Source organism: Hydractinia symbiolongicarpus, chromosome 4 (assembly GCF_029227915.1).
Source record: "Hydractinia symbiolongicarpus strain clone_291-10 chromosome 4, HSymV2.1, whole genome shotgun sequence".
NCBI lineage: Eukaryota > Metazoa > Cnidaria > Hydrozoa > Anthoathecata > Hydractiniidae > Hydractinia > Hydractinia symbiolongicarpus.
This window is the reverse complement of record NC_079878.1, coordinates 26837811-26909899: the sequence shown is the minus strand read 5'-3', so window position 1 is coordinate 26909899 and position 72089 is coordinate 26837811. Positions and strand designations below refer to the sequence as shown.

At 32.4% G+C, this 72089-nt stretch overlaps 5 protein-coding genes across 5 annotated transcripts in view; 3 read left to right on the top strand and 2 right to left on the bottom strand.

The window, feature by feature from the left end:
* Positions 1-1322: 1322 nt before the first annotated feature.
* LOC130640693 (fucolectin-like) lies at positions 1323-3228 on the bottom strand. The gene is made up of 3 exons (XM_057447209.1): positions 2517-3228; positions 2398-2431; positions 1323-2284 (listed from the first exon to the last, which is right to left on the bottom strand). The coding sequence occupies exons 1-3, from the start codon at positions 2748-2750 to the stop codon at positions 1860-1862; spliced, it is 693 nt and encodes a 230-aa protein (XP_057303192.1). The 5' UTR covers positions 2751-3228; the 3' UTR covers positions 1323-1859.
* Positions 3229-18816: 15588 nt separating this feature from the next.
* LOC130642146 (uncharacterized) lies at positions 18817-42132 on the bottom strand. The gene is made up of 9 exons (XM_057449234.1): positions 41734-42132; positions 32086-32942; positions 29723-29788; positions 29295-29598; positions 26745-26896; positions 26197-26542; positions 24478-24591; positions 24365-24408; positions 18817-19432 (listed from the first exon to the last, which is right to left on the bottom strand). The coding sequence occupies exons 1-9, from the start codon at positions 42012-42014 to the stop codon at positions 19380-19382; spliced, it is 2217 nt and encodes a 738-aa protein (XP_057305217.1). The 5' UTR covers positions 42015-42132; the 3' UTR covers positions 18817-19379.
* A 5053-nt stretch (positions 42133-47185) lies between these two features.
* Positions 47186-53555, top strand: LOC130642145 (protein Wnt-1-like). Its single transcript, XM_057449233.1, has 4 exons — positions 47186-47355; positions 49917-50146; positions 50716-50987; positions 52154-53555. The coding sequence occupies exons 1-4, from the start codon at positions 47288-47290 to the stop codon at positions 52640-52642; spliced, it is 1059 nt and encodes a 352-aa protein (XP_057305216.1). The 5' UTR covers positions 47186-47287; the 3' UTR covers positions 52643-53555.
* Positions 53556-62069: 8514 nt separating this feature from the next.
* On the top strand, positions 62070-65805 carry LOC130640692 (uncharacterized). The gene is made up of 5 exons (XM_057447208.1): positions 62070-62448; positions 62650-62774; positions 63804-63902; positions 64400-64546; positions 65249-65805. The coding sequence occupies exons 1-5, from the start codon at positions 62385-62387 to the stop codon at positions 65453-65455; spliced, it is 642 nt and encodes a 213-aa protein (XP_057303191.1). The 5' UTR covers positions 62070-62384; the 3' UTR covers positions 65456-65805.
* Positions 65806-71551: 5746 nt separating this feature from the next.
* The window catches only part of LOC130640714 (uncharacterized), an 838-nt gene continuing 300 nt past the window's right edge, over positions 71552-72089 (top strand). Inside the window, exons 1-2 of the mRNA XM_057447230.1 lie at positions 71552-71697; positions 71886-72089. The exon at positions 71886-72089 is cut by the window's right edge and continues 300 nt beyond it. Of these exons, the coding sequence (XP_057303213.1) occupies positions 71566-71697; positions 71886-72089 (336 nt within the window). The 5' untranslated portion in view covers positions 71552-71565. The remainder of the gene's footprint in view (positions 71698-71885) is intronic.

Below are 72089 nucleotides of genomic sequence, written 5' to 3'. Positions count from 1 at the left end.
AAATATAGAACACAGTAATTTGAATTTTTAAAAGTCAGAATTTGCATTATTCTATATCTATAACCGCTGAAACAAAACGTCCAAAAAAATTAGCATGTGCAGCAATGAAAAAAATTAAAATAGAGAGAAAAATAAAGAGAGAAATATTAAAATAAGAGAAAAAAGCCCTGGGATTGAGGTTGCTCACAATCTGCATTATACAGAACGTTTAAAAATATAAGCAGGTCCAACAACAAAATAAAAATAAAATAAAATAAAAATGCAAAAGGTCTAACATAATCGAAGGTGTCTAACAACGGTTATGTAAAAAGCTAAATTTGCTAAAACTATGTACTTGCTTTGCCATGCCAAAAGTACACCAGGGAAATTAGTATACCAGACATAAGAAAAAATCGTTAACTCACACAAAAAAGATTATTGCAAAATTTCCAGTTTCTAATGCATCATACCAAATTAGCTATTTAGTCTATTGCATACAGCAACCCTCCCAATGCGTTAACGTGCCGTGCATGATAACAATGTAGTGTTTTCGAATTTAAGAATCGAATATATTTCAAACGGTAACGTAACAGATGTAAACATTGATTTAACTTTGTTAACATTAAGGTTTATTATAACGACATCAACCACTTCGTAGCGTTAAAAACAGTAACAACGGAAAAATTACTTTTTACATTTCATATAAATTCTTCTCTACGATATACACGCTGTATTTTATAAGAATAGTGTTTTTTTCGTTTTAGCCTTCATGCTCTTAACTTTCCCTGGCGTACTTGCCCATTGCTTTGGAGAGAAAAAGATTCAGTTTGTGAGATATATACGCAATAAAAAAGTAAACTTTTAATTAAATTTGTGCATCATACAAATTTTTTATATTAAAACAAACAATAAAGCTTAGACATATTCTTAGGATATCCTGACCCATTGTGTAGAGTATATTCTTACAAAAAAAAGTTCTTAACTTTCTTGACAAATACTATCCTCGTGGCCTAAAAATATATAATACCTCAATAAATAACGCTTGCTATAAGTTGCTATAGCTTTCGGCAATTTTTTTTATATTTATTTAGAACAAACAATCGAGGTTGGACATATTCTTAAGATATCTTTAACTGAGTATATTCTTACAAAAAAAATATGTTCAGGCTGAAGACAAAGCATATTTAACTTCATATTTAAGAGAAATTTTAGCAGCAAAAAACACTTTAAAATAAGAATTTCTTACCGCGCTAATTCATAAAATTTTTGGATAAGTCACAAAAAATCAAGACCGTTTAAATGATGTCAAAAGTTAGTAATAAAAGGAGACCCCCTGATTGATTATAAGGTTATAGACTTTCCAAACATTTCCCTAAGGCATTTTAACAGCTACCTTTGTCAGTGCCCTCCACGTGATATAGTTGGTGATTGCAATGTAATATAAAATGTATTTATTACGCAAAGATTTGATATCTTTAACGGCGAAATGTATAAAGTTGCTTAACCAAACACTTTCATAATGATGATGTCCATGACGATTTCGAGGACGGTGACGGTGACGATGACGATGAAAAGGAAAATATGTAAAATAAAAAAGTGTTGATGACTTTTTAAAAATCATAACAAACAGTGTACTTCAATGTTTATTATAATTTTCTACATACGACTTATTGCTCTTAAAAATATGTCGCTCTTTGTCCACAGCTGTGAAATTTTTTGTTTTAATTATTTCTATAATTATGTTTGCTTTTTTTCGCAATTTTAATGGTTAAATTGGAAAAAATCACCAAGTTAAGGTGGTTAATACTTTCGAACCCTTAAAATTCAAATTAATTAATAATAAACAATAAGAGTGAAGTTTAATTTCGTGCAGTTTGTATTTATAAAAAGTACCCGAATACCTCAACTTCACACAAATGAAGAGGTTCTGTATTATGTTGTATAATTCGAAAAATACCGCCAACCACACGTTGATCGCATTTTTGATCAAATGGTTTCGCACCCAGTTTTTCGATAGATGCACACAAATTCCAGGAATCTTGATTAGCAAACCTCACCAGCAGTTTCAAAGTATTTGCTCTTAAATGACAACAATCAGTACGAGGATATAGAACAACATTCGTTATTACAGCATTCTGAAGAAGTTCGACCTCCCACCAAGGGTCTGTTTGGTTATGAAGTGTGTGAAAACACGATCTGGCGTTCATGTGACCATTTTTGTTTCCATCCACTCCACGTGATGCATCCCCACCGCCTTCTACGCTTGATTGTCTTGCCGGTTTTCCACGCGACAGATTAATTGGGGCTAAACATACAAATTTGAATGTCTGTTCATACTTATTGGAGAATGCGAATAAAATCATAGGTTTTTTATATTGACTTGTACAAGTAATTTACAAGTACGGAAATAAAATCTACCTGGTTGATGTTCGTTTTCCAAATAACTCGAAGGCTAAAAAATCAATCAATAAATAAAAAGAACCAGGAGGAGGAGAAGAGGATTACCTTTTGGATTAATGTTACTACTGAAAACTTACATCTTTTACTGCGGAATAAACTTCTGCTGCTTTTTCTTTATTCTGGTTTTCTTCGCCATCTGTGTTTCCAGCAACAATAACGCAGTAGCATTTTCCGTCCTTATAATCAACATCCAAATTTTTCAATCGACATTTTTGAACGCATGTTAGCAGTGAAGGACAAGAAGAAATCTCTGTTATCGTCTTGTATTTTGTATTTTCGTATTCTAGATGTATATAGCCTTCTCCAGTCATCTATTTATGTTTGAGTGGTGTGTGAAACATAAATATTTTAAAAGAAACACATTCGTGCACATAATGCTTGCATGTTGAATAAGCATTGGTTGTTTCATACAGACCTTACGATATACAGAGAGTATTAAGTGTGCGGTGAAGTCTCTCGTCATTGTAAATCACGAGTTCATTGATGAAGTTTCTTTCATAAATAATAACTTTTTGTATGCTTACGTTGTTTTAATTAAGTTTCAAAAAATGCTTCAGTTATTGTTTTGCTCAATCACGATCAAGAAACGCACGCATTAAGTGCACGCGTGAGCTCGTTAAGAAAGACTTTTAGTCGTTCGGCAAACTACATCAAATTAATTTTCGTAAAAGAAAGTTTAGGTAAGACTCTGAAAAAAGAATGTAAACAAATGCCAATAAAAAGCATTTTATTTTGAGACACGTACAATACTTAAAGACTGATACATGTATCTTTGAACTCTTCTTTAGCATGTCATAGCTAGATCGACTTAAATTATTCTTATCGAAAGATATAATCAACCAATAAAGGCCAAAAAATGCACAGGTTCATTTTATTAGGCTCTTTAAGAGCTTGTACACTCTGACATATTCTTCCTATTTGTTGTGGGTGCTTCTTATGTTTCTCTTACAGACTTTATCATATAGGCTTTATTGTATTATTTCATCTTGATATATGACTTTATTTATATTTTTTGGATCAGCCATGCAGATAATTTTAATTTCTTTCTGCCAAATCGCTTAATTTTCGTCACTGTACATTTGCAAACAGTAGTATTATAAGGAAACAAAAATATTAACCCTGTTTGTGCAAAATACAGGAGAAAATAAAGACATTCGATCTTTAAAAAAGTGTCAAATAGAGAAGCAGAAAGGTCTATGTGAATGAAAAATCATAAAACAAATCTTAAAATTTTTAACTATAAAGTTTTGTTTGTTTGTATATTTAAGTCCTGGATAATGAAACTCTACTACCGAAGAGACTCTCAGCTAATATAAAAAGTGAGGTCCTTGATTTGGGTGAATTATGCTTCACATTGGTGACAGTCGCATCTGTCCAAACATAGCCTAGAATGAACCTTCTTGCATTCTGATTATCTAAAAGAGGATCTTTAATTTCCAATAATATTAAACAGTTTACTTATTTGCCACCACATTTTCCAATGGCCAAGTAAAGAACGAACTTGATTATGCGATTGTGAAATCATCCTGAAGGTAAATTTTCTTTCATGTTGGTGAAGTAAGGTATAACCTACAGATTATATTTCTTTATTCAATGGAGTTATATAGTTTATTAAGTGTGTTGCACTTTGATCTAGTTACATAATATTTAAATCGGGCTACGCATTATCAATTCGTCTTCCTACTCTGCGCAAAAAGCAGTCACCCATTTTGCCGTGCAACACGAAACTTACATCGTTGTAAGGTAATCAGCTATATAAAAAACAACCAGAATAAGGTTTTTTATGGTTCTGGGTGACTGACCGAAAGGTAAAGCATATGATTAGTGGGATTATTGGTCGCCGAATTCACATCGGATCCATAACGCTACGTAGGTCTATCGATGATTTATGTTGTTGTAGAACTACTCACGTTTGATATAGGAAAATACAATTTATAGAGTTATTGATGAATTTTCAAAAGTCAAAGTAAAATTCGGGGATAACCGTGCAAATACAATAAAAAAAACTGAGCATTCATAATAAGGCAGGCCGATTTTGACGCCTTATTTGTCTTCTACCCTTAGAATGAACAATAATTAACTGTATGCAGGTCTGACAATTCGAATTGAAGCAGCATTTACAGTACTAACCGGTTGTAAATAGTGCGATTAAACACCACACGGTACAATAGCAGACACTCAAAGCAAATGGCCGATTAAAGACGACAATTTACGTTAAATTTTATTCCTGACAAAGGAATTTAGCAGTTGCCGTCACAAAAATGAACTTTGTACCTTGTTTGATATATTGACTCATTATGTGAAGTGCACTTGTCGTAGTAGTAAATAACTCAGGATTATAAGATAAAAGCACTAGGCGGGCGTTACAGAATTCTAACTGGTCCTCGAGTGAGTTAAAATACAAAATTTTAAGCTATGGTAGGTAACTTTATATTACCTAATATTTATCACTGACTAACTTTCCCGGTAGGCAATCAAAATTCACCGATAGTTCTCTGTTTTTTAATACAAAAAAATTGACATTTACTTCCACTGATCTCCTTGATTTTAAGGTTGACAACGAGGGCGAAATGCATTAGAACGAGGGGAGGGCGCTAGGTTTGAAATAAAACATTGAAGTTAACATCTTGTATTAGGTTTGTTTCCCAATAGTATATTATTAAAACGACATTTTCAAACTTTACTTGAGACTAAGATATTTTTTTAATTTTTCTAACATGAAACATTTGAATAGCGAACAACTTCTACCAGGATTGGAGTCTGGAATCCCAGGGAACATTTCAAACAGATCAAAACTAGTCAAAGATTGCAAAAGAACGCACAGTCTTGCTAACCGCCATTTCGCGAAAAATTTAAGATTTTAAAATTTGTAGCTACAAATACTGCTGTCTTTGTGTGTTTATGTTCTCATCCTTTTCGACCTTCTACCTGCAAGCAACCAATTATTTTATTTTTTATATCACCATCGAAGAAGCTGTGTGCAAGGAAATATTTTCAAAACTAAGCATTTTTTAAAAAGACTCAGCAAGGTTGTCGCGGAAAAAGTAAAAATAAAAAACGCTGATTTCCACCTTTGCAGATTATTTATTTAAGTTTAACTATACTACTTAAGTTTCTTAGCATTATAGTTTCACCTATTTAGTGGCTGTCTCTGAGACGAGGTAAATCTTCAGGTAAACGTTTTAGGAAAATTGGTTAAGATAAAGTACGTGTAAAATACGTGATAGCTCGGTGCAATGCAAAGTTTTGTGTACAAAAATTCAAATCAATACAAACAAGAAAGACATTCGTCTTAAATCATCTGCGAAGAATTTTCACAAAATATCAACGGCCTATTTTTGGAAGGGCGACCATACTCATTTCCTGAGGAACCTACTTTCATAAATAGGCGAATGTCGCATATATCTAGGGTTAGAGTGATTTCAGACCAAGTCAGTCTGTCAGTAAATAAGAACTTAAAAACTCAAAAAACATTGCGTTTAACTATCCAGTAATTAATGTCTGCCGATGTTAACACGGTTGGAAATAGAAACAACAGCCAAAGTTCACAATCAAACAATAAAGTAAGAAAGTTTGAAGTTTGTTTGAAGCTATAAAAAGTAATGCCACTAATTTCTACTACAACTGATGTAGCCAACAGCTAGATATCTGACACTTTCCCTAGGTAGGAAAACAAAGAAACAATATGAGTATTATGCTTTTTGGCAACATCTTCTCAACCGTAGCTAGCTATGTAGATAATTATGACCAAGCGGAGGTGTATTATTCTAAACAAACAATAAGATTAATCCAGCTGGGTGCATTCCCTAGCTAGCTGAAAGACATGACAAAGCTTTAAATGATAACAGGGGATAAAAATCTTAGCGTACTGCTTATACCATAACTTTAGGCCTACTTTGAACATTTCAAATGTATACAAAGATCCAGTTATGATGTATCCGAACCCGACACTCTATTGCCCCGCACAGGGAAACTAAGCGGGCACCAAATGCTATAACTTCATTTTTTGACACAATTAATTATAACACGGTAAGTTCGGCCGCAGCATAGCCTTTGACTTTCTGTCGTGATTACTAAATGAATTCCTAACCAAACCAAGGGTATTTCAAACCTTCTATGCTTCGTGCAAATAGAACAATACAAATTATTCACTTCCCAACAGAACTGAGTGAATTTTGTGCAGTATGTTATTTCTAAAAAGTACCCGAATACCTCAACTTCACACAATTAAGAGGATTTTGAATTTTGTTGCACAATTTAAAAAATACGTCCAACCATAGGTTGATTGAATTTTTGATCATGTGGTGTCGCACCCAGTTTTGTGACACCATATGACGTACACAATTCCAGGAATCCAGATTAGCAAACCTCACCAGCAGTTTTAAATTATTTGCTCTGACATGACAACAATCATGAGTACATGGATATAAAACTATGTTCGCTAATGCAGCATTCTAAAGAAAGCTGACTTCCCACCAAGTGTTTGACTTAAAACCCGATGTTTGTATTTCCATCCACTCCAAGTGAGATAGAAATACAAAAAAAATGCATCGGTGAACGCTTGATTTCCTGGCTGGTTTTCTACGCGACAGATTAATTGAGGCTAAGTATACAAATTTTGAGTGCTTGTTCATGTTTATTTCCGAAGGCACATAAAGGTGTTAAGAAATTACCTGGATGATTTAAAAAAAATGATAAATAAAGCATTAGGAATTACAGAAATAATGATCTACCTGGATGATGTCCGTTGTGGGATTAACTCAAGGGCTAAAAAAATCCATAAAATAAAAAGAAGAAGGAGTGTTTTAGAAAGCTTGGTTACGCAAATTTTAAATTACTTCGCCGAAAGCATCAAGAAAGTACCTGCACTACTTCCTTATTAAAATAAATTAGTAACAATAACCCTATTCATCCTAGGGTATAAAGGGCCAGGGCGCCGCTGGGGTTAGGGAGGAGAAAAAAGAAATGCTACCCCATAACTTCCCTTGTGGTGGGTTCTACGGCGTACAATTTAGTACAAATGATTTCTCTCAAATGATAATTAAAAATCAGTTCTTATTAGATCATTGACTGCTAACAATAATTTCGGATGCCATCAGCATTTATTAATAAAGTTCTAGTTTTTTAAAATCTATTTTTTGGCATATATTTGTAGCGATACTTACTACAAATATATGGCACCAACTAGACAAAAAGTGACAAATTGAGGCGTCAGTTAGACACAAAGTCCATGAAAAAGATCCATGCATTTTTACTTAGAAAGACACTTTTACTGTTTCGAATCAAAAAAATAATTTCACATGCAGTCGAAAAGCCTCAAAGAACGAAAGCTATTCGAAAACTTCGTAAGCTGTAAAACAGACGCAAAATGAAGACATTTTGGAGCGTAAGTGGGTGTTTGGGGCGAGGGACTGTATTTTTTTAAGTATTTGTAATATACAATCCTCAAATATAGAACTTTGATAAAGAAGAATATATCAAGAAATCCGAAAAATACGAGATAAGGATTTTAAAAATAGGAGTGTCATGGCACATGGTTGATGTTACTTCAAAAATGTTTTGGTCTTTCCATCCTAAAATGAGAAAAATCTGCTACAAAAAGTTTTCGGGTAAACCATCATAGGGTAGAAACATCTCTTCTTTAGCTATTTTGTTCTGTACATGAATCGTTTTGTAGGCATGTGGATTCGGAAACGAGAACAATTTTAAATTTTAATTCAAGGTTGAAGTAAAAGGATGGAAATGAAGTGTATATGACATTATGATGTAAATGAAGTTAGTCAAGATTTTGTAAATAGACTGTAAGCCTATAACCAGCAGTTTAGCAATCAATATAGAAAGTTTTGTGGAGCGTGGGGACAGGGTCCCCTAGGTTCGCAAGCGAAATATGTTAGTTGCCTTTTTTGATTGAATCGTATAAAATTCAAGTTCTTACGTGCTCCATGGCAATCAAAAACCTAACGAAAAAAGTTTAACTTGATGACACGTATTTCCGGGGGCTTTCTGCATTAGCAGTACCTCATTGTGTTGCGGATGGAACATTGCAGTGTCAGTGACATATTTTGTTTAGAACCTGATGTATCTAACAATGCTAGAAATGTTAAGCGGAACCAGAATGATTACCGGCATTAGTGCACAGTTCGGGTTTAGTTACGAAAAAGGAAAATATTTCTTTATCGGGAATTATTTTGTGGTTTAGAAGAGATTTCCAGATCAGGAATTTTTTTTCAATTTTCTGAAATTTGTATATATATGCTAAGTAACATAAATTTCCTTTAAATTAAAAGCGATGTGATAACTTGAGTGGGGTGAAAAACTGTGCTTCCTTATTATTACCAAACTGACTTGCTAGCTAGCTATATATAAAACTTTAAAATCTTGCTGCCATGTATATTCTTTTCGTGGGTTGCCTCTTTTTTAATAGGGGGAGGGGGATTCTTGATATTACAACGTTGCCGTTTGCTAGCTATAGATATTAGCTAGCTAGCTAGCTATAGAGTAGAATTACCTCACTCACAAAAATGTATTCTAGCTACATTGGTAGTTTTATCTCAGTTGTGTAGTTAATTTTACGCTAGCTTTGTAGCTAGTTTTATGCTAGCCCTTGTTTATAGGTAGTTAACGGTTAAAGTTAGCTAGCTATATGTTATCTAAGTTCTGTTATTGCTCCAACTAAGTGGACCGCTTTATGCTAGCTACCTTTAGGTGGCAGTAAGGATAAGAAGGGGTTCATTACATGTAAGGAAATAGTGATCTACTACATGTCTAAGGTCGGAAAGCTTCTTTGTTTCTAGGTGTGTTGCTGTTCATTCGTTGACACAACCTTTCTAAGGGCTGGGTTCCAAGTCTACCTTTCTTAGCCCTGGGCTCTTTGTCAGTACGTAAAAGCAACAACGATACGATTTGTAGTTGTAGAATCTTTTTTTCCCACGTTTAACAAAAGTTCTTGGTTTTGGCGGATGGTGTTAACGAATGTTGCTGATGTCTTGCGGGAGGCAGGGGATGCTTACTCAAGGGCCCGCACCAGGGCCCGCACCAATCCTCATGTTTCCACATTGATACGTGTTTGTTTCAGTACAGCCGAAATCCATTAGGTTCGTAATCATTCCTTGAAAGGGGAGAATACAGAAGTTTTCCATTTGCTACTTTTTCTTTGGAGAGAAACCTCCTTTTTTCATTAACATCTCTGTCTTAAAAGGCTAGTTATATCTGCATTGCGATTTAGTCCTATTCTTCGCTTTATTGAAAATACTCTTCCGTGTCCTATCATCAAGCTATCATCAACTAAAGTTAACTATGTATCTGCGGAAATGTTATGTGATATTAGCAAGAGTAACTAATGAATCAGGTGGCTAAAGCTGTATGCCGACCTATTCTTAACTAAAAATGCCGTGTCTCGACCAACCAGATTTTCATGAAACAAATTACCATAAAAAAGAATAGCTAAGTGGATCAAAAACTCGGACGTTTTCAAAATTAGTAGTGAGAACTGGTCGGTTTTGGCTTAATTCATTTCGGGATGCTCTTTTCCCTGAAATTTTCATCCTGACGGGCGCCCGTATCCCCCGCCAGCGCACGTCAAAATAAAAAAAATTAAAAAACATTCAACATGAATCACATCACCCCCAGCCATATCACTACCTGTCTCTTTCAAGCCATTACAAAAACAATCCCTCGACCAAACCCTACATCTCACACTCGCTTCTGAATCTCAACTACCCCACCCCGCAAGCGATTTGAAAGTTTACTGGATTTAAAGCTTCCCGTACCCTATCACGCAAGGCATTTCAAAAATCATTAGGACCTCGAGCAGTAGTAGGAAGTGGAGAGAGCTGACTCAATTTTTTCTAGCTGACTTCTTTCCACCAAATTGAAATCCTAGCGATTTGCTTTCCGTCCCCCTTACCGGCGCTCCCCGCCAAAATAAAAATTTAATAGAAAAAAAGCGAGTCATAAAAAACTTGCTGACATCTCTCCTATTTCTACTTACTTCTATTTCCTAAACTATCTAAAACACCTGTCATCTCTGACACCACTTCCTACTACTTTTCTCTTCCAAACCATCTGAAACCCCTCCCATCTCTTATGTCAACTAAAAGAAACTATCGGGGACAACATCGCAAAAAAACCATCTTAGATCGCTAAAAACAACAAAACTGCTGGAGGAGAGTGCTCTGGGGATTTCTTTCTTTCCTTATCTTGTTGTTGTAATTTTAAGTCCAGATGGTTTTTATTTAACTGCGAGCATTCCACTCGGAGCCATTGATTTGCAACTGTAGATGTTTATCGAAGTCCTTCTCCTTAGCAGGCTAAACTTTCCTTCTCTTGATATTCCATCCAGTTTTTGCTCTACTACGCATTAAAGAATACACCTTTTTATTTGAGAACTTTTAGAGGCCGTTCGAGCATTACACCACGGTCTCACAGTCTATCCACCGCAAGGCAATTATAGTAAATGTCTGACTTGATATTTATATATATACCTTGTACAGAAAACATTACTTGTGGTGCAACCCATGGAAGATATTTCCTTGTCACCACAAACGGGGACCGCAAAGTCACCAAAAAATGCAATACACAATTTTGTTACTAATTTATGCGCGACGAATTTTCAGTCTGTGTGAATTCGAAAAATGGTATGTTTTTTTTAATAAATGAAAAACAAGCAGGACACTTCATCAATCATTTTAACATCAGAACGTTGATGGGAATTAAAATAAAAGAGCATCTTCTGTTGCCTCCTAATATTCTTCAGTGTTGCTGAATAAAGTTGAGTCAACAGCCACAAAGAATGTAATTTATGCTTACCACTAATACTCAGATCAAGCAACGGTTGTCTTTTTTTTATCCAATCTTTCATAAGCAATAACATCATCCACAATAAACAGAACTTCGCAACCAGCCAATTTCCTACTAAAAAAAACAATAAACTCCAATAATTTATCACCAGGTTCCACCAAAAACACACAATCATCGGTCTATAACCACTTCCTCTCCAAATACGTCATATTGCACCTCAAAGTCGAACACAAAACCACAATATATTCAAAATGACCCTAAACCCCCATGTCATAAATCCAAAACCAGTTTAGACTTTCCACAACCCTTCGGCCCTACAAATAATACCGTGCAAGGTTTCTTCACAAACATTTTGATACAAAAGATTTGCATATGTTAAAGTGGTAATTGTGGATTTCCAAAATATATGAAAAAACTTAAGCAAACTGTTTTTGTCACAGAAGGTAACGTTTAACATGAGAATATTTTTTTAATCTGTCATTGTAATCCAAAGTTTTGTTTTTTCCTCAATGCATGACCATTTTTAAAGGTAGTAGATAACTGCACCTTGATTTATTTTTTTCAGAATTGCAAAATCTTGCTTTACACGTGCAGTATAAACTCTGACGGCAAGGATGTTTCCCATGGTCGTAAAACCCATCGATTTTAGCATTTCGTCAGTCGATGTCTTGATACCTTCTGTTCATGTAAAACCAAAAATGTTTTACTAAAACATAGCTTAAGAAATACGGATTATGTAATGTGAGGATACTGTTTTTGTAGTTGAATTGTAGTTGTAGTTGAATTGAACATTTCATTATTATATATATATATATATATATATATATATATATATATATATATATATATATATATATATATATATATATATATATATATATATATATATATATATATATATATATATATATATATATATATATATATATATATATATATATATATATATATATATATATATATATATATATATATATATATATATATATATATATATATATATATATATATATATATATATATATATATATATATATATATATATATATATATATATATATATATATATATATATAATAATGAAATGCTTTGATTATTTTGTCCTCAAACCCAAGGATACACCTGAGTTAAATTAGCATCAGTATCATAAGAAATTGACGTGCCTTATTTCCTTTCACAGGAAGTAGGGATATTGCGACATGTACCTCTGTAAGTTCAGGTTTTGCATACAACAATTCTCTCTTTTGTTCATAATTTTGATCACTTGACGTTTTTTCAAAGCTACGATGTCCTTTATTTCCTCAATTTCGTTTAACAATGATTTTTATTTTTTTTTGTTTTTTTTTTTACAATAACGTGTTTTTTATCTGCCTTCAGTGAGGTATCATAAGCTTCATCAATTTTACTCCTCAATCTTTGGCGTTGTACTGATGAACCTAACACAGTGACGGTTATTACATTCCTCAGCAACTAGATTATTATATTAATATTAGCATCGCTTCTCATCATCTCGAAAATATTCCTCTTTAACCTTGAGAGCAAGATTTTGAGAGATTTCTTTTTTTATTTTGAGATATATGCTAAATATCTTTCAGATTACGCTCCTTAACCTTATTTGGTCGGGGTCTTTCGAGCATATTGTGACCGGTCGGATTCCTCCTCCCAACTCAAATAATCAAACTTGGCACACTTATTTTAGGTCACAAAAGGAACAAAAGTACGGTTTAAAAAGGACGGGCAAATCTGTGGATTTTTCAACGGGCTAACGACTAGTTTTCTTTTAAATTCACATTGACAGTTGAGTATTTAGGCAGCCTCATCTAGGGATGGCTTTTTTGGTTTTTAGCAAAAACGAAAGAAAGGTTATGTATTTTCTTATTTTTTTGCAGTTTTGCAGTTTTGCTGTTGAAACAATTTGGAGAACTGTAGTATGACATTATTAATTAACTTTACAAAGATTTGCAACAAGAAACTTATGGGGCATTCTAGATACACAAAAAAGATGACAAAAATGATTTTGATTTACCAAGGTGTGCACAATCCGATTTAATCCGATTCCGAAGATACTGATAGATTGTAGACACAAGAATACGTGTTCTTATTTTCTTGACAATATATCTCAATCTATAATTTCTTTTTTTCAGATGCTGTCAGGCATTGCGTCTTATTTCTTGTTTAGCTTTTAATCCTTTTCTGTAGAGATATATGAACATATGTTTGTCATGGATTTTTAATATTGTTTTATTTTGTATTTTAGTCGTAAAGATAATCAAATGATAGATCGAAATATACTGTCAAAAAAAGGTCATTCTTGGGTTATACTGCAAACACAAGGCAAAACTTTTGATTATACTCGTCTGAACATACGTGAACATAAAAGATAAAAATAAAGTGGCAATTGTGGATTTCCAAAATATATGAAGAAACTTAAGCAAACTGTTTTTGTCACAGAAGGTAACGTTTAACATGAGAATATTTTTTTAATCTGTCATTGTAATCCAAAGTTTTTTTTTTTCCTCAATGCATGACCATTTTTAAAGGTAGTAGATGACTGCACCTTGATTTATTTTTTTCAGAATCGCAAAATCTTGCTTTACACGTGCAGTATAAACTCTGACGGCAAGGATGTTTCCCATGGTCGTAAAACCCATCGATTTTAGCATTTCGTCAGTCGATGTCTTGATACCTTCTGTTCATGTAAAACCAAAAATGTTTTACTAAAACATAGCTTAAGAAATACGGATTATGTAATGTGAGGATACTGTTTTTGTAGTTGAATGCAAGAACCGTTGCTTAGAACAAAAGCAGGAATACCGCCGACAGGGGGTTCGGAGGGGTCTTTAGCTGCATATAGGTTAACGTATCTTAATACGAAATTACAACCCTTTATACTCAATTATTCAAGTCTTCAACAGACACTTTTGTCACAGTCAAAATAGTGCTCGCCTGTGTTCGGGCGGATTTCTTTCAATGTAGAAGTAATATCTTATTTACATGAATTTGTCACAATGTCATTATTTGTATTCACAGGCATAGAAGTAAATACGGTTTTGTTCGAAAAAGAAAAACTCAAACGAATCTTATTTGGTTTATACATTATTAGTTTTACGTATACGCAACCAAACGACGTGATTACTTTATAGGATATCCAAGAGAACTGCAAAACGACCTACAGAACATAAAGAGCTGCATAAAGAAATGGAGAACTGTAAAACGTCTAGAGATCGTAGGACGTCTTAGAGACTAACTGGACGTACCAAAGATCCTAAAAATCTGCAAGACCTTTTAAAACAAGCAGCAATAGCAGCCGTAATTTTTATAGCAGTTTTGACGCTCTGTATATATCTCTATATTAATAAGCCAGTTCCGTGTGTCTGTAACAGGCAAAGTTGATATCGTCATTTTCCTTTGATGTTGCCGAAAAAAATCTTTGATGTTGCCGAAAAAAATATGTCTTCTTTGTCGTGAAAAGCCGCGAGTTTTGTGTGGTTTGTTAAATGAAGTTCTAGCACAAAGTAACGGCTATTGTGTTTGCAAAAAAGATGGCTGTCCTTTTTAAGCATTTGTCTTCTCTTGCCTTCAAAATAAATCTTTACAAAAGCATTTAAAAGGGGGCATGGTATATAAATGAAGTATAGAAAGGTTTGTTTATGTTTTTTAAAGTTTTGATGATATTATTGATGCGAGACATGTTTGTTAGCTAGCATCAACCACACCAACAACAACTAGCTAGGTAGCTAGGAATTTATAAATATGTAGCCATGTTCTTTATACCTAGCTAAGTCTCCAGTTTATATTTAAGTGACCAGCTATTAGCTGCTGTAGCTACCTTATGTTAGCTTCAGTTTTATGTTGCTTTTTACATGTAAGCTAATCTTAGTGGTCTTTGCTAAGAATGTGACTGTAACTTATTTTAATTGACATTTTAAGCTTAAATTAACAAGCCACAACAACTTTTAAAAAAGTATTACATAATATTTAAGAAGAGTTTAAGGACTGTTTTTAAGCAAATAATGTATTTTTCACAATTTGTGTATGCAAATAATGTATTTTTCACATTTTGTGTAACTAAACTTATATACATCGGTTACATGCAATATGACGAAACGATTTTTATTTAACGTGTAGTAATTCTGGTACCTTAAGTGTAGTGATTTTTGTTTTTCTAGATGTTCTGACTAAAATGTTTTTGTTTATGGCATTTTGTCTCAATTAAGAAAAGTTTCAACTTTTTTGAGGGAGTACAACACCGAAAAAACTTGTGTTTTTTTTATATTTTGTTTAAATTCTTACCAGGCAGGACTCTGTACAACATACCGAAATGACTGATCCCTCTCTATTTATAAATTTGATGCGTTCCAAATCACAGTTTTTTGAAATTTTGGGTAATATTTAATGAGTACAAGATGCAAATACTGATTTTTGTTGAATCAGAAGTATTTCCTACAACCATTCTTTTTTTACACTTTTGTGGAGAAAAAGTGTATGCAATATCATCAGAATAACTGATTTTGTTGCGAACTGTTTTTCTTTTTCAAATTTTGGATTGAAATATTGTTATAAAGGGCATATATCAATAGACATATATATACCAAAATAATTAAATTCTGCAAACTTTGATTTTGTCGTTCACCTCTCATCTTTTATATTTTGATTAAACTTTTGAGGAAAACCATAGGAATTATTTAGAATTTGTAATTTGTGTTGCAAATTTAGTGCAAAAATTTCACTGTTGTGAGGGAGGACCATATGCAATTATATATACTAAAAATAATAATTTGATATTCTACAAGTTGTATTTTTGTATGCACTTAAATGACTGCTTTTTCTGAGTTGAATTTGATGGGTTTCATATCAATTTTGTGGAAGATTTTATGGCTGAAGACAATATAGAACATGCCAATTGAACTGATTTTTGTTCATATTTTGATTTGCTCCTCATAAACCTTTGTGTTCTAAATTTATTGTAAACTTTTGTGAGGAAGGACCATATATATACAATGTTTTCAAAATAATGATTTTTGTTGATTTGAAATTGACTCCTTGCATTTTGTTTTTTTGACATTTCAGGTTAAAATGTTTGGTAAAGTCAGTACCGATCATTAGACAAAAAATTGTTTTGTTAACCGGTTAATTTTTACATTTTGTGCATATTTTTGCGGGAGAGGATGGTATGCAACCGAATAAATGATTTTTCAAAGTTTAACTTTTTGTTTTTAGGTGTTTTGTGTTTGTTTTTGTTTGGCTTTTTGATATTGTTTAAAATGCGTAAAAAACTTATTTCATAGATCTGTGCTTACTGTTGCAAGCCTTTCTTTTCGACACTTTAGATTAAAATATTGAAGGTTTTCAACATAATCACATAATAAGATGTATACATATTTGAGATATGTGTTATTTCTGACATTATTATAATTGTTGTCGTAACTGTCTGGGTTGTGACTGTCAATGTTGTAACTTTCTACTAACTAGATTTTACACCTTGCACGCCGTTGTTTTTCATATTTTGTCTGAAGTTTTGTTGGGAGGATTTCATGCGATTTGACATTTGATATTTTGTGTTAGATTTTAAGAACTTTTTTGTTAAATTATGACTATATACTTTCTTTTTATGCATTTTCAGATTATTTTTTTTTAGTAAAAGGCATATTCAATATACTGAAATATTTGCTGATGTCATCAAAATTCAAATGACAGAACTTTTTAATTGTTTTTCTGCCTAAGTGGATTTTTCCACGGGCCTAATCGACTAGTCTCTATAATAATACGCTAGGTGTGTCTGTCTGTGTGTCTGTGACAGGCAAAGTGAATGTCTTCATTTTCTTTTGATGTTGCCGAAAAATGCATGTCTAATATGTGAAATTTTCTGACGTTACGACGCGACGAAAATAACACTACTTTAACGTCAATATCCTATATTAAATTAATGAAGCCATTACAGTGCACCTAAAACTTTGAGGCCAAATAACTTGGAAACGAGGCGATGACGTCAATGATTTTTCACCGCGTGGGTAACTAGGGACCATCTAGGACCAATTTGGGTAATTTTCCCAAACCTGGGTTCCCGAATCCGTTTCGGAATGGACGGCTTGATGACGTCATCGAAAACAATCAAATCCTAATATCTCTGCAACCGTTTGTCAAAAATACGCGATCCTATACATTTTTTTGATAAGCGTTTCAAGACCTATACAATGAAGGCAGCAGGTATACAAATTTCTAAAAAAAAACTTTGGGGGTTTGACTGGCCATTGCTGACATCAGCAAAATGTTAAAACCCTTATGTCTCATTAACTGCTTATCAAAAAGATATGATCATATACATTTTCTTGGTCAGCGTTTTAACATCTGCATAGTACAGGCAACGAATAAACTAAATTTCGCCAAATATTTTTGTAATCGCACTGCTGACGTCAGCACAAAAATCTAAAACAACCTATTTTTCCATTGTCCTTCTGCCTAAGTGGATTTTTCCACGGGCCTTATCGACTAGTCTCTTTAATAATAGCCGTATTCAGCCTGTCTGCTCGTGCGGTTAATTACCTTTTTGTTACGGAAACACGAAATGCGATATATAAAGGACGGGCGACCCCGTGGATTTTGCACGGGTTACCTTATAGTAGCCGTAGAACAGTAATGCGTCAAATCAGTTCAGGGATTTAAGGGGCAGGTAATTTTATTAGCTAGTAAACACTGGTCAAAATAAAGGGCGAAATTGCAGTGTTCTTGAAATCAGTGTCCACCCAGCATGATATCGAACAAAAGAGTTAATAGAATACCTTTAGCGCAGTACCCTAGTATATTTAAATTTATGGTTGGTTAATATACACATAAAATTACTAAATACATCGGATCTTCTTACATGGCTAGGAGTCAGTATGTCATTTATACGGCTCAATATTAAGGACCAGAATTGGATCTGGGTGTTTACGGCAAAAGAATTATCGAAGGAAAGAAGAGAAGAGTTTTGATTTAAGGCCGATTGTCACTTTAAAAAAATTTTCCAAGGGACGGAGAATGTTTATACCACGTGAATGGAAAAATTTGTCGTTCTTTTCGTTTCGGAGAAGGAATGATAACCGAGAAGTCAACTTTTTCTTTGCGTTGTGTACGGAAACAATAGGTCGGAACTTACTTAGCCAATAAAATAATATTATTTCTTGACGAAAGCAAAAGTGTGTATACTTCTTTTGTAAAAACTTTCTGTTCTGCGCTGTTCGTGTCCGCTTTTCTTCGCAAAAATTTCTAAACGTGAAGAACATCCTTTAAGAAAAGAGGTGTTCTATATAGAGAATTGAGTCATAGCATAGAGATATTTATTTATAATCTCTATGGCCTTAGGGCCATTGTAGTTTTTCTATAGAAAAGTCGACGTGCACAAACAGCAGAGTTATTTTTAAACCAGAATGTATTTTTTTATTAAAATCTTAGAGTGTATCTACATAAGAAAAAAGAACACGACTATTCGAAGGTTAAAAGTATTAAACACTAACTTTTATTGAGCATGGAAAATTAGATGCTATGAAATACGAATGTGATAGGGCTACAAAATGAGCCGTTGATTTTAGACTTTAGTGACTTACACAAAAGCGGAGCTGATAGTCAGGAGAAATTTTATAAGCAATGAGGAAAAAAACAGCATCCATATGATATTTGATATTGTATTGGATAACCAAGTATACCTGAGGCCAAAGATTAGATATTTGATATCCATAATTGATTAGATAAAAGACACATTACTTTTTCAACAAACAACAACAACAACAACAACAACAACAAGAAAACAAACCAAACAACACCAACTTAATAACATCATTATTCTATATTTTGATTTTACAAAGGGCTACAAAAGTGCTCCGGTGTGTATAAAAAATAAAATAAAAAATTAAAATAATAGTTATTCAACCAGGATTTACAAAAAGCCACATTAATATTCTTAAAGATACACAAACTTATCGCAAGTTTCTTTTATATAAAATTTTATTAAAAGAGTTAAAAGCAACTTTAAAACTTAAATATTTTATCAAAATTGAAACAATAATTACATAACAAATATTGAATTAATATTGTAATTATTATTGTAATAAAACTTGCAAAATATAACAGCTTATACCGCGAAGTGTATATACTTTATGATTCTCTCAAATATCGACAGGCCAATCAGCGATATGTTCCAACTCTCTCCCACTACAAGCTAAAAGAGCAAGAATAATTAGAATACAATACCTCATCTGGATGCTTCAATGTCATTACACCGATTATATCACCGAATGTGTTCATATTTTGCTAACATTCACATGAAAGAGAAATGCATGTAATTGACAAAATATTTTTTATATAAGGGTGGAAGCTAAAGTGTGGTGACTTTTGTTGTTGTAGATGTTCCGACAATTTTGTTTTTAACATTTTGTGCCAAACTTTCATTGTAGTACTGCAGGTAAAATATTATGTGGCATACTTTATTGTCAGAGATTATTTAAAAAGCCGAACTCCCGCAAAATCCATTGAATTTTATCAACCGCGAACATTCCACGAAAATGCAAAAAACTTAATTACCAGTCACTTTCCTATGGCTCATGCATTGCCCTCCTACAGAGTGACGTTACGCTAAAATTTACTAAAATAAAAGTTAAAACGGTACTTCGTAGAAATCACATATAAGTTGTAACTATATAACCTCGGCTATTTACGATATAAGTAAATATATACCCCATATACATACATAGGTATATGTTACATATTAATTAACGGGCTTAGATATTCATAGATTTACACGGACTGTTAATGAAGTTCCCCGCATAAAGTAACGCAAATTTTATTTACAAAAAAGATGGCTGTTCTTTTTCAGCATTTTTCTACTCTTGTCTTCAAAATAAATTTTTACAAAAACATTTGAAGAAGAGCATAGTTAAACAAATTAAACATAGCAAGGTTTGTGTAAGGTTTTTTTCCCAGTTTTGATGATATTATTCATGCAAAACATATTTGTTAGCTAGCCATCATCATATAAACAAGCCACCAACAACAACCAGCTCGGAAGTAAAATTTTAATCTAATTTATATGTTACCGTGATCTTTATACATAGTGAAGTCTCCAGTTTAAATATAGCCTGTCAGCTATTACCTGCTGTAGCTAGCTAACGTTAGGTTTAAACTGAAGCTACCCAAAACCTAGCTAACCTAGTTTCGTTGCTATCTCTGTAGCTACAAATCTTAGCAGTCTTTTCTAGAAATATGGCAGAAATTTATTTAACTAGACATTTTAAGCTTGAAGCATGGAAGATGAAACAAGCCACGACACCTTTTAGGGAAGTATTTATATTCACCTGTTATTTGCGGATAGTTTGACACTTTTTATGCAAGAATAGTGGATTTTTCACCTTTTGTGTAACAAAAAAAAGCATTCTTATTTAACATGTGGTAAGGCTGGTAGCTAAAGTGTGGGAGAGTACTGCATGTTAACACCGAAGGAACTGGTCTTTGTAAAATCTTATTTTACAATAGTTTTTGACATATATATATATAATTTTAGGGAGCTTTTAAGGTTAAGAAATTGTACAGGAAAGGATGGTGTGACTTTCTAACAATAGTGTACTACAAACTTTTCTTGAAATTTTGTATTATGAACTTTTGTTGAAAAGTCTGAAAGAATTAGACTTTGTAAGTCATTGGTGTATTTTATCTTTCGTGCAAAAGGTTATGGTGAAAAAACTGCCTGTGGTAAAGGTTATGGTGAAAAAACTGCCTGTGGTATACTTTATTGTGAAAAAATTTCCAGAAAGAAAGCCCCATGGTTTTGGAAAATATAAGTAAAAAGTTATATAAGAAAGTTTTAACCACCAAGAAATTTCTTCAATATTTTTCCTAAATTTACTTCTTACCCTGGCTTATTGTGTTCATTTAAACCCGTAAATAAATCTTTGAATTTGTAAAATGAGTAATTCTAACACCCGGATTATACATTAAGTGGAATTCTCATAAAATCCATCAAACGTTATCAACCTGAAGATTATTTATTCCATAAAAATGTAAACATTTTTCTGATTCTTTTTTTGATTAGCGAAGTTCTTTCTCCTGCAAAAATTTCCAAATAATAAAGTACAAACATTGCATATTTTCAAAATATAAATGTAATTCCTAATTGTTGATTTTAGCAAGAGTTTGCGAGAAAGACAATAAAGCAGCATGATAAAAAAACTGACTTTTGTTGATTTAGAATTACTAAACACAACCATTATCCTTCACATTTAGTGTAAACTTTGTGCCAATGGTCACACCCAAAAAAAGCTAATTTGTTGATTTTGATTTTGTACTCTTTGCAAGCTTCTTCTTTTTTTTGACATTTTGGATTAATAAACGTATTTGGTAAAAGCCATAATGCAACATGTATACCAAAATAAGGAGAATTTGCAAATTTTGTTCTACCGCTCATTTTTTACATTTTGTATAAACCTCTTTGGGACAGGATGTGTAATAGGCCGATATACCAGATCTTAGTTGTTTTTATTATACAATGAAATGAAATATACTGAAAGAATTGAATTTTGTTGTTTTAGATGTTATATATAAATGAACCTTTTCTTTGACATATGTTATTTTGTGAGAGATGAATTAGATTTTGCACCTTGCATGCTTGCGTACTTCTTTATTTTATATAAATTTTTACTGAAGTGTGGAGCATATTAAAATGACTGATCCTTCTCTATTTAAGTTTAATACGTTCCAAAATGTGGTTTTTGAAATTCTGTGTACCATTTTATGGGTAAGGACAAGATGCAAAATACCAAAAGAACAGATTTTAGTTGAATCAGAGTGACTTTATAGAATCATTCATTTTTTTCACTTTGTGTAAGGTTTTGCAGGAAAGAACTGTATGCAATATTGGCTAAATAATTAATTTTTGTTGCAATCTGTTTTTCTTTGGCATTTTGGATTAAAATATTGTTTCAGAAGGCTATGCAATTTATGCCAAAATATTTCAATTTTGCGAACTTGATTTTGTTCTTAAACTCTTAATTTTACATTTTGATAAAACTTGTGGGAGACGATCGGTATGCAATGGATTAAAATAAAAGAATGTAGTTAATAATTTTTATTTTAATAATTTGTATTTTATTTGCATGTGGCGAACTGTTAGATTGATTGTTGTAGTTTTAACATTACGACTTATGTGTTTTTGTTTTCCAATTCTAATTTGACTAATTGGCCAAAAAAATTTCTGACATTATATATAATATAAAACGCATCACATAACGCATCAAACGTTATCAAACCTAAAAATTTATTTCATAAAAATGTAATTATTTTTCTGATTCTTTTTTGTGCAAAGTTTTTTTTCTGCAAAAACTTCTGAAAAAACGTACAGAAAATACACATTAATAAAATTTACTTTTTTCTAAATTGTTGATTTTGAAATTTTCGTGTAAAAGTTTGTGGGTGAAGACAATAAGCAACATGATAAAAGAACTGACTTAATTTAGAATTACTAAACACAGCCATTCTCCTTTACATTTAGTCTCAACAGTTGTGCAAATTGCCAGGTTCAATATACACATCCAAAGAGCTACTTTGGTGATTTTGATTTTATACTCTTTGCAGGTTGCTTTTTTTTTTCTTTTACATTTTGAATTAACATATTGCCATAGAAGGCATATGCAATATGAATACCAAAATAAAAGAAAGTTTCTGTTTTACCGCTAAATTTTTACATTGTATATAAACTTTTTTGGGACAGGATGGTTTAAAATAGACCAAATTGCCTGATCTAAATTGTTAGGTTGTGGGCTTGTGAAACTTTTAGGTAAAAGTTTTGTGGAAGGCACTGACATGAAATATACTGAAAAAATTTTGTTTGATTTTTTGTTAAATCAGAATTACTCTATACAACCATTGTATATTTTGTGTACGCTTTTGTGGAAAAAGATTGTATATGCAATATTACTGAAATAACTGTTTGTTTGTTTTGCAAATCGTTTACTTTCTATGCAACATATATACTAAATAATGAGCATGAAATGAACTGTTAGATTGATTGTTGTTGTTGTAACATTAGGACTGTTTTTGTTGTTGTTGTTGCATTCCCAATATATAATTGGCCAAAAAATAGTTTTAACCAATTAGTTTCACACCATACAAGCTGTTATTTTTTATATATATTTTATGTAAACTTTTGTAACAGAATACTATGTGAGATTTGAAATATTATGGGTGGTGATGACAGTGTAAAAATTGATTTTTGTTAGATTAGGGTCGACACACCGTTCCTTTTGACATTTTGTGTAAAGTTTGGTGAGGAAGGACCGTATGAAATATATCAAAAAAACGTTTGGTGTTGATTACATATTTTTGAAAACCATTTTTTTACATTTTATATAAAAAATTCGGCTAGAAGCACTATGCAATATTTAAAGTGTGGTTAACTGTTTATTGTTCACATTTGGCATCAACCTTTGGCTTGACTATGCAATAACGTATACCATAATATTCTATCCAACGAATACAATAACAAAATGATTTACAAATCTCTTCTCGCATGCTACTTTTTCTGTTTTGTATAAAATATCTGATTTTGGTTTTAGTTGATTTTTATTCTACGGGTTGCGGTTTTAACAGTTTCGGGTCACAATTTCATGACATAAAACAAAACTGTTTTTGTTACTTTAGGTGTTAAAACTATTGATTTAGATTCGAATCAGATTTTATACCTTGCAAGCTATTTTTTTAAAATATTTACTTTAAAATTCTTGACTGGTTTTTCACTAAATTTAATGTGTTTAAAATTGTGTTTTTGCGTTTGTGAAAAATTTTACAACATGCAAAATGCAAAGAAATGATTTTTGTTCATTTGGTTTTCCTCCGCAAATTGTTCTTTTTATACATTTGGTGTAAGTGTTTGTCAGGAGGGACTTCATGCAAAATTATCAAAATAACTGATTATTGTTGGTTTAGAATTGTTTCTTGCAAACTGGTGTACAAAATATTTTGAAAATTTTGAACTTGTCTACATTTCGATTAAATTTTTGACAGAGGCGACAGAATGCAGTAGGATAAAAAAAAATTTAGTTGATTTATATTTTGAGTTTGCACTGCTTGAATTTTAACAAAACGTATATGAAAAAAAACTTACCATAATTGTGATGTTTTCTCATATTCCTGTGAGAGCTCTTGTGACTAAAAACAAAAAAAATATATACGAATAGAAAACGCTGACAATTATTTAAAAAAAACACACCGTCTCACCTTGATGGAAATTTTTTTGATTTATAGCACAGAGTACACAACTCATTCTTTACACAATCTGCACAACTATAAATCGAGCCAATTATAAATCCTCGACAATTGGTGCATTTGTATCTAAAACAAAAAAAAACAAATAACAATTATTCTCTCTGTTACACTGAATTTCCACATCAACCTACAGAATTTGGCACAACATCTATTTCTGTTCCGCAAAGTAATACATCCAAAAAAATTGAATAACATGACAGCAAGATTAGCTATGAGAACATTCTTATAGTTTGCAGTGAATTAGTGCAATCTGTTCAATCGCATTATGTGCAAAATTAGTTTGTCATACATTCTAATTAATAACATTTGTTAATACTATTGGATAGAAGCATGTATCTCCCACACATTTGGCCGTTCTAATGGTCAGTTTAATACTCTAAGTGTTATACGAGCTACATATTAGCTAAATTTTTAATATGACGAGATAAGTAGTTAGATGGCTTCTTGAATTGTTTCAAACAAACTTTTGAGTGTACCTTATTTTTGAAACAATATCTGCAAAATTAACATTAACCAGGTGTTTTACCCCATTGTTGTTTCTTTAAATGAGACAACAAAGGGTGTTTTACAAGTATTTGAAACACACATTTTTCACATTTGTAGTTTCAGAATTGGAATATCAATTTAACTTGTTGAAGCAAGTTAGACACCTTCCTTGGGATTTTCCTGTTTATTTTTGTCACATTTTGAGCCTCTGTCCTAGATCGCATCTGTTAAAAAAAATCAATTAAAATTATAAAATATATAAAATTGACGAAGGGTTGATATCCCAATTCTTAAATTTGGCCCCTCCTCCTCTCTGGAAAACTTCTGTTAGCATCAACCATATTTAGTAAATAACATTCCTTTTAGGAAAAGAAAAAGCTCAAAATAAAATTCTCAACATATTTTTCCTTTAGGGTTGTAGCTACTTTCTGTTTTGCTTAGTAGTAATGCTGGCTTCCTACTACTATTTCTTTTGAACTTAGAAGAGTAATATGAAGTGCCACTAAGAGTTAGTAAAGTGCACATTAAGTTTCAGCTTTAAATTTACTAAAAAACAGTAAAATAAAAAAGTATTCTCATCATTCTAGGTTTAACTAGCTAACATATACCAAAAGATAAGTGCTTAAAATCTGCAATATTTTTTGTCACACTAGCACTACCACTACCTCCTTTATAATTGAGTTGACTACGATTATGTGGAAGTCGCAGTTAAAAGTTGTAAAAGTGAACATTTTGTTCAAACATGCATGTGAACAACTAGCATCTCGAAATTTTCTTAAACTAACCTCTTTTTCATGTCTTTCGCATGCATATTTTACGAAACAAAAATGGAAATGTGGATATTTTATTTTGACATTTCTTGATATATCAATTACAAGAGGGACCCAACATTACCGTAGACGAAAATTTATTAACGAAGGGGGAAGTAAAACTGTAGCTTGGTCTAAAACGGGAGATTCAATGTTGTCTTAATCTTGGTGAGGAGAGAAATATAGATAGAGACAGACATATTTTTCTCAAGATATCACCAATTTCCTCATTGCCCAGCTTGCTGATTTTTTAATTACGTCCTTTAGGTTCTTTCTGCTTTTCTTTACAAAAATTTAACTTTTTGTAATCAATAGATAGAATTTTAAACAGTTTTAACTACAAAAGAATTAAAGAAGAAGTGAAGGAAAATAATACCGAAAACTCATCATTGTATGTTTCACATCATGACCGTTTGTAAATTCTGTCTTCCTAATTCCTTTCAGGTAGCATAAGTCACACACATCAAGGTCAAAGCAGTCTAAACACCGATACCACTTCCCAGCAAGATCAACCAAGCATGAGTTGCAAATCATTCCATTGCTTAAACCTTCCTCTGAAAATCTTGCAACAGCTAGCTTCATATTTTTCTGAATTTTCCCATCCCAATTGCTAAATGAATTCTTCCATTCACCAACGCCTATTTTTAGAGCATCTGAAAAATACCTTGAATGAAGAGTCAGCAGCGGTAATTCCTTTTCTTCTGACATACAGTCAATAAGTTCTAGGGGGGACAAAAAAATAGATTTGGAATTTAAATTTTGGCCTGTAGTCAGCGTTCTCAGAAACATTTTTTAAGTTTACAAGGACATTTATGATACCCAAATTATACTTATTAAGGCAACGATTGCATTGGCAAAACATTAACGAAGTTTTAATTCCATATAAAAAAGGTAATGATGGCATAGTATACAAAATGTCATTACCTCCAAGATTATATTTCAAAACTGATATTTGATGTTGATCATCATGCTTAAACTTGCACGTTTGATAACAATAAGCACAAACGTTGAGGTTACATACTTTGCAGTGAATATACTTTCCAACGATGTAGCTCTTGCAGGTAGCACAAACGTCACTATAAAAATAAACATACATCAATTAATACATAAATGCATTTTTGTTAGTACATGTTTAATGGGGAATACCCAATAGTAACACACCAAGTGTGAATTAGTTTTAAGTTAGACAAATTAACACTAATCCTGGCTTTCCATGCAGCTGCGTATAATTTATTCCATACCTTTAAATTGTTCCTACTTACTTAAGTAAGAAAATTCCACTTAATATAGACTTTGAATTAGTGTTAACTATTACAGATCATTTGTATTTTTCATGTCATGCAATAGGCCTTGCTGTACAACAACACTTAGTTGTCTTAGTAAACACCTGAACACTGATTTAATTATCAGTTTATGTCTAAATTTGCAAAATGGATGATTACATCCCTGTTATAGTGTGTGCGACATGAGATTTTAATTTTATGATGGTGCACCAATAAGAAGTGATAAGAGATAACACCATTGTTGTACTTAAACTGCAGAATCAAATGAAAGTAACATTTGGCGAGTTATTTATTTACAGCGGCAGTTTGGTAAGTACTGCAGTGCTGGCATTAGTAGGAGTTAACACTGGACAATTCTTTACTCTCTAAGAAATTATCAACTGAGAAATTTAAAGTGGTTTTAAGAGGCAGGTAAAGAAAATGGTGCTACTTACTTGTTGCATGTTGCATGTTCACCAAGGAAAGTAAAAGCAAAAGAGAACTCAGGTATGAGATATCTAGAATCTCAAGAGTATCTTGCTGACTAAATGGATTGAAAGCAAAGTCTCCATGTTTTCTTCATATGGGCTTTGAAGAACTACGCTTATTTGAGGCAGAAATCAGAAAAACATGTAGACGCAGCTGAGGTATGGCAATACAGGGTGATATACCCAAGGTTAGATCCAAGTCTGAAAAAAATCTCCAATCAGACTCAAGGCAAGTACTCCTTGAAATCTACGATCCCGGACATGAATTAAAGCAAGTAGCCGCAAACAAATGAGAAACCGGTTTCTATGTTAGTAACACACACTACTTCTTTTCAATATTTACAGTAGATTATAGACTTAGAACTTAGTTTACTTGGTTAAATCCAAGATTAAACAGTGTGATTTTTTGTATTGACGTCAGCACGTCCAATTTCTATGATTTTTCTATGATCTGTGTGGGTTATGGAGCAAGTTGTTGCAAAATGCGAAGATTGCAGAGAGTGCAGCTAACCTACTTTCAGAGTAAAGCTTATGGTGCCTTGAATATAGCCAAAAGAACAGCCAAAATTATCTGGGATTGGAGAATGCCTTTTTGTAGGGAAACGTTTTCCAGTTAGAAAAAAAGGGATTTTGTGCAATTTAGATGTTTTTTCTGGTTAATAGTTTGATAACTATGTCTGAATACCATTAACAAACACATGTAGAATAGAATCACAGTGATATTGTTACGGGGCAAACTGGCATTTATCTAAAATCTGAGACACATTACAGAAACATTTGCGTAGGGTACAACCTTCTGAGCTTATAAATTCCACATTTTACAAGATTTATAGAGGGAAGCATGATATAGGTAGTCCCTATACATAAATAATTTAAACTTTGTGGAAACAGCAATTCTTCCAGAAAAAAAACATCAACAATTGTTATTAAATTTGACCATCAGAACAGTTTAGTTAATTTATGTTAATATTCCTGCCTGCTCGATTAAAAAGTTAAATTAATTAGTATACTGATAATTTATGAGGTAGAGTTTAACATTTACAAAATCTTTTTCGCAGTTAAATTTTCTCAGTGCAATTTGTATATTACTTTTAAAGCTATTGTTAGACTACTTTATTTTAGGAAAGACAGGCTAAACTTTTACAATACAAATTAGTTTATCGTTTTCGTGTACTAGTGATTGTATTATACGCAATTTGGGGGAATGTTACCTTTTCTTTGTCGACTTTGATGTTTTAGTTCGTGACCCTAATGATCTTGGACTCACATTGCAAGGCAGCTTGTTGCTGCGACAAACCTCTACTGAGAAAAACTGTTTAATCCATGCCTTTAGAATTGTTCTGGCATTAGGAAGGTTTTTTAATTTATTACTCGTGTTTATAATTTTTATAAAAAATGGCTAATCAAATGATTTTGCAGGCGTTTGTACATATTGACTTGATCATAGTGAATTGTTACCACCAAAAGCTCAAAATTTGATATGAATTTGTTATGAAAAAAATTGTTTTGTTTTATTTACAGCAACAACTCTATTAATTATAAATGTCTAAATCTTTAAACATGAATCTTGAGAATGAAAAAAGTTTTTTTAAACATTTTCATTTAATAAGTTCAACATCATTAACCATTTCGGATTCCTATTAACAGTAAGTTTTTTTGAATTTAAACTGCTGAAAAAAATATTATAATTCATGGAACACAAAAATTAAAAACAATAATGATACCTCAAATAATCCATCTTATGATATTTCAAATGATTAGGCACCAGCAAACCCATATTCAGCCGATAGCAAACCGAACACAAGTCTATATTGCAAATGCGACAATGATATAACTCTGGCAACATGGAGGTATTACAAGATGCACACTTGCATTGATCAACCACTAGGTTATATCTCGCTTGAAACAACGAACGAACATATGCAGAATGTTGGATGTATTGATCAGAGGAAATATAACTTGAAAATCCGAATCTCACAACATCTTGAAACATTCGATACAGTACTTCAGACATATTGAATTCATCACCTACATATATGTATGCATTAGCAACAAATTAAATCAAATAAGTGTATTTCAAATCTAGTCTGTGTCATGTTTTATTAGGTTCTAACTTTAGTGGCCCAAATATAAAAAACTATGGGTAATGCACCTGAAAGAAAAGCTTCTTCACATAACTGACCACTTCTTTTCCAGGGTAAGATATTATTGCCATTACCTGAAATAAAAAGAGAGATAAAGTAACAAGTTTGGATTTGTTACCAAAATAAATGTGAGATTGGCATGTGATAATCACAGCCTTTGTAAGTGTTCATCAGAATAACTAGCTGAGGTATTTGAAAAATAACATGGCATAATACAAAAAAAAAGAATTGAATAATATGAATATTATCATGCCATTAATAAACACGTTTATTTTCTGGGTTTCAACAGATACATCTGTTAATGTGCGTTAAGGACATGATATTTATATCGCTCAATGACAATGACTAAACAGTGGTAATATTTTTCAAACAAATGTGGTAATATTTTTCAAACACTTAGTGACAACACCTTTAAACAACAACTATACATCTACTTACTGACTTCTAGAAAAAATCTGTTTGATAAAAACAATAACAAAATTAAGAGGGACAAAATTATTTTTACTAAAAAAAATTTCTATTTTTCATTGTTCTGGGTTTTTGGATATAATATCTTTGTTTTTGAACAAGCCCTTTCTTTTCCGATTTCTTTCCTGTTGTCTTTTCGGGAAGTTTTTTTTATATTCTATGTTTTATTTTTGAAATTTCCTTTGTATTTTTAAATTCAGCCAATCTGATTTTTTTTATTTGGAAAAAGGGCTAATTTGTAACGGATATGCCAGAAAATAGTCCCTTAATAATAAAGATTATAGAATGTGTAGAAATACTCTAAACTACTCTAAACTAATAGCTCAATGTAAAATAACATCATAAAGCTTAAACAATTTCTGCAACAAGGAAAAAATAATAAACCAGTGAGGAATCATTATAATTATGGTGTTGTTTCAAGAATTTTTCTGAACCAGCAAAAAACTTGTTTAAAGAGATCTATTTCAGCGTGACAGGTCATTTTGGGCATGTCATTTTGGGTCAAAATTTAGCAGCCTTGCTACATTCAATACAAAAAACTTAAATATGATAAAAAAAATCTATAACGTCGTAGAAAGTGCTCATTTTACAATGATTATGTGCTGAACAGTTATAAGCCCAACAATAATTATTCTGTGCACAAGGCCATGATAATACAGTTATCCATGATAAAGGAATGTAGCTAGCTACATGATCTACCTAAAGGTGAATAATTTATTAACTTTATTTATTTGTGCTCACAATTTTGTGCACGAATTTCTACAGGAATCTTGAAAAAGACTTTTAAATAGGTTTATTCTTGACTTGTAAAACTAAAAGGATAATATTATAAACTAAAATTAAAAACAGATTATAGATATATTTTAACCTTGCTATGCTGCTGAATACTGAGTAGCAAAGTTAAGAGAATATTGTATTAATTACCCTGGGAATTTGTTAAAAAATTACCCTGGACAATAATCCCAGTATTTATTTGGAAAAGGGTGTATATTCATTGTCAAACAGATTTTTTCATTAGCCAGCAAATTATCATAAAATTACATCAATTATCTTTGGATATTTTATCAGATAAAGTTAAGACATTTTATTTTAAGCCTTAATCATCATGTAATTTGCTATTATACCCTGAATGTTTATTTAGGTATGGACTACGTTTTACCGGTCGTTGTTATTTAAGTAGGGCCGGTTATTTGGATCTGATTTTTACTGATGGAATAGTAACTTTATTTAATATGGTAAGAAAGCTTTCCAAAATTACCTCACATCAAGACTGGACAGATGGATATCAGGAAAGAAACTTTCTGCTTTTATATAAGTTTATGTAACTTATTTTCTGTACAAATTACCTAAAAAACACTTTCCCATATTTTAATAACATTTTTCATAACGTATATATACACTTTTTTATTAAAAAACATGGAGCTTCAAATTGTTTTTATTATTTTCATGTAAAATCAAGGTTTTTGTGAACCACAAATAGTCCCAACGGATGTTAATTTTGACAATTTTAAAACCATTACAAAGTTTGTAAATTTTTGTTTGTGTTTTAACCAAAATCAGCTTAATGGAGACATAATTTGAACATTAGTTAAGTTTAAGTATATCCTTTGATTACATGAAGGTTTAAGTTTTACGGAAGATCTACCTTTGAGAAGACAAATTTCTACATGAATTTGTTTTTGGTCATTGATTCCTTGAACATTTTTGTGTATTTATTTGGGGTATTCACCAAGCACTTCTTGTGTGAATTGCAAATCAGTCCCTCAAAAGATTTTGCATGGATTCGATTTTACTAACTTAGCAAAAAATTAGAAAGAGTCTGTGAAAATTTATTCTGCTTATGATTGGTTTCCTAGGTACTATAGATTCTAATAATAATATTAATGTACAAAAGTAATGTTACCATCATTTAATTGACAAGTCAGTAAGTCTTTGGTTACTTCTTCTATGCCGTCACAGTTCAACAACTCTATTGGTGCTTCAGATGAAAAGTTTACACCTTTAATGCGGCACTCTAAAATTGTGTTGTCTATAAATCCCAAAGGAAGTGTTCCAGCAATGTCAAAGTCTGTAGCAATCTGCATTGTTGGTACTTGTTCAGCTGACTCAAGCAGATGTTGATTGCTTAACATAAAAGATTCAACATCAGTAACCAGTTTTCCCGATTCTAGCATAATCTGCATGTCAGTCTTTTTCTCTAATAACTCAAGTTGGCCTAATAAAGCTTGCTTGTGTACATTTATTTCCTTGAAGTCATCTAAAATGGTTTTTCGCTTCGCATCGTACTTCACCAATAACATGTTTTCAGTTTCATTAGCTTTTAGAATAAAATTATTAATTAGGCATAGTTTGGCATTGCGCAATCGTTTTTTTAATGTGTCTGCATGAGCAGATACGTGACCAGAATCGCACTTTAGATTTTGCAACTTTAATTTTTGGCTGGTAAAATATTCCTTCAAAACATGTGTGTTTAATAAAGAAACGTTGTGGTCTATGTGGTACAATTGTTTGCAATACATACAAAGAAAAGTGGCATCACAGCTTGTGCAAGTATATCGTTGAAAGCATTTATGGTCTACACAATATGGTTCAATGGATTCTTTTTTTGTGGAATATTTAGCATGTATCAAGGTATGGCCAGATAAGCTTTTGTGTAACTGTTCTGAGCACTTTAAACAGAGATACTGAAGGCATTCTTTGCAATATATCTCCACTGCCTTTGGGCAATCTTTTTCATTGCACTTCACATACTGTCTTTCCCTAAAAGTAATAAGAGGATAAATCTTTTGAATTATCAACAACTAGAACAGAACAGAACACAGATCTATTTGTTACAGGCCAGAGAGCTGGTAATATGCAATTTATCCAAAAACTTTACACTTCTATAAACTTAAAGAACAGAAGATGCAGCAGTCAAAAAACTGTATATAAAGATTAGAAGTTAATTTTAATGTTCCAATCTTATGTTGCAGGCTTAGCACTATTATAGATATATATACCCTCTTTATGATGACATGGTTTGTATTTTATTTCTCTTTAAATTAGAACTTTTGCATTGACTCCTCCAAAACAACTTTAAAACCTTTTTTTAAGATCCTAGACAAAAACTATTATTTATAAGTAAACCTTAGAACCTTTCGGTTTGATATTTAATTAATGCTTAGTTTACATTTTGAGCATTTGTAAGCACTGACTCTTATTTAAAAGCTTGTTTTAATATTTAACAATTTTGTCTATTTTATGGCGTTATACATTTATTAAAGATCGCCATGTCTTTTTCTTTATTTTGTTAGAGCTTTTGCTAAATACATTTACAACTACCTTAAGCGAAGAAATTATTTGCGGAAGAAAATTGTGCGGAATTTATTTTTGTGGATAAGTGACCCAAAAAAGGCATATTTTGAAAAATACAATTTTGCGGATAGCAACCTTAAAAGATATATTGCGGAATAAATTTGAGTATGCAAGAAATTTAGTAAATCGAAAGTCAGGAAAAACCTAATTTAGTACCTATAAGTGTATAAAAAAACATCTGATTTATGGAATATTATCTCTCTGTTTTTCATCAAAATATTAAAAAAAAGAGTACTAAGCTGCTGTAACATAAGAATACTAAGCTGTCACAAATGTAAGATCAAATATCGTCACTGAAAATATTGAAAATATTTTTGAACTCCCCTTTTGCAGAATTTATTTTTGCAGATGACCAAAATTTCTTCACTTCTGCGGAATTAATTTTTGCGGATTTAGGCAAAAACAGCAAAAATTAATTCCGCAAAAAAAGTTCTGCACAAATTTCTTCCACGAATAATTTCTTCCCTTAAGGTACATAACTAGCAAATCTAATCTTCAGCACATTCATTGCTTTGTGTAACACACAATGCAGCCAATTTAAGTGGTGATGTACCCTCAAGGAAGAGTAGTATACACCTTACAAAGCACCACTATCAAATCAAACCATTATCAAACATTAACTAGTTACTCTAGATAAATAGCAAGCAATTGCACTCTTTTGCTCCAAAATCATAATTTTTTAATTACTTTATTTATTATAATTAATTACTATAATGAAAGATGTGCGTTCCTTTTCAGGTGTATCTTAGATGACACACATATATCTTAAAGTTTCTTAATAATGTGTCTTAACAAAACAAAAGAAAATAGCTGCAGACTTAAATTGCACATCTTGGTTTAACACACTCAGTCTAAAGGTTATGACTACACATCAGGTGCAAAAATTCAAGTAAAGGCCATATTAATTCTCCTCTTAGCTCTAACCTCACCACCTCCTTGTCTAAAGACTAAATCTTGCTCTTTAATAATTGTCTTTTGCCATGGGATTAAATTTTGTTAAAAAATAGTAAAACAAGTACAAAAACCATCCAATGCATTTAGAGATATTAATAACATTTTAAGGAGAATTTTTTATTTTTGGTTTAAATTGTACATTACTTATTGGAACTTAGACAGCACTCGAATGAGGGCAAATATCATCACGGACTGGGTATTATGCATGTGCGTAATACAGTTAGGTCATGATGACAGAAGTTTTGAGAATTGTAAACGATATTTCATATGCCTTACAATGTCATCTTTAAAACACTGTGATCTTCACAATTTTATTGCTTTGTCATTTCTGTTAAAAAAAGCAGTTAGCGAAACAGAATGTCTGTCATTCATGTTGTGTCATTTAAACTTTACACATTTAATGCAGGTTTAAAGAAAAGAAAGAAATTAAACAATTTTTCAGTCCTTAAAATTAACATTGTTAAAATAGAAAATGTTGGTAAAATATCTATAGCTGGAACAGTTTTAAGATTTGCATGTGCAAATGGATAAGGAGCAAATAATAAGAAGTATTTCCTGATATGTTTCAGAAAATTATATATAAAAAAATCTAGTTTAAAATTGACATTAACTCCGGGCATGCTTTAAACTTGATAATATAGTCCAATGGCTCAAATTTACACAATCAAAAAAGAACGTAGAATCTATGCTCTTGATTTTCTAATATTTTTCTTTATTTTAAAAAAAGTTCAGATTCTCAAATAAAAATAGTTATTACCGAATAAACATACCAAATCCTTTGAATTGTAAACTTTTTGTCCACTTGTATTTTCTGCCAATTTTCCAACCATTTTGTCTGAAGTTTGGTTTACTAGACAATGACCATTTAAAGTGTTTGATTTTTGTTTGACTTAAGCCCGAATCTATCATTTTAAAGATCCATGATGCCTAACATGTTGACTTGTTCCGTGACTCCTATTTTTAGAATGTAAAATTGATTACCCTCCATTAACTAGAGACGCATGTATTTGAAAGCCTTATCCTCTCATAAATCTGAATTTATGAGACAGTCACTATTTTAGACGCTTAGTTCTTATGCTATGTGTCCACCATGGAATAATAATTTTCACTGAGAAACATGCATAAACGCTGTTTTAGAAATCTTCAACATGTTTTGCACTTTAAAACTTGGGCAAAACAAATTTAAAAAGTGTAAACATTTTTAGGAGAAATTTATAGTCAGGAAGTTAGGTAGTTGGAGAGTTGGTAGTCGGTGAGTTAGCTTGTTGCCAGTGACGGATTGAAGATCCCACTCTCCATATAAAAAAATTCACATCACGAATAGCTAGCTAGCTGTCTGGTATTACGCCATTAACAAAGTAAAAGCTTATTTACTTTTTATTTTACTTCATATATATATATATACTTTGTTCTATCTAATTTTTCAACTTTATGCTTTTTATATGCTAGCAAGATTTCTGTTTATCTCCTTTAGTCAATCATAGCACAACAAAGCCTAAAGTAATTTTATTTCTCTTCTCCTTTGAATCTCTTGAAATTCTGTACACCAAATGTGTCATAGCTCAGCAAGCAAACTTTATCTTTATTTAGACTGGTATTTTGATATTTACAAACAACAATTGGTGGAGGCTAGAAACAGTCAAAACAGCGAATCAGGTCAGATTGTTTTCTAATTTTTTTTAATAAATCAGAAAATCAAAAATAAATAGTAATTTTTTTTACATGGTGGTTTGCAACACATCATTCAGTAAGAGACAGAGTAGGCTGATAGCATATGAGTCAGGTGGTTGTAAGACACAGATAGATTACTTCCTGGTTAGAAAGTCAGACAAGAAAGTGGCGAAGGACGTGAAAGTTATATCGGAGGAATAGTGTGTTTCCCAGCATAGGTCGCTGGTTTGTGATATTATCTTGAAAGAAGCCAAGGAAAAGCATAGGCCCGTCATAAAGTCTGGAAGCTGAAGGAAGAGATTGTAGCAAGACAATTTAGGGCAAAAGTTTAACAGTTAGCCCACAATGGTCAATGTGATAGTGACAATGTTGAAAGTACTTTGACTACTTTGAAGAATTGTCTTCTAGAAGCTTCTGATGATGCCTGTGGGTGCACGAAAGGACCATCCAGACATAGACAGACCTGGTGGTGGAATAATGAGGTTGACCAGTGTATAAAGGAAAAGAGGAAACTTTGGAAAGAGTGGAAGTCAGGTGGTAGTAAAAATATTTACTTAGAAGCTAAGTGTTGTGCTCGCACGGCAGTGTATAAGGCAAAATCAGAAGCAGAGAAAAACAGATTTGCAGAAGTGTTAAGAAGGGAAGACCAGCGTAACGAGGTATTCACGATAACAAAGCAAATGAAGAAGACTAATTAAGATGTTGTAGGCAAGAAGTGTATACGTAATGATGAAGGTGTTTTGGCTAGCACAGAGGATGAGAAAAGGGCAGCTTGGAAGAATTATTATCAGAGGTTGCTTAACACTGAGTTTGATTGGGATGAGGATAATTTGTCTGATGTTGATGTTGTAGAACGGCCAGCTATGCGGGTCAAGACAGAATGAGTAGAGGAGGCTATTAGGAAATTGAATATTACCAAGGCTGCAGAAGTATCACGTATTGTTGCAGAGATGGTAAAAGCATCTGGATATATTGGAGTTGAGCTCATTACAAGTCTTGCTAATCAGATTATAAAGGATGGTGCTATTCCGAGTGAGTGGCAGTCGAGTGTAATAGTGAATTGTTTCAATGGCAAGGGTGATGCATTAGAAAGAGGTAACTATGGAGGTTTGAAGTTGGTTGATCAAGTAATGAAAGTTACTGAAAGAGTGATTGATAAGTTACTTAGAGAAAGAATTGATATAGATAAGACGTAACTTGGCTTTGTTCCAGGGTGTGGCACTACAGATGCAATATTTTTACTCAGACAGCTTCAGGAAAAGTATTTAGTCTAAAAGTATTTTTAAGAATCTCTATTTTGCCTTCATAGATTTAGAGAAAGCTTTTGAAAGAGTGCCACATAAAGTTATTTGGTGGCCTATGAGAAAATTAGGTGTGGATGGGTGGCTAGTTACGATGGTACAGTCTATGTACTGCAATGCTAGAAGTCGTGTCAGGATTAACAATTCACTTAGTGATGAATTTAGTGCAAATGTTCGTGTACATAAGGGTTCTGTACTTAGTCCCTTGTTGTTTGTTCTAGTCTTAGCAGCGCTGCCGATGGAGTTCAGAACAGGTTGTCCATGGGAGTTATTGTATGCAGATGATTTGGTTCTCATAGCAGAGTCAATGGAAGAATTAGTTGAAAAGTTTGAGAAGTGGAAGAAAGGACTAGAAGAGAAAGGGATAAGGATGAACACAGCAAAGTCTAAGGCCATGATTAGTAGCATTGCAGCCAAGTGTGACCTTGCAGTTCGAAAGTGGCCTTGTGGAGTTTGCAGGAAATGGGTTGGTAGTAACTCAATTTTTTTGTCAGACTTGCAAGCTTTGGGTATATAAGAAGTGCAGTAGTATTGGTTGAAGGTTAAGAGCTGACATTCAGTTTGTATGCAAGCATTGCAAAGGTGAGATATAGAGAATGAAGTATTTCCAGCTTCAATGATGTACAACAGTGGCTCGTTAGAGATAGTTGAGAACTTCTGTTACATAGTTGATGTTGGGCAGTGAAGGGGGTGTTGGAAGAAGTGTTACTTGCAGGATAGGTTCTGCTTGAAAAATGTTCAGAGAGTTACTTCCTCTGTTGACTAGCAGAGTCTTGTCAACTGAGGTAAAAGGTAGGTTGTATATGAGGCCTGTGTAAGAAGTGTTATGTTGTACGGTAGTGAGACATGGGCAGTGAAGCAGGAAGATCTTTACGATTTGGAAAGGAATGATATGAGAATGGTTAGGTGGATGTGTAATGACAGTCTGAGACTGAGTTCAGGAGAGCTAAGAAGCAGGTTAAGTATCCGTAGAATTAAAGATGTTATCCAGATAAGAAGATTAAATTGGCTAGGACACTTAAAAAGAATGGAGGAGGAGAATTGGGTACAAAAGTGTAGAGACTTAATAGTTCCTGGGGCAAAGTCCAGAGACAGACCGAAAAAAACTTGGCAGGAGGTTATAAGGACAAACTTGATATGGAGGAAGTTGAGTTTAGATCTAACAGTCTAGATCAGATTGGAAGAGGGTCATTAATATACCCCGTCCAACCCATGTTAGCATGGAAAACGGACGTTAAGTCAAGAATGATGATGATGATGAGTATCCTGTTTACATAAAGTGTTTTAGGGATCGTCTCAAAATGTTCGGACGTTTTTTTCGTATAATTATACGAACGCTACGAAGTACTTTGTTTCGTGAAACGAATGTCATACAAAGTGCTTCGTTTAAAATAAAAAATATAAACAAAGTTTTTTTATCATACAAAATGAAATGATACGAACTTTTAACAAAGTAAATTGCTATACAAACTTAAACGAACTTCAAAAGTACCGGCATAATCGCGCATAATTATTTCAATACGAAACCAGAAATAAAAGAAGTAAAATATAAGATTTATTTAATAGTTTCAACCAAACTTAAATTCAATATCAAACATTTGTATTTCCTTTTTAAAATATTTAATTTAATTAGATTAAATTAAACATTTTTTTTTCAAACTAGCTACTTTCATAGCATGTCTAAAGATTACGACAGCGATATCGATTGGATATATGACAGAGCCAGTTCCGACGACGAGGCTGATTTCTTGCAAAGTATATATTTTTTTATTTTTTTCCCCTTTTCTTAAACTCTTAAATTTATTAATGTAGTTAAAATTTAACTTACTTATTTTTTTAGATAAAAATAAAAGACGAGGAAGACCAAGCATACACAAGAAATATCCGAAAATAATTACTTTTGTCAACACGTTGATGGAAGAAGGTTCTGCTGAAGCTCACTTACGTCGCAGAGACAGTGTGATGTACACAAATGGGCTTTCTTCAAATGAATAGTTATGCACATCAAAAAAACCTTGGGTATAACTGCTAATCGCTACACCATTCACAGATTAATGCTTCCACCCCGAAAAAAAAACACAACAAGTAAGAACTACAAATATCTGATAGGCTTTAATTCACTTGTGGTCAAGTTAGCACAGCGTAATGGGATATCTTTGCAAACACACTTATGCTGTTTGTGGACAATAAAAATACGCACTTTTCATGATCACGATTTTCCACATCTGGCTACCAAATAATATAGGACCGAATGCCGCGGAGTCGTTCTCTTTCTCCTGCAAAGAAAATTACTTTTCGATGCAAGCGATCTTTATCTGAAGGATCAAAAATTGACAACCAACTCAATCGTTTTGTAAGATTATCGAAAGACAAGTTGAATCGTTCAATAATGAACTGGCCGCGTTCTGGAAAACTTCTGGTGCAGTTGTATATACGCGTCTTATTAAAAGCAGCAATGTGATGCACGTCAATCATATGATAAACTTGATTGAAAAAATAAATAAAAATAAAAGAAATCGTTAATGTTGTGATGTGATTGCTGACAGAGGCCCTGAATGGTCAGTTAAGGGCATTATTAATTTCACCTGGTCACTCAAGATCTAATCCCATTGAGAGATGCTGGTCTTACCTGACTAACAGGATCTCAATTATTTGCAACGCGTAACGAAGCCAATGTTGTTATTACTAAAAGGATAAAGGGTTTACACTTCATACAAAATTTAAAATCTACATTTAAAGTTGGACCTGGTTTATTCTTAAGATATTCTTAACTTTTGACCCGTTTTGCATCCTCGATATTCTTATAGAATATTCTTGAAGAAAAATGTGAAATAATACGCAATGATAGCGCAAGCAATATTATTTAAACTTATTTTATCTAATTCAAGTGGAAACAATATTTTAAAACATATTTAATTTTAACGAAATAAAGTTGTTGTTTTTTCTGAAATAAGATGCAGTAAAGATAGCGTAATAAACTTAGTAAACAAAGCAAGGTTTTTTTTGAAAGTTTTTTTATGATATATATATATATATATATATATATATATATATATATATATATATAAGACGCATAATAACGTGAATAATATTTGTTAAACGAATTTCGTTAATGAAACGAATTTTGTCATTGTTAAAAAATATTTATATATAAAGACCTTAGATAATAAGTCCAATTAAAATAAACAAAGTTCGTATAACGAAACAATCTTTATAATTGTTAAAAAAATTTCAATATAAAGACTATAGATAATAGTCAATAATACAATAAACGAGCTTCGTATAAGCAAATTCTTATACGAACGTCTTTAAAAATGAACAAACTATACATACAAACTTTATATTAAATGATACGAACTTTATACAAACTTGTAATTTTGTTGATACAAAAAAGTTCATATATATCAAAACTAAAATGATACGAAAGATTTAATAAATTGATACAAAGTTTTTATATTAATTATACGAACTACGTAAAAAAATTTTGAGACGGTCCCTTAACAAACATAGCCTCTTTCGCTTTCACCTTTGTCACTCATTGCTGACAAATTTAAGTTTGTTGTAAGGTTATAGTTACCCAATAAATCTAATATAATTATTGACATAGGTTATCTTAGATTGGCAATCCTCTCCCCTTACAACCACCCAACTCCACGACTTAAAATTTACGTACCTATATATTCTCCATCTCCATGAAGGTGCTATTTTTCGTCGCAATTACAGTTTATTTTTTTGTGGGATTTTAATACAGTTATTTATCAAATAAATGATATAAAAACAGTCATCCATTACCACTGCTCGACATTAATAGGCTAAGTTATACATGGAAATAAATGTTTAAAAAATGTTGTTTTGGGTTAATTCGGAGATCTTCATGGTTTTTTTTCAAGTTTTTTTTTAAACGCTGGAAGTCGTTCCACATCCCTGTGGTTTTTGCGTCGTTTACGCCGAGTCCGCACCCTCGTACAATATATCAAGTAGTGCAATACCATATTGCTTAAATTTTTTTTAGGTCATAAAGGTATATGTGCAGTACAAAATGATTTTAAAAAAATGGGCCAAAAAATATCAACAAAAATTCAGAACGAAGACAACATTTGCAGCTAGCCGTAGCCAGCTAAAAAAAGGAAGCAGGGGAAATTCTTCTATTGTAGATTTAAATTTTTACTTAACAGCTAGCTAACTGGCAAGCTAGCTAACTAGCAATGCCTTGTTTATTATCATGGTCTCTAGAGCTAGCTAGCAGCTATAAAACTGATAAATTTCCTTACAAAGGATGTTGTTGCTGCATAACACCTAGCATTTGCTTCATTGGTAAGCTACAGCTGATTAAGTCAACTCTTTTATTTGGAGGCAGGACATGATCTCTGCATCTATTCGGACATTTAATTCGAGCCACCCCATTATCTTCGAATTTAACAAGACTTTCCAAGCATTCTTTGCAAAATGAATGTCCACAATGAAGTGTTCGAGGATCTTCCATACGATCCAAACATATTAAACATTCACAAAGCTTTTCCAACTCAGACTTTAAACTGTCGTTCGAGGCCATAGCAATTTGACATCACTAGCTAGCTGAGTCTTGTTGGTTCCCTTTTTTTTAAAGAAGAAACATCTTTTCTGGGAATCATTCCTCATAAATCGATCCCTCCCCCACAGTGACTGTCGAAATCCTGCAATGAATCATTATAATTACGTAGGAGAGTCAATGTTTTTTTTTGTGTCGTAACTTTCAGTGTATATTATCAAGACTTGCGACCCTAAATTGGTACCGGGATTTGATGCAATTTTGTCCTCAGCTTCTCCTATTTTAATATGTGACCAGGACTTGCATTACTTATAATACAACGTATTTTATAAACAGCAATTTAGATTTTAAAAAAGTTATTTTACTGCTCCTGCTTTATTAAATATCTCTCAGAGAATTATGAATGATTCTAATATGTGCAGTCCAAGGCCTTCAAAAAGTACCGTGGAACATGACAATCTTACTTACCAAACTGTCTTAATAAGACATTTGTGGTGTTTTGAACTTTTTATATGCCTCCTATCTCCATAACCGCAAGCAATTTGTTTTCCCTGAACGAATCATTCGCTCAGATTACCAAACTTGATATTCATGCTCTGTACTGGGACCATTTGTGTTTTTAATTTACATAAATGATTTTCCTAATACATTATTTTGATAATCCTACAAATCTTATTAGTTCCTTTGGAATTGAATTTTTTTAGTCACTAGCTTAGGGTAAAAAAATCTCTTTAAATTCAAGCAAATCAGAGAAAAATATTATAATTAAAAGTAATCGTAAAATAAATTCCTAAATTTCTTCACAATAAATAAATTTTAGATGAGATAGAATCGGGTATTGAAACTTACAGTCGAGGTTGTGATATTCTACAAGGTCTTGGCCGAGTGGAATGTCATGCCAGACTGCATAATTTTGACATCCGGTTTTACCGAATTGAATATCTGTTTGATATCTAGTTTTTTAAGACAAATACTTCTTGCTTACAAATCTTTCTCTATTTTTATTGCAACAACAAATAAGAATGTGTTTTTCTCATAAATTCTCTTTACGGCATTCGAAAATAGCATGTATTATAGGATTGTTTTTTCTGCCATTCTCTTCTTTTGGAATGATTCAAAACAACAGAGTTTTTTCTCAAAGAAAAAACAGAGGAGTTTCAAGTTAATTACGATATTAGTTACTGTTATGTTCCGGCTTTTGTCCTCTTTGTTTCCGTCGTACTAATTGTAATCATATTTTAGTAGATTTTGTTAATATCATTTCACTTTATTTATTAGTTGTCAGTACAATCTTGTGCTAACTACAGCAAATAAGTATTTTTATTCTTCTTTTTCTTTTCTTTCTTACAGCACTGTTTTTTTCCTCTATATACTGATATAAAGTCTTATTGTTTAAGTGAAAGGCACAGCACACTAGCATTTCTACCAAAAACTATATCATAAACTCTAAATAACCTCTTTTTTGAGTCAAACATGTCTTAATTTGGGGATGCGGTCCACAATACTTACTGAACAAGGCAAAATGCCTTAAAAACTTGGGTCTTCTGTATTATTCTACATTCTTAAAATGAAACATTGGTGTTTCCTTCATAACGCTGTTTGAAAGTAAATATTTTAATAACAGTGGGAAACAAGTTTGTGACCTTTTCTCTCTACTTCCCAAATATTTAGTATTTGTATTGCTGAACTAAGACTTGAAAGACAAAAGTATTACTAAGAAAAGTCTGACTACGCAAATATCATAATGTTAGCGTTATTATTGCCTAGAAAGTTGTGTGATCGATTTCTCAATGACTTTTGATAAGCTATGTAGAGCTTGACACGTGTACGCACTGAAATACTACCTTAAATAAACTTTTATTTTCCCATCCATGTATGTGTAGTTATTACTTTGTAGGATGTGTTTCTGGCTCATTGGTTTGCGTCTTGGCAATTTGCAGATCAAAATTATAAAGACTTAGTCCATGTGCCTCTGTACATGTCACTCTATCAACAAAATACTTTCACCAATGGATATAGCTCAACGAGATGAAGAAAAATATTATCATTTTTATGTTGATGTTCGAATTTGTGCGCTGAATTTAGAAAAATGCTAAAATATCAATTCACTTTAAAGGACGTACTAATATTTAGAAGAAATTACCTAAAATTTGAAAGTGCCAATCCACGTTAATTACAGAGAGATATAAATTAGAATTCTATGAAATGGCTACATGATTTTATGCTCATTTTTATCATTCTTTACTTAGCTAGAAAGTTATTTCTTTAAAACTATTTTTCCAATTTTATGAAACTAACTTAAAAAACAGGTATAAACTCTTATTTGACAAAGTTTTCAAATAAATACAGAATCCCTGCCTTTCTTAATATAAAGAGATTCAAATTATCAGCTTCAGAGAGTGAAAATTCGAATTACAGAGAGAAATTCTGTATTTCAAAATCAAGAAAACATAATTCAAGTTTTATTCAATCTTTATTTTCATTGTTTACATAAAAAAGAAACTCTATTTAAAAAGCTGTTGAATATTTGATTGCTTTACATTGGACGGACGATCTCTTTCGATATCACCAAGTGCTTTTCTCAGGTCGACAAATTGAATTTGTTAAAGCCCTGCTTACACTATTAAATTCAAATTAGGGACAGAATCGTGCTGAAGGGACTGAAAAACCGTAGATACTAAAAGTAGGAACCAGCAGTAACCAACAGTAACCAGCAGTATTTCGAAGTAACCACCAGAGAACCACCAGTATTATGAAGTAACCACCAGAGAACCAGCTGTTTTTTTAAGTAATTACAAGAAAACCAGCAGTTATTATTAATTTAAGCCAGATAAGGCTGCAGCAGCGGCGCAAAGTTATTAGGATTTTTGTGCGCAGCACTTCTTGACCTTAAAACTACCAAATATGATAAATAAAAGGGCACCTTGTTCTCAGGGCTTTTTTCTGATACTTTTTGCTCTTGCTATCTATATACATTTAAGTTGTTTTCACGAGGTCCATTAAAATGCATTCCACAAAGATTAATTTTCGAAAACATGAAGAAAATTCGCGGAATTCGCGATACCAAGTTAAGTTATTTATTTATTTATTTATTTATTTCGCCTAAAAGCAATAATGGAAACAAGAAGAACAGAACGAAAATAATATTTTCAGGATTAAGGTTTATTCTTTGAGATAAAATGTAACACGTTTCAAGAAAAAAACGTTCATATCGAAAGCACAAATTTTTTACTTGAACAGAAACCATGTGAGAAAAACAAATGTATATTTTCTGCCGGATGCCACGATGTTTCTCCACTTTACTTTGTCTACCAAAAGAAAAAAATGTCACGTTTTGGACCCTCCTCCGCACAGCGTAATATTTGGTTTACAATACACTAATTTCAAAATAAAAACCCTTTGGTCTTTTCGAAATTTCGAAACTTTTCGAATTCGAAAGTTTCGAATTAGAGAAATTCGAATTGAAGAAAGTTTTTTAAATGAATTTTTAAGGAAAATTGACAGTGACTGGAAGTAGAAATAATCGAATTATAGAGATTCGAATTAGAAGGAGTCGACTGTACTTAAATTTGATTCTTTATATGCTAATTATTCTTGTGTTGTTGTTTTTCAATTTTTCCGTTTTGAGTTGGAATCCACCTTCCACAGTTTTATTAACTGCAAAATGCAGAAAACACCAGGCCAAGTATAGTGTTGTTGTTAAATAACTAGAACCGGGTACAAGGTTGCTTCTATATCGTTTCAATTGTTTTCATTACTATCAGCCTTGTTGCCAACATAGATTATTAAAGCTGAACCGAGTCGAAATGTGGATATACAGCAGTAATGCTTATAAGAAAGGAACCCACAAAGGTGGTATATGTCGTATATTAAAATACTTAAATAGGAATTTGTCGAATACCTGAGAGAAAAAATTTTCATGTGAATGTCTATGTTTAACAGACGATGTCTGGCTTGTTATTCAATTAAATTTTTTTTATCCCAAGGTTATTAAAAAAAGCCCGATCTTTAAATGCGCCTGCGTTTTTTTATGGTGGTAGATGCATTTAAACACTTTTTTCTATGACCAAATCCGCAAACCTATATTTTGGTCATATCTATTAAATTAACGAGGATACCTTAAAACAACTGATCATCCTTAAAATCTCAATGAATTAACTTTTTTATGGAATAATTAAAAATAAAGTATGATCCACGCTCCAAAGGTAAGGCCATAAAGATCTAAAATGATAAATAAAGGTAGCGAGGAAAATTCATCTAATAAAAGAAACATACCAAAAGACTATACTGGAGTGCTGAGGACAATGGATCCAATATCCGGCTCACTGCCAGGCAGTTAAGGATGCGCAAAGTAGCTCAACTTTAATCTGATCACGCCAATTACATTTGTCCGCTATGATCGGTGGTTCGATGGTAGTGAACCATTCTCAGTGGGGAATGAGCACCAGGACCACGATAAAGGTTCATCTTTACCTACCTACATTATGCAATATTTGTAGACGTGGCAAAAATTGTTGTTGCAAGAGCGGCGTAAGTAATAGTGACAACAACAACAACAAAAATAATAATCAAAATGACTTTCTTCTTAAAGGTTACGACGCTAGTTAAGCTGTATAAGATTTTTTTTAATAATATTAAAGGATTTATATCAAAATATATATTTAAAGAGAGGTCAAGAGCCCACTACTAAATGAAATATACATGGGCTGTAAAGTGAATACTCTACGGCCTACTTTAAAGTAATATCAAGAATAACGGATTTAGGTATTACACTGCATCTCTACCGTTTCTCCGTTCTTATTCTAGGCATCTTTGGAATCTCTTTGCCGGTTCGCATGTTCTTTACACAAACAGCTTCAAAACCTTCAAAAAGGTATTAGAATAAAAGCATAACAAAAGCTATCTGTGGTGACACAAGGAAATAATAGCTTGCTTCATAACACACAAGAATTTTATTGTAACGGGCTTGCTCTTCATAAAGAATAGAAATATTTTAATACAATAGGAATTGTTTAGGTAACCGACCCATTCTCCTATGCTACAAAGCAAGTGTAAATGAGATGAAAATTTAGCGAGAATAAAGAAATATTAATTACTATTCCAATTCAAAAGAAAATTTATTAAAATCTAAACAATGATGCAAATATGCATAAAAAGGAGGCCGCCATTTTGTAAAAGTCTAAAAGATTTCTTCACCTATATGTCTTTATATACGTACGCTAACTACGAGCTTGAAAAGTTCTCCTTCTTTCATATACAACCACGGAAAACGTTTTTAAGTGTTCAACATAAAAAATATGTTTACGTTAAAATCTGTTTATTCATTAATGTTCTTTATTGTTCCATCCTTGCAGGGATACTGGTGGTAAGTATTCTTTCACTTTCTTATATTTTTACTGTCGTGTTAGGACGAAGCGTATTTTTTATATAAGCAATTATCAATCAGTAACAAATGTTCTCTTGGTTTCAGAAGAGTTGGTAGGCAATTCTGTAAATCACTCCCCCCCCCACTCTTTCCCTAATTTTTTTAGTGATTGCTCTACTCATTAACAAAATTAATTAATACACCTTCAAGGCGAATTGAACCTACTATCATACGGTCTTTTCAAACTGAATGATCTTTGATAGTTTATTCGATGTGAGCTCCAAGCTTAACTTGATTACATCTAGCAATTTTGTTAGCCTCTTTTTCATAAAGAGGCAGAAGTTTTTTTACAACGTTCTTTACATGTCTTATTTAAGAATTTTTTTAATTTTATTTTCATTAAAATTTCAAAAATACATTTTGTAGAAAATGTTATTCTATTTTTTATTTTTATTTATGATATACATAATCTTTGTTCATTGAGCCTCGTGTTAAAACATAATTCAACAGAGACTACAATCAAAACACTGGTTAGCCAACCACGAGTTTATTATAAAAAAATGTTAGACAACACAAATATTTTAGATTTAGTTAAATTTTCCGTCTGATCATTCAAAATTTTTACTAAACGATTCTTATAAAAAAATTTCTATAGGAAATAATGTATACTGCTTTGACCATCGAGAGAACATGTTGTAAAATAATTATTTTTCGACTGTTTTATTCCTCAAAACATCATTTATAACATGATCTTGGACATGTCACTTAAATTTTTAGCCATGCAACACACGTTGTGGCAGTTATAAATTATTGTTGACTCTCCAGTATGGAGTTTGTTTTCTGTGTAAAGCTATTAAGAGACAAATTTGTATAACATAACAAAAGTTCTAAATTTTGAAACTTTGATGAAAATACTTGCCGTTGTGTCAAGATGCTCGATTGTTAAAAGAAAGGGACGTAGGAATCAAAATCCGTGAGAATTTGGTTTTGACAAAAAAATAATTTCTAATTATAGAATATTTAGAAAACAACCAATTAATCAATTACCGATGACAATCCAACCGATTAAAAAGTAATTATGGATATAAAATTCTTGCTATTGTGCCGGAGTCCTACCGACAATGTCGTAACGTGTGTTATAAAGATGGCGTTAACTTGTGAATTCGACGCCGAAACCGTCATAACTGACATTTTATAAACAATTTTGAATCTACTGAGAAAAGTGAATTTACGTTGCAAATTCTAAAATTGATGAACGTTTTGTGTACCCAAGAAATCGTGCAATGTCATCATAATAATCATTTTACATAATAACCTTAATTGTTGACGAACAAGATGTTGTCATCTTTTGAAATTTTCACATCTACCTCATAATAATTGTTTACGTCAGCAATGTTTATCTTTCTTTCTAATAATCATATGACTAAAACATTAACTTGTGACACCGAATTATAACGAAATTTTCCTCGTCATCCATTTTATAGCTAAAAATTAGAGGTATTATTTACAAAAAAACTTTAATTTGTCCCCATCTGTTGGAAGAAAACAGAAGAATTTTTCATCATAGTTTTTTTCTTTCTCACAAAAAAAACCCGAAAAATCTTATAACCAACCTTCCTTATCATAAGTAACTTTCTTTTTCTTCTTACTGTTTACAAATGTTTTGTTGTTGCTTTTTTTGATCGAAAATTATTTGGAACAACTGTGTTTCCTGATAAGAGTCTGTAACACGACTTTTAAAAGACATGCTTGTTTCTAAAAGAATGCAACTACGTACTAAAGTTCTTACAAAAACTACATGAATTTGTATTTTAAAATATTTAACTCTATACCTACTGGGAGGTTTGAATATTTCAAGTTCTCTAGTTTTTCATTAAATCATAGACACGAAATTGTTTTACACGGTTTTATTTTGTATAAAAACAGGACTCGTTTGGAAAGCAGTTAATTTACTATACTGAAACGAAAATTTCTAGATAAATATATCTTAAATAAATAAAACTATTCTTTAGCTAAATAGAGTAAGTCAAAATACTAAAACGAAATATCATACAACTAGTCGAGATAACTAAATTTGCAACCTTGAACATAATGAGAACGCATCTATTTTTTCTATTTCTCTCTAAATGGTCACGCAGTATCAGTTGTTTAATTTTCTGCAGCTAGTAAACAATGTCCGCATTGTGAAATAAACCGCTCCATGGTCAAGAAAGGTGGGAAAGATCAGGAAAATTGGGCTGACTTCAGGAAAAAAAAGGACCATTTGAGATTTTGAATCTAAACGCGTAACATAAAAGACGGAAGTACTAAATCCGAAACATTGACAATTGACGTTTGACAAGTGTTATTTAGACATAAATAATGTTCTCTATTGGGTGTGGTATTATACTTTAAAAAAACACTCTCATTTAATTTTTGTCAAGGGTGTAGGTGTACTTATTTCAATCCCTTTCGGATAGGTGTTTCTGAATACTATTTTTAAGCTCCAAGAAGGAAAGATACATTCCTACTGTGTTACAACTTGCAAGTAAATAAACCTTATTCTTTTATATTTATTTTAGGACTGTTGGTAACATTGACATGAAGAAAATATCACCTCAAACTCTTATGACGCTGCATAAATTTACTGGACTTCAGAGAACTTTGATAGCTAATACGCCTAAACTACTCCCTGTCGCAGGAAAGGGGGCGTCTATGGCCATACAAGAGTGTAAAAAGCAATTTGAAAATAGAAGATGGAACTGCGCCAATTATAGTTCAGAGTCAGTGTTCGGCAAAGTATTAAATATAGGTTAGTTAGTATGCTGCAGAAAAATTGGTTTTGAGTTGTATTTTAGAATAAAATTTTATGGTTGTTTGGACCAAATTACCTTTTAAAGAACAAACTGAATTTTTTCAGCTATAACGACATTTTTATTTTTTTTTACTCATTTTTCTAATAGTTTATAGGACCTGAAGTCACATTTTAAAGACATTTTCAAAGTTTTCAAGTCCGGACGTATCATTGCTTTTGAGATAAAAAAAAATTGACTTCTCTTTTCCATTTTTTTAGAATATAACTGGACATATTTTTTTTATATTTTGCGGAACAATCATCTATAACCGTTAAATTCCTTCCTTTAAAAGTAATTTTTCACAACGAGGAAAAAAGATCTCCTGATGTAACGGTGTGCAAATATTAAGGCTCATTTCCGTCTGACAGCATTTTCTGCAATGTGTTCACAAGTTTTCTGTTAGCGCATGCCTACTTTGATAAAGTTAGAGACTTTTTTCAAGTGCTCGTGATAGCGGAAAATGCTGTCAAGTGAAAACAAGCCTTTAATGATTCTAGTTCAAAAATATGCAAATCATTTATTTTAGCCTGCCGAGAAACAGCCTTCATACATGCTATTACATCAGCTGGTGTCACATATGCATTGATCGAAAGTTGCGCCAGCGGTTTCATGAAACGATGTCACTGTTCCGCTGAATCAGGAAAAGGTACCCGAGTGAACAACTCTTGGATATATGATGGCTGCACTGAGAGTGTTCGGTTTGGTTATCAGAGAGGAAAACATTTTGTTGACGCGAAAGAAACAAGTCGAGATTTTAAATCCATCGTTAACCTTCATAACAACGAAGCTGGCAGATTGGTATGAGTATTTCCATAGCAACTGAGATATCTTTTTATATATGCCTCCTCCTAAGTAATCAGGCGCTTCTGCTAATAAGATTACAAATGATACAAACAAGTTGTTGATATCATTAATTCCCTTTTAAAAATTTTTAAAAAGTCTAATTTTAAACTACTCTATAGTGCCAAGTGAACCCCGATTGTTTATTTTAATTTTGGGCCTTTTTTGCAACCTTGCTCTATTGCCTTGTTTAAACCGTCAGTAATTAGGTTCAAACGGTATGTTAACAACTATTAAAACAATTCCCTTACAATATCTATTCTTTCCCACATCTGCCACTCAGGGCTGGGCCTTAGTTGTCTCCCCTATAAATTACAAATTTTTAATACATTTCCAAACCCCCACCACCTAAACTATTTCCACTATGTTTATTAAGAAACTGGATTTAATTTGGATCTAAAATGCTTTTTTGAATAAGCACTCTTCAGTAAGCTAAATTTCTTAAAATAACGAGATATTATTCAGAAAGAAAGAACAAGTCAAGAGAAAATACAACTGAAAATCAAAGAGTTATTACACATTTAAAAAATTTGATTCGCCTTTATAAGACTAACTGATATAAGTACACCAAGCGAAATATTTTTGGCTAAACATCTTTTCTTTTTCACATTCAAATGTCATTTACATATACATTCTTAGGATGTAATTATCACGCTATGTTTCTCACGCCATATTAATAATCCAGAACAAATAATAATGTTTTGTAAAAACTAAGTTTCGGTTGTTGCAAATTCCAGTTAAATTTGACAGATTTCTCTAATAAAAACATTGCAAGATTTGACAAAGTCTACCTTATCGAAGGGTTTATTTTCACGACACTGTCCAGGCTTGGTCTTTCATCACAGTGTGGCATTTTCAAAAGATGCAGTCCGCATTGCTATTTCTCCTGTGACGCGATAAAAAAATATTTTAAGAAAATACAGAACATATAAAAACATCAGCGTGTTTTCAAATCCAATATATTTAGTAAAAGCTTTCGGTCGAAACTTCGGCCATCTTCAGTTAAATATAAAGTTGTTAACATATATCACAAAAAAATACAGTACATCTAAAAATTAAAAGAGGTAAGATTGTTTAGTTTATTATAACAAAATAATATATGGCTGTTTTCTCAATACTTCCAGGCTGTACTTGATTCAATGAAAATAAAATGCAAGTGTCATGGCTTATCCGGAGCCTGTAACGTCCAAACATGCCGAAAAGTACTTCCAACATTCCGACAAGTAGGCTATCTACTCAAAGAAAAATACAACACAGCTTCTAAAGTGGTGCCAGTACAAATCACCGGAAGTCGACGTATTACACGTAATAACTTAGGACCAAGCAGTTCTATACATTTAAAACCAACATTGAAAGACTTGGTTTACTTTGAAGAGTCGCCAAATTTTTGCGTCCCAAGTATATCCGAAGGTTCGCTAGGAACACAAGGCAGATATTGTAACGCATCCCTCAGAGCAAAAGGTGTTAATGGCTGTGAACTTCTATGCTGCGGTAGATCTTGGAAAACGAAGATTTTAAAACGTGTAGAAAACTGCAAGTGTCTTTTTGAATATTGTTGCACCGTGTCGTGCCAAAAATGTACTGTAACACGCGAATATAGCACCTGTCTATAATGCTATTCATAATATACACTATATAACAAATGCTCTTTCAAAACAGAGCATGCAAGAGACACGAAATTATCCACAAGACGTATATATATCAGATCACAGGCAAGTTACGTAATGATAAAGTAATATGAAATATATTACTGTATACACGTGTGTATGTATACTAACATGTTTTAAGCAATTTTTTTAATATATAAGTTATTTAAATTAATCATGGTAGTGACATTAACGGATATACTTCAGTTTAATGAAAGTTCAGGGCTTCTCACAAGGCTTATAATGTTGTGGCAAAAATATTGACATCTGGAAAGTTATTTGCGTATTTCAACGGTACCGCAGCCTAAGGAAATATTTTGCATTTTCAAAAGTTTTTTACTTTCTTTTTAGGCAGTTCTCAAACAAAGTGAACTTTTAAGTCACACACGAGCTAAGGTCCACTCCACCACCTTTTCCTTATGGGTATTCTAAATTGGTATATCTATGCATTACATTTTAACTAGGTTAACATAGTTCGAATGGTAAGGTTAGTAGCATCCACGTTTTCATGTTGTAACAGTTAGAAAAAATGTCGTCGGATATAACTGATAAAATAGAATTCAACTTATATTCAGATTGCCAATAGCTAATGATGAATATTAGGAAAATACACCCTTTACTTCTTATCTGTCAAGAACCAATTCAATTTCCTGCAATTAAAATGGAAATAAGGGCTTCATCTTCTTCTTGAGATACGGATATCTCCTACTTTTTTTAAAAAATTATTCAAGAACTAGTTTTATGGAACATAATTTTCAGTCTGGAAAGCGATCTCAATATGTAGTCCTGTATTTTATATAAACACAGTTCCTGTACTTGAATTTTACGTGAAATCTGGCTTGTTCTTGTTCTGTTTTATTATACTCTTTTTAAGACATCATTTTATACTCTCGTGATGTTTCATTTCTTTTTTTCTGTAAAATATTTTTTATTATTTATTTAACGCTTTCATCAAATGTAAATAATTCGAATTCTAAAAAGGTATTTATAAATAAAAGGATTGTTCTTTAAACTTTGGGACAGTAAAATAATTTCTACTTTTCAGGACGTTATTTAATCATAATTAGAACGTGAACTATGTTTTATTGACAGAGCATGACGATGCGTTTCATATCAAGGCTAACCAAGGAGATGTCCCCTACAAATTTGTACCACTATTGTTACAACATATTACTTCTTAAGAGCCTCCTACTCATTCAGCCCGCCTTTTATTATCTTATGGTCTCTTTACGGTCTCAATTGGGTATATAAAAACGAATTACATTGTGATTTAGTTTATACTTTATGACATTTGAAACTTCATTACTTAGAACAGTCCCAATGTTTTAGGTTTTTTGATTAAACCACACTATATATAGCCAAATAAAAAAGTCATGTGAATGACCACTTAAAATTGCACAGAAACAATACCGACACAGACATGTTGCAGTACTTGTTGAGCGTTTGGAGTACATTCTCTTTTATGTGTATCTGTTTTTTTTCCAATGGTCTGTGAGATAAACAGTAAAAGATAAACAGTAAAAGCTCCATTGCTTGTGATTTTTTAACAATTTGTGATGCGCCTTTTATTGGCAGACTTCGCGTGGATTTTCGACAAAAGTTAGGAGATCGCTTAATATGGTTATTTGAGTATTGTTTATTGTGTTCAGCTCCTTCTGACAGTATTTGCTAAAAGTTTAGACAGGATTGATAAAAAAACCCCGTGCAAAAAGACCAGTCTAGGTAAAATATCGCAAAAGAGAAAAAAGAACTAAAGAACAAAGAAAATTAAATAAATTGTCAAAGTTAAATTTTCCTAAATTTTAAACCTTAAAATTAAAATTAGAAAAAAAATCAAAAATTCGGATGTAAACAATTCAAAATTCAAAACACAATTTATTGCAAATCACAGGTCAGACTTAAATGCTTTTGATGATGCTGATGCTGCTGTTTCTGTAATTGTGTTCGTTTTTTTAAAAGTTCGACAAAACAAAATGATAATCTGATAAAAAATAAATAAAAAAATAATTCAAATAATAGTTGTAAAAAAGGCCTTTATACAAATATATATATTTAATTATTTTTTTAAAAAACGCATTTTTTGTTCTGGATTTATTTATTTCAGCTTCAAGTCTTCATATAAAGGCTTAAAGCTGAGCTTGTTGCACATATTTGCTGCTGGAATACAAAGATTTCTTGTTGTTACAGTCGAACATCTTACTTTATAACAGACAACATTAAGACCTCAATGAAGCGTCCGCCGCAGCAGATGTTCTAGAGTGCCAGGGCAAAAAGAATCGTTTTCAGGTTCCAACAAGCTTATTTGGGAGAAGTATATAAATATGATCTAAAACGTTAGGCTTGGCCGTCTTCGCTATAAAGCGGTCAGCTATAATGAGGTTTGATTATCAGGATCGGACCGTCATTTTACTCGTCCCTAAAAAATGTACGTTGCAGAAAGGGTATCTACTTAAAATGATATCGGCTAGAAGGAGGTTTTACTGTCTCAACTTTTATACGAACCTGTTTCAACCTGAGGTATTCTTACTTTGTTTCTATCTTGAGTATTTCTATTTGATTTCTTTTCCTTCTACAAAAGTTTTAAAAGCCTGATGACATCTAGTAAAAAACTGGCATAACTGGCATTACTTTGGCGAAATATTTAAAAGATAAACAAAATACATGGAAGATTGCCAACGTCATTTTAATAATAACACATATTGGTTACCTCATTGTCCCTTAGGGCATTGAATGATTTAACGCAGCTTGAAATACACCTTTCCCGAATTTATATTTTGTAAAATATTGCGTGCATGAAAACGAGGCAAATCTTGGTAAACATTATTCGCGTTCATATAAACATGGAGGAAGACAATTCTATGAGAGATATTTTGCTTAAAATAATTGAGGAAAATATAGATTTAGTCTTCGATGAAACTGAAGAAAAAGCGTGAGGGAAAACATGGGGGGAATGCCACTCTTCACGATAAAAGAAATTGAAATGCATCGACAAAATAGTGGTAAACAGCACGGTGTGGCAATTATTAAGAGTTTGGAGCGTGGCAGAAAGTTTAGGGATGAACTATACATATCTGCTGATAGCATTTTCACATCAACAACTATATTTGCTCCTAGTAAAAACAGAATTTTTAAAGACTTAGTTATGGTCAGCCCTGTAAAAAGTAATGCTGACAAAAAGGTATCCATCTAACGTTATATGATCCTAGAGTTAATGATAGTTTGTGTAACATAAATCCAAGAATATTAAAACTGCAAGAAGATATGCTTATGGTTGGGTTGACAAACGGGTTGGTTTTGCTCATTGTATTGACAGTACACGAAAAAGAAAAAACAACATTAAATATGCGAACTTTCTTGTTCGATCTACATTGTCACACCAACTACTACCGTTAAAACATAATATCAGATTGTTACTAATAATAATATATCAAATACTTCAAATAAACCAAAACATAACGAAACACAACCCTATGAGTTAATTGATGTAAATCCTGTATTAATTCCAAAAGATTGGGGTGAATTAAATCAACATTACACACACAGATAGCCGTTCAGTAAAGTCGTTTATAGTATCATCAATTAGTTTTTCTTTTAACATTGAATTCCTCAGTTTTGATAGTTTCTAATTCATCAGGAGTGAAAAAACCAGGTTGTTCTTCAGTGATCTCAGCAGAATCAGATGAAGAACTTTCATATGTGCTTTCAGAATCTGTTTCGACTACTACAGGAAGTGCTCTTTTTTCGGACTTTTCCTTTTTTGTGTTGTATTATTTTGTTTGAACGAAAATATATATGGCACAGAGCCATTGATTAATGTTTTCCGTTCACAACCAAAACCTAATTTTACACAGTGTACTTCAAAGTGGACGTCGCATACTTTTGTGTTCTTGTTTACTGTGAACACATCACACCTCCCCTTCTACGTTATCTTGAAATGATGCTTACCCATTGTTTTCTCAAACTTGGATCCGATGGAAATGAAAACATTCCAATGCCTGTTTAACTCTGGGTTTATTAAGAGTAGAACTTTTGCATAACAGTACGCAACAAGAGTTACCAGGTCGAGAGGTTGATATACCTGGATAGATTAAAGTATGATAAATTTCTTGCTGACCTTTCTGATTGCTACTCGCCATCATAAATACATATTCTTCTTTTACAAGACAAGTATGTTTTTAAATACATTATAAGTGGTTTCGTTAAGAAAAACCTGCAATCCTTTAGAAAAATACACAATAAAAGAACATTCACAACGCATAAAAGTATCACACTCACCAGCTGTATTTTTAGTGTTTACAAAGTTTACTAAGAAGTGCCTCGTTTTCATGCCGATGATGTAATCGATAATTTAAAATTCGGGAAAGGTGTATTATCTTATAAAATTAAATTTACTACTATAGGCAACGTCAAAAAATATATAGGAAGCAGTAGAGGACTTTATTATGACTTTCTTTATATTATCAACCATTTTTTTTATACTTCAAACATATCACAAAGCGACGGCCACCCTATAAAGTTCATTAAAAAAACATTTTCCAGTCACTATGTTTTGGTGACGATAGTAACTTGAATTGTGTATGTTGATATACTTAAGCATGTTGTTTTGAAAAACACATATAGATATGATGTGAAGTACTTTCGATTTTATAACACAATGAAATTCAAAAATGTAGAATGTGACCAGTGAACGATGATGTTTCTAATAAGTAATTTTTATTTTTAAGGATTTTTTAATTTATAATGTTTTTTACTATTGCAAATTCGTTACCTCTATCACGTAGAGAAAAAAACGACCTAATGACCTAATGGTTAAACAGGCTTTAATGTTTTTGATGACGTCAGCAATCCAGTTATTCTGAAGCAGATATGGTTGCCGAGCCTTAACCAGTTTGACCAATTTGACCTTAAAAAGTCAGTTGTTTCCATTCAATCTTATATATTAATTCCCTTGCGTGAGTAAAACTGTGAGTCCACGACACGGAAATCACGGGTCACTTTCTTATGACGTGGCTGTACGCTAAAATTTAACTAAAAAGATTAGGGATTTACTTCATAGAAATCGCACATAAGGTGTAAATATATAACCCGCTGCTAATAACGATATAAATATATATACCCTTATGCCAAAAAACTCTATGTTAGCATATATATATAGGTATCGCTACATATGAAACGGTATTAGATATTCACAAAGCATACGGACTGTTAAATGAAGCTCCCAGCATAAAACGGAAATTGTGTTTACGAAAAAGATGGCTGTTCTTTTTGAGTATTCTCTACTCTTTCATTCAAAATAAATCTTTAAAAAAACATTTGAAGAAGAGCATGGTTTTATAAATTAATCATAGCAAGGTTCTGTAAGGTTTTTTTATGTTTTATTTTCAGTTTTGATTATATTATTGTTGCCAGACATGTTTTATAGCTAGCATCATAAAAAGCCAACCACCACTAACAACTAGCTAGCTAGCTAGGAATATATATATATATATATGTAGCCATGTTCTTTATACCTAGCTAAGTCTCCACTTTATATTTAAGTGACTAGCTATTAGCTGCTGTAGCTAGCTAATGCTAGCTTTAAACTAAAGATTCCCAGTATATATATTCCCACAAAACACATCAAACGTTATTAACCCTGAAAATTTTAAACAATTTTCCTGGGTTTTTTTTGGTTTGCGAAGTTCTTTTCCTCCAAATATTCTGAAAATAAAGTTCAGAAATTACTTATTTTTAAAATGTAAATTTAATTTGTTTCAAATTGTGGGCAAAAACCTTAATCAGCATGCTAAAAGAACTGACTTTTCTTAATTTAGAATTACTAAACACAACCATTTTCTTACATTTGCGTATGGCTTATATTTAATACACCAAAAGAGCTACTTTGTTGATTTCAATTTTATACTCTTTGTAAGCTATTTTTTTCTTCTTTTTGACATTTCTGTTTTACTACTCAATTTTTACATTTTATAAGTTATTTGGAACAGAATGGTATGAAATAGACCAAAATACCTGATCTTAGTTGTTTTTAATTTACAGGCTGTGTCTGTGAAACTTTAAGGGGAACATTTGGTGGAAGACAATGGCATGACATATACTGATAGAACTGTTTTTTGTTGTGTTAGATGTTATATCTGAACCTTTTTGACATTTTATGTTAATTTTGCGAGGAAGGACCATATATATATATATACACAGAAGAAGAATTCAATTTTACACCTTGCAAGCTTTGTATAAATTCTTACTGGGGAGGACTCCGTGCAATATATCGAAATGACTGATCCTTCTCGATTTAAATTTGATGTGTTCTAAATCGTATATAGTTTTGGAAATTTTGTGTAAGATTTAATGGGTAAGGGCTAGATGCAATATGTCAAAAAAACTTTTTTTGTTGAATCAGAAGCACTCCCTACAACCATTCTTTTTTTTACAGTTTGTGAAGCTTTTGTGAGGAAAGAGTGTATGCAATATTATCGAAATAACTGATTTTTGTTGCAAACTGTTTTTCTTTGGCATTCTGGATTAAAATATTGTTTTAGAGGGCATATATATGCAGTAGATATATGTACTGAAATAGTTAAATTTTGCAAACTTTGATTTTGTTGTTACCTCTCATTTTTTACATTTTGATTAAACTTTTGTGGGAGACCGTCGGTATGCGAAGGACCAAAATAAGAGATTTTAGTATTATTTAGAATTTGTATTTTGTGTTGCAAAATTGGTGCAAAAATTGACATAAAATGAACTTATATAGAGAATGATTGCTGTTGTTTAACATGACTCATTATGACTTATATATATAATTTATGAAAATTTGTGACAGAATATTATGTGAGATTTGAAATTTTGTTTACTTTATTGATGGTAAAACAGCATGCAAATTGCTAAAAGGACTTTATTAATTTTAGATTTAAACACCGTTTTTTTGTTGGCATCTTGTCTAAAGTTTGGTGAGGAAGGACTGTATGCAATATATCAAATAATGTTTTATTGCATTATAATTTGTCCTTGCAAATCCCTTTTTTTACACCTTAGATAAAAAATTCTGTCAGAGGCACAATTTATTGTTTATTTTTCACATTGTGTGTCAACCTTTGGCAGGGTTTGCAATAAACTAACTGATTTTAACATATACAATGAGAGAGATTTGTGTTTGACATTGATCAGCTTTTTTGTATATATGTGGCGTTTTAAGTGATTTAAATTTTATGGGTGAGATGTATGTTGAAATGCTTTTGGAAACTTCTTTCCGAATAATTTTCGCATTTGTCAGATGGTCAGAGCAAGTAATTTTAGTAGATTTAGATTTTAAATGTCACATAAATACTGCAGTTGTTGAAAACCTTTAATTTTTTTGGTCATTTATATAATAATGCAGATGTAAGATGCGCACTGCTGTATTGTTTGTTTTTTGATGGACATATATCTGCTACATAAATTAAATGGAATACAGTGGATTCTTCCACGGGAAACAGCTAGTCATTTTATTAAAAAACATTGACGGCGATCTTATATGTCGACGTTGCGATGTAACGTCAAAATAACAAGTGTGTTTAATTGGGATATAGTTTCTCAGCTATTTTTAATGAAAAAAATGTATGTTAACATCTCCTTTTACAAGCATGCTGATTATGTTAATATTAACTAAGGATTAATTAGGTTAGCTAACCGTAATGAAAGAGAGGGATATGTTAATATTAAATTCCAAATGATACAGGACTTTTTATAAGAATACACTAAGCATATTTAAGAGATGAAATTAGACATAACGTTAAAAATATGCTCATTATCAGAATTAATCATCATCAGAAGCTGCATCTCGGTTTAAAAAAGGGTAAATTAACACGGATCGGATCATCCCAACGAGTGTTAAATATTGTTAATCGCAACAGAAAGCAAAATAAGAATGGAATTCAAATAGGACGTTTTCTTTCTTAAAATATTGTTTTTTCCAACTTTGTCGTAAGTACATCTTTAAATAATCCCAATTTCTACAAACCCAAAAAATATCTCTCCAGTTAGCAAATACAAATTTCGAGAAATATTACCCTTGGTCAGCTCGGTCTACAATTTTGACAGTATAGATAGACAAAACAGTTTATATTGTGCTATTAGAATGATTTTCAAAATTTCATCAAAAATAGCAATCCCAACAGCTGATTTATTCTTGACTGCAGCAGTTTTTCAACATTGGATATTCCCAAACACTATTAACACTAAGTCAGCCTGGCTTTCCAGAATCGAACTATCACATGGAATTTTGCATTCAGCCCGCTTTGCTGAGATCTCACTTTGACAAAGCAAGATCTCGGTTGGCGCTTTTACTATTACTTTTATTGAGATTACACTTTTTAAAACAAACGAAGGCTGCATTTTATTCTTAGACATTTATGTATCACTAACAAAAACGTTGCAACTAACTCATTGCAATAAACAACTTTAAAATCCGAAAAGCAAATGTAGGTTTGCGCTCGTAAACTGACAAATATGAAAGTTTATCTACCATATCTAGCATGCTCAGTTCAGCCCTAGCTCTGTCTGCATCTCGTTCAACGAGCTGACGAAGTACTTCTTTCTAATGCCTGGAAAATTGTAACTTCAAAGAAAATCTAGTACCAGTTAGGAAGTAAGTCGATATTAAAAAGTTGTTAATGACGAAACATGTAACGGCACATATCGTCGATGTAAATGTTACAACATGTACAATGAAGAGGGAAACTCTATTTCATCATCCTATGTGAATATTCATTTTTCTATGTCCTATCAGTGTAGGAATAAATGATAGGTGTCTTAAGTACATCAAATAACTTTTGTTTTCGTTCACTTATGACAACGTCATAGTGAAGCCAACTAAGGTTTAATTATGCTAATTATTTCAAGACAAGTTCTCTTCAACAGAAGTAATGTTTAAATTTACTACTTCATTGTGGTATTCCAGAAAAATCATGGTTCCTCTAAATCAGCCACTGGTTATGATTCACATGTCTTACTGGTATCTGGTTAAAAAGCAGCATTTCTCAAGTTGTATATTAAGCCTAATATGCTTTCTCTTTTTACCTTTCAAATATTTGTGAAAATGATTTAATAAAAATTTTAAAACAATTTTCGCCTGAAACGATATTAACTTTCAAAAATTACAAGTTTGACGTCAGCATTATTGGCATGACTTTTGTACACTGCGTTGACATTTTTTCAAGGCAGGGACGGTTGTGTCCATAAGACTTCCATTCTACATTCCAAACTTATTACATCTTATATCATAATCGTTGATGTGTCCATGTTGTTTTTATTTCTAAGAATGATAATAATTATTAAAATTTATTTATAGGTCTCGTGTTTTGATACTCTTTGCTAGAAAAACTTTGTAATCCTGAAATGAAAATATTTGGATTTATGTTTTAAACATTCACGACCGCAACAAAAATATTTATAGTCGTTTTTATTTGTTGGGAAGATCCCTGTTCAAAGAAATATCGTAAAATCTATTTGGCGTTTTTGAAGCATTTGAGGCAATAAAGTTAACACACACAAAACACTTTCACAAATGTAAAGTATTTTGAATCTCTGTTGACACAACACGCATACATAAGTGGTTTCTATTATACACGTCATTGCTAGCTCACAGAGGATGTGCAAAAGAAAATCACTCTTTAAATTATCTTCCTCATATTCATGTAATTTCCCCATGTACACAAATTAGTTGTGATGGGTAATGACGGCAATTGGTTGGGATGTGTTAAATCATCATCGAGTAATGGAATTAACATTCTTCATTGGTAAGTGGGTAGAAATTTATGGCACAAATGATTTTTTCTACTAACAGTTGCAGCAGTAATACATGTACTTTTGATAAGACAGTATTTGCTTTGGTTTGAAAGCTAAAACCCACCATTATTTGCTGTTTCTAACTGGGTCAGTAAACTTTAGAACTGTTTAGGTTAGAAAAATTAACACTATTTACTGTTGTTAATTTTTAGTTTTTGTTGTGATAATCTATCAAGTTGAAGCAGATGGATGCAGCATCTATTTTACACTTTTGGAAAAACTGAAAATAGAATCACAGGAAGTCGTAGATTACATTAAAAGGATTTTAAAAAAATTGGTATGTATTTTTATGTATCTACAAATTTTTTTACAAATGAAAGGGAAGTATCGTTGGGACTTTTATAAAAATAATTTAGCGAGATTATTATTTAAAGAAAGAAGTAGAGGTCGGCATTTAGATGACTGGTCAAATACCTAAGTAATCATCTGAGACGCTGAAATAATTGTACAACCATACTGCATTTGCAATGATCAAGTCATTCTGGGATGGTACCGAAATACTAATTATAATTCTGCCATATAAAGAAAAAATATTACATTATGAGAAACATTAGGTGACACAATATACTAATTTTACTGTGTAATGAACAAATCAATGTTTAAATCTTCTCAGGTTTTTGTGCATTTGTCTCTTCATTTGTCTACACATCAAATTCTTTTTTCATTCGCGTTCCACAAGAAGCTACTACAACTTTTAAAGGATTAGATATGTGATAGCGTTAGGCTCTCGGTTCAATATCATTCACGGGGAAAGCATACAAAGTTAGCATAAAAGTTTCTTGCTGACGTCAACACTTTTGTGATGAAGTCATCAAATCATTAAAAATACTAATAATACCATATTATGAAAGATGTATTATTAGGAAAATCTCAACTTTTTTATTTTCAATTCTAGTTTACCTTTCTAACTTTTTTACATATTCAGTTGGAGACATTCTATCATTTAAGAAAACGGCAAAAGCTGTTATAAGCATTAGCATCAGATGTTTGTTAAAGCGATGCGCAGAAGTCTTTAGAATTTGCCTTCAGGTGTACAGTCATTACAATGATAAAATTTCACATTTTATGTATACCATTCCTTTTTTATCTATTTTTGTTTCTAGTAGCTATGTAAAAACAAAAATTCAGATTGAATGAACTTTACTAATACCGGTACCATACAGATATAAAATATATCTCCATCGAAAGTGAATTTCTGTTAATTAGAGTTCGGTTTTTGCTTTTCATCGACTTTCTATGCACTTACATAGCATAATGCTCAAAGAAACGAAAACAGATTGGTGTTTGAACTTCTACAAATGTTTAGGAAAAAATCACTGGGATTTCCTGCGAGTTTTCTCGTATCTGTGGCAAACCAACTCACTATAAAGAATGGAAGAAGAACAATTCAATACATGAGATGACTGTAAGATGGTATTTCATTTTGAACTAACGTGTAAAACACCACGAGCATCTGTTCTAGGACTCTTCACATGCTTATAATTAACGGACTACCTGAGACCAAAAAAGGACTAATTTCTTAAAGCTGATTCAATCCATCTATTATGGAATGGACGAAATAATGAAATCGTCAAGATACCTTTAAATCCCAATATCTCTGTAACCGTTCGTCTAAAGTGCATAATCCTATACATTTTCAACAGCTTGACAATTTCTTTAAAATATTTCTTGCAGATGCACTACTAACGCTATTAAATCTCCTAAACAACCTATGTTTTCGTTTTTTGCCTAAATTGATGTTTTCACGGGTTTAACGACTAGTGTCTATTATTACTAGACTAAGGCAATGTCAGTAGGGTTTCTCTACAGGGTTCTAACTTGCGAAATATGTCTTTACCTCTGAGGACATAATTTAGTTTTGTTTCTGAAAAGTTGCAAAAAGTTTTAAATTGTTTTTATTAGTTTGTACGAACCTTATCCGTCCACAGCCATGTCATTCAAAGATTTTTAGACGTGTTAAACATCCAACTTATGAATGAAACACTACACGTCTCAATCACGCTGCAGTCGTTGGGGGAATTGAAGAATAACACTCAAATTGCCGTAAAGGTATATTATTTTTGCCCGTGCACGTAAAAGCCAAATTACATTTCAGTAAGTTTTAGATAATTATATATTAAGCTAAAGGAACAAAAAATTGTTTTGACAATGTACGGCGTGCAATAAAAAGAGTTAAGAATCTCTTTATAGATTTTGAAAAATCTTTAAAGTTCTGCGTTGATAATAATAATGTTACCGACAATTTTAAAGTTTGTTGGTCTTAGTTAATTTAGGTTTTTGCAAAACTGGGCGTGGTCATTTGTGACACATCCAAAATATACGTAAAGCAAAACTCAAATGTTTAGTAACCATTGTCTTTACCACAAACACTTTTTTAAGGAATGCGTAAGGCAATATTAGAAGAGGTGGAATAGGAGATCATGCTGATTTCACGGAATTGAATCTCTTTGATCATCCACTTTAAGATTTTTCATAGTAAATTTATAACATAAATTTGACAATTACAGTTTTATTATAGAGTATTTTATAGCATTCTTTGTTCCCGCAATTCTCCTTCTTTGAGATTATTTAACGCAATAGAGTGCTTTCATAATGAAAAAAAACAGAGGAGCGTAAAAATAATTTCGATATTTAATATATCTGAAATTATTCCAAATTTTTACCTACGGGTGGATGGTAATGGACAAACACTTTACGCAGAATACTTTTAATTTTTGTTTTTATACTAACTGGATCTGATTTCCGTTCTAGGATCTTATCGACGGATGTCAACAACAGACACCAGGAAAACCGATTGCGACACCATTTCCCATAGCCGCGCATGCAGGAAGAATATCAAGCGCCACACTTTTAAGAATTTTATACCAACTGAAAATAATCATTGCCACACAAAGAAATTACTACTTTTGCAAGATAATGGAATTTCTAAACAAAAGGAACAAATTTTGTCAACCCTAAAATTAGGAACAATGTTTTGACCGTTTGCCGCTGGCCATTGAATCCTTAAAAGTTAATATTACCATACAACCATTAAGATAACGTTGCCTCCTATATAACACTGAAATAGGTTTGACATATACAATACTGTAATTCTATCATGCATCATGCAGTTTAACGATATTTTTACATTCTGATATTCTCTTCGTTTAATACACCTCTGTGACATCCACTCCTTCTTTTACCTTGTGTCTTACAGTGAAACGAGTGACAAGTGTATTAGCTCACTAAATTGGCAAGTTCTTTATATTCAATGTTCACTCTAACATGCTTTTTCTACATTTAAAGTTTAAATAGTAAAATTTCACGCTTGGAAATTTTATTTAATTAAGACGACATTATTTATTAATATATTTATTTATTTAAAAAAGCAATTGTCCAACAAATATAGTTGACATACAATTATTCAGAGTTTGTAAATTTTCTTCAAATAAATACCCGTACCTTTTACTTCAATAACAATCTTCCATAGAAAGTTACAATAGTTTGCTAGAACTCACTTTCTTAAGATAAAGTCTTAATTAAATTGGTTGGGCGGCGAAGCGATATTTCGCTGTGCGCCATGCGATAATATTTCATTTCATGTTTAAAAATAGAATATCGTCGCGCCGTCTGTGCAGTAATATGCGTAAATAAAAAAAGTGAGTGGTATAACGTTTTAATATGCGTGTTAAAATACAAGTCAATATATTTGATAGAATATCGCAAGGTTCATAAGAATGAAAATAAACTGAATTCTCAATCATGCAAATGCGAAGAATGAGACTTCATGATCCTTCTGGAAATCCCTTTTACGTAGGATTGTAAAAGGACATGTTTCTACATCTATAGAGACAGCCAATAATTCTTTTGTTAATCCTTAATATACTGGGATTTTTCCACGTGAATAAATCTGGGGACCGTTCCCCCCGACATTAGTGACCTTAAGTCCTTAAGAATGGGATATTCTCAATTGCCGTGTATGGTATAAATGGCTGATAATGTTAAAGACTATAAAGAAGCGCGTAGAAAGGGCATTTAATGGCGTCGAAAGAAGAGAAATCTCATATATGAGGAGCCTCGAGAAGGAAAGACACGATCCCGATCTAACCCTCCAAGAGCATAAGCACGCGCTGTACAAGACCTTCCTGAGACTCTGCATTCCTGGTATAACCAAAGCAGCAACAGTGTTGACGGGTATACTGGTATGGTAATAACTGGCGTCAAAACATTAATTAAGGATCAAGTGAAGAAGATGGAATCTGTCAAGACGCACTTGTCCATGTGGATAATATGGTGCAGCTCGAACCGAGGAATATGAAGGAGGAAACAGAGAAGCATTCAGAGGACTATACAAGAATTAAAAGCGTCTTCAGCAACAACCTCACGGATATTTTTCAAGGCAGCAGCGTTAACGATGCTCTGGATTCCATGTTTGAGCAGACCAAGAAGCATGCGGAACACCCTGCCCTAACGGCGAGAGTCTTTGCTATAAGTCGGATCATCCCCATTAACGTAGATTTTCATAAGCAGCAACTCACAATGCGCTCTTCCTACATCGCTCTGCCTGCATGGATTGGGACTAAATAGTCCATCATCCATCCAAAGAATGAAGACGAAGAGTATTTCAAGTGGAGCGTCATAGCATCTCTGCATCCTCAAAGAATATCAAGACTGGAGTTTGAAGATGACTACAATAGGCAAGAAATAGAGTTCCTATTGGCTTTCAACCGCATATTTAACGTTGAGAAGCACAGTCCAGACATAGCAGTGAATGCGCTTTACATCACAGAGAAGAGCATTAACACCATAGAGCACAACATTACACGCAGCTAGCAAGTGAATGTACACCTAATCACAGATGAAAAAAAGATTAAATACATTGGCAACAAAAACCTTTCCGGCTATTAGGCCATTATAAAATCAAAAAGGCGATGCATTTCTGTCTGAATTGCGTGAATCAACACAGCCGAGTCAAAAGACAAGTACTACGAATATTGAATCGATCATGAGGCAGCCACGGTCGCCATGCACAAGAAGAGCGAAAGAATGGCTAAAATATTACGATGGTGTTGAAAGTTTACTTATTCCAGTAGACGATGCTAGAGAAAGCAAGACCAAGAAGCTTAACACGTGCACGCACAACAAGTTTGCCTATAGCAATGTTCCAGACCCATTGCGTAGAGGAATTTGTAGGTCATCTTGAGAACGAGGTGAAGCAATTGCACGATAAATTCCTGCAGCATCCAAGGTCTGCGAAAACTGTAACTTTATGGGTCTCCATCAAAGTGCAGCACATAAGAACGACATAAGATAAGAATGTTCCATAATTTAAGCGGCTACAATGCGCGTCTGAACTCGCAGAAATATATCACTTTCACCATCAAAGTCGAAGTATTGCTATAAGTATTGATAGTAGTACTAAAACATTCACCGGGAAGAAAATGCACAAGAAAATGGAGTTAAGGTTCATCGATAGTTGTAGATTCCTGGGCAAGCTTTCAAGCAACCTGACCGGTACGGGTACCGCCGGAATGAAGTGCAAAGAATGTGAGCAGGAGCGTATGGAACCTGAGGACATATTGGACAATTACGTCGCTGGATTTAGATGGATGGAATGTAAGCTAGGAAGCCCGAACGAAGCAGTTGCAGAAAAAAGGGCTATAGTCAAGCCTACGTTCCATGACATGACTTTTCAATCAGGATGGTGCTTTCAGGCTGATACTCATAAATATAGTGTACCCGTATGAATACATGGATGATTGGAAACGGTTCGAGGAGACTGAGTTACCTACCAAAGAGTCGTTCTACAGCAAGCTCAATATGTCTGGAATCTCCGATAATGACTATGAGTACAAACAGTAAGTCAGGAATAGTAACACGTCAGAAGGTAATCAGGTTGCGCTTGGTGATTGTCACCAAATCTCCCTTTCTACTGACATGTTGCTCCTCTATGGTATTTAGAATTTCCGAGATGTCTGCCTAGACAGCTATAAGTGCAATGTGAAAAAGGCCGGAATAGAGATCCCACGCATTCTCACACTGCATCGGGACTAGCATCGAAGGCAGCACTATAGTATATATAAATGAAGCTGGAACTTCTAACAGACTACGACACGATCCTCATGTTTGAAAAGGTTTTCGCGGAAGTATCACCTTATCAGTAGATCTTTATGCAAAGGGCAACAAAAAATACATGAGCGAGCAGTATAATGCAGATAGAAAAATCTCGCACTACACTCTTTCAAAAGCAACAACATTTACGGGGTTGACCATGGTTCAAGATCTACCAACGCTTGACTTTATATACAACCCTGAGACAGAAACGTTGAAGCTAGTAAGGAATACGGCCAGTATGATTATAAGTAGTAGTAGTCGAAGGTATAATACCTTCGACTACCACTTGCCTATCATCAGCTGGATGACGAGTACTGCTTCCTGGATGACAAAAAGTGGAAGATTCTAGGCATGGTCCCCATTGAAGAAGCAACCAGGGTTGATATGGCTACCTTGACCTTTGATACCCCTCTATACAGACTTCTGAAAGGGTCGATAGGATATCATAATAATTATACCGACGTATCATTGGTAATAGCAACAGAAGTGAGTAAGCAGGCTTAGACTTTATTTTGATTGTGTAAAATACACGTCAGATTCTTCCCATATTTGGTAATTATTTGCCAGCAAGCCCTTTTGAAATGCACTAAAAATCGTGACTTTAAAAGATACAAAATAGCTTGAAAAATATGACATTTACCAGGCGCTCAAAAATAGAAATGTTTTTCTATGACGCTATCATAAAAAAGCGAAAGTCTAAATGATTATTCATAGGGTTTAGTGGTTAATTTATGTTGCTTAGTTTTCGTGTTATCTTTTCAAGTTCGATTGCAATTGATGTAAGATGGTGTAAGGGTAGTCAAACCATGTAATAAAAGCAACCTATCATTGCTTCACCAAACATGGGAAACTCTTTTGAAGTAAGTTGGTGAAATTTATGCTGTAACAGCCTAATAATTAGTTGGTGCAGTGTAGGTTTATAACGAGTCAAAAAGGGCTCAATATGAAGATGATTGGGAAGGCGAAACGAGAAATAATTACCACATGGCCTACGTACATATTTCATAATATCGTTTATTAAAAGTGGGGAAATCATCTGCTAAGTATCTCTTTCTTTTAGATTTGTACGTAAAATTAGCGTTATTAGCAAACCTTGAAGTATAGTAATCACGTCCACGAAAGTTCCTTTAAGTCATTTTGCTACAAATATAATTCGTTTATTAACAATAGTAAATTCAAAATCACCATTTAAAGGGAAAACGTGTAATCTAGAACAACATAAGTCGTGCTTTATGTTACCTAAACTAATAGAAACTGTCCCAACAATTACTGCACTAATTATAACATTTTCTGACTGTTTTAATTAGTATCTAGTCGTTAATTTTTTGTTCTAAAATTGACATACTGTAAATTTAAATGCAATTAATTATCGCATAACTTTTTTGAAAGCAAAAGTTATCTTTTTAAGAAAAATCACAATTAAGTAATAACAAGTCAGAGCTGACACAATTTGTGTACATTATTCTCCTTCTGCGTCCTGTTCATTTTACATAAACATGGAGCAATCTTGTATGTCCCCAACTTCACAACCTCTTTGGTCATGTAAAATTTCCATGTTTAACGGCTCACTGACAGCACAACATGAAAGGAAGAAGGTCAAAAAAGCGATGCAGAGGCTTGCAAATGCAGAATTTCTTCATTATCATTGCCACTAATGAAGGCAATAACATAAACTAATCATTCTTCGTCATAAATATCTTGTTGAAAAATTGTTTTATTCTCTTAGATTCTCCCTACGAACCCGCTACATTCTCTCATTGTCTCGCCGTGCAAATGGGAACATTTAATTCAATTGATTAATCATTATACATTTGAGACAAAAGTATTCCCTCTACTGGAGGTAAGTGACATATTGTTTTACCCGCATACTAATATCACGAAGCTTTCTTGTTAGAAATTTGCAGAAAAGCAAGTTTTACTTTTTAGTTTTTAATTAATGAGACTATTTTATAAACATTAGCTAATTATTAAAACTTCCCTTCGAGCTTACATATAAATTACGTCAGTGCTTCTGTAGACTATCGAAGTCTTAAAATCAAGTAAATTTCAAGTGTTCTCATAAATTTTAGTTTTGTGTCAGCTTGTCTTAATCACAGTAAAACAGAGGAAATTTTCATGGCCTTGCTATTATAAAAGGTCGATACTTTTAAAAATATGACAAGAAATTTAAACTTGAAATCGTGCGAGGAGTGTAGAATAAATCAAACAAGCAGGAATGGGATTTATAATAAAAATTTTAATTAGTAAGTGATTTACATGGTTCTTCAAGAGTTCTTTTATGAGCACAAAACCAGAAGTGCTTATTACTCCGCCCATATGTTCTAAGGGCAAGTAATATACAGCGTTATATGTGATACATTCTTTTCTTCTAGGTGTGGCAAGTACCATTATTGTTGGAGAACACATACAAACAGCGAAATTGGATGAGACATGCAGCGCAACAAACATTCTAAAGGAACTCGATGAAAATATTACGAAAAATGACGAATTTATATCTGTGTTAGCAGCAGGTTTGGTGAGAACCATTTATATTTAAACTTATTCCTTGTGATTACCGACTCAACAACTCTGATTTCTAAATGATTTAAAAAACTATGTAGAACAACAGTTCCATAGTCACAGATCACGCAACGAAATGCACTGCGTTTCTTTGAAATGACTAATCATCTATATGTTCTAGGAAAATAAACTGGTTAGAAAAGGAGTAAGACTCTGTGGCGATATGTGCAGATATGGTGACAACTACAACGATTGGATGTATGGAAATGGCTCTCCTTCGTTAGAGGTAAATAGCAGTGTAAATTTTAAGAATCTTAAATGCAATTCTGGGAAAATCGCAATAAATAAGTTTCGTTTCTTTTTCATAATTATAATTATGGATTATCTGTTACAATAATGGACGATATCACACTTGGTTAGGCATAATAAACGTGTAAAGGCTTTTTCGTATTTTTTAGATGATGGAGCGCTTAGTAATGGCAGCCAATGTTACTGAAATATACATCGACGAATTGCAGAACTACATGAGTGGAAATTATTTGTCAAAGGTGATAAAGATGAAGTCTATCCTTGTTAAAAGCAAGAATGCTTTTCAAACAGCTTATAAAGTAAGATTGTGTAAAAATTATAATTAAAATTGATATAATGCGTATCGAATTTAGAAATTTCTTTCTGACAACCTTGAAACAGTTCTAATATTTAGTTTGGTCATTTACTCAGTGCATTGCAATAGCAGGTGGTAGGCTAAAATGTTAAAAATGAATGGTTATTATATTGTTAACTACCATTTTTTTAGCAATTAATTTCACATTGTCAACAAGATCCACCCAAATTTCGATTTAACACAACATTGAAAGTTCCTGGATACGATGGTAAAGATTCTGATGTTCGTCTGCTAACTGTGTTTAAAGAAATCGAATTCATTCACTCTATACAACAGACCTTCTTTCGTTGCAAATATCATAAAGTTATCAATCAACTGTCAAAGCTTCCATTTCCT

What these genes read in the sequence shown, in the direction of transcription:
- LOC130640692 (XM_057447208.1), top strand. Translation starts at nt 62,385, where the DNA reads ATGACGGCAATTGGTTGGGATGTGTTAAATCATCATCGAGTAATGGAA. An exon ending in ATTCAATACATGAGATGACT is followed by an intron (nt 63,903 to 64,399) that starts GTAAGATGGTAT and finishes TGTTTTTATTAG; the next exon opens with TTTGTACGAACCTTATCCGT. An exon ending in ACACTCAAATTGCCGTAAAG is followed by an intron (nt 64,547 to 65,248) that starts GTATATTATTTT and finishes TTTCCGTTCTAG; the next exon opens with GATCTTATCGACGGATGTCA.
- LOC130642146 (XM_057449234.1), bottom strand. Translation starts at nt 42,014, where the DNA reads ATGGCCTCGAACGACAGTTTAAAGTCTGAGTTGGAAAAGCTTTGTGAA. An exon ending in ATGCAGCAACAACATCCTTT is followed by an intron (nt 32,943 to 41,733) that starts GTAAGGAAATTT and finishes TATTACTTTTAG; the next exon opens with GGAAAGACAGTATGTGAAGT. An exon ending in CATAAGATGGATTATTTGAG is followed by an intron (nt 26,897 to 29,294) that starts GTATCATTATTG and finishes TTATTTTTATAG; the next exon opens with TGACGTTTGTGCTACCTGCA.
- LOC130640693 (XM_057447209.1), bottom strand. Translation starts at nt 2,750, where the DNA reads ATGACTGGAGAAGGCTATATACATCTAGAATACGAAAATACAAAATAC. An exon ending in TTTATTCCGCAGTAAAAGAT is followed by an intron (nt 2,432 to 2,516) that starts GTAAGTTTTCAG and finishes TTGATTTTTTAG; the next exon opens with CCTTCGAGTTATTTGGAAAA. An exon ending in GGAAAACGAACATCAACCAG is followed by an intron (nt 2,285 to 2,397) that starts GTAGATTTTATT and finishes TTGTATGTTTAG; the next exon opens with CCCCAATTAATCTGTCGCGT.
- LOC130642145 (XM_057449233.1), top strand. Translation starts at nt 47,288, where the DNA reads ATGTTTACGTTAAAATCTGTTTATTCATTAATGTTCTTTATTGTTCCA. An exon ending in CGGCAAAGTATTAAATATAG is followed by an intron (nt 50,147 to 50,715) that starts GTTAGTTAGTAT and finishes CATTTATTTTAG; the next exon opens with CCTGCCGAGAAACAGCCTTC. An exon ending in ACAACGAAGCTGGCAGATTG is followed by an intron (nt 50,988 to 52,153) that starts GTATGAGTATTT and finishes CAATACTTCCAG; the next exon opens with GCTGTACTTGATTCAATGAA.